General features: G+C 41.0%; 1 protein-coding gene across 1 annotated transcript; it reads left to right on the top strand.

The window, feature by feature from the left end:
• Nucleotides 1-44,395: 44,395 nt before the first annotated feature.
• LOC115112693 (inhibitory synaptic factor 2A-like) lies at nt 44,396-67,580 on the top strand. The gene is made up of 3 exons (XM_029639721.2): nt 44,396-45,576; nt 51,053-51,124; nt 65,114-67,580. The coding sequence occupies exons 1-3, from the start codon at nt 44,396-44,398 to the stop codon at nt 65,295-65,297; spliced, it is 1,437 nt and encodes a 478-aa protein (XP_029495581.1). The 3' UTR covers nt 65,298-67,580.
• Nucleotides 67,581-72,089: the final 4,509 nt, after the last annotated feature.

Here is a 72,089-nt window from a genome sequence, read left to right as displayed (position 1 = left end):
TGCCAGATGATGGTGGGTGCAGCTCCAGAGTTGCCGGTACCTCTCCTAGTGGGACAAGGTTGTCCGCTGATCGAGGCCCTGTGGTGGCACGATCAGAGGAAGAAGGTATGAGCCGGCCGAAGATGAGATCAAGGACGTCCCATCGCCTTTGCGGCCCGGAAGCAAACGGTTGATCAACCTGTATCTACGGGTCCGGAGTCGGAGGGGGTTCCGGAACCCGAACCCCCCGGGGAACCACGGGAGGAAGAGCCACCCAGCCACCCCCTCCTCGATTTCGAGGGGCCAGTCGAGACACTGAGGGGACAATTCGGGATGGCCCAGTGGGAGGATCCTAACTTTAAAGCCGCCGCAGCCCAAGTGATAGCGGTGGATGGACAGCTACTTCCGGGGGTGAGTGACTGGCGATACCCGCATTTCCAAATCAAGAATAACCTTTTTTATCAGGTGTCGCGCCAACAGGGGTAACTTCGAGAGGTATTGTTGCTGCGCCGACGGTACGTGGGAACCGTTCTTCAGCCGTCCCACACCCACCTGTTGGGGGCACACCGGGGAATGGAGAAGACCCGGGAACGCATCGCCGCCCGGTTCCACTGGCCCAGGATGAGGAGTGCCGTGGAAGATTACTGTCACAGCTGCCCGGAGTGTCAAATGACTGCCCCAAAGGCACACTTCCAACACCCACTGGTCCCCCTACCGATCATCGGGGTGCCCTTTGAACGCATTGACATGGACATAGTGGGACCCCTGGTAAAAACAGCACGAGGACACCGGTACATCATGGTAATAGTGGACTATGCTACCCGATATCCCGAGGCCATTCCCCTATGGGTGGCGGTATCCAAGGGAATCGCCCGGGAGCTGTTCCACCTCTTTAGCCGGGTGGGCAACCTGAACGAGATACAGACAGACCAAGGTACAGAGTTTATGTCCCACCTAATGAAAGATTTGTGTGCTCTCCTGCAGATCAAGCAGATCCGGACCTCTGTCTACCACCCGCAGACGGATGGGCTCGTCGAGCGGTTCAATAAAATGCTCAAACAAAAGCAGGACGGGAAGAATTGGGACCAGCTACTACCCCACCTAATGTTCTCAAACCAAGAAGTACCCCAGTTCTCCACTGGGTTTTCTCCTTTCGAACTCCTCTACGGGATGACAGGCATATGGCCAGTCGTGAGGGAACATATGGAGACGGCCCAACGTGCCCAAGCCAGGTCTACAATCTGGGAGCCCGGGCCCAAGAATTCCAGGTGGGAGACAGGGTGTTGGTCTTGATCCCCATGGCCGAAAGTAAGTTCCTGGCAACATGGCATGGGCCATACGAGGTGATCGAGAAGCTGAGACCTGTCAATTACTGCGTACAGCAGCCGGGGAGATGGAAACCCCAACAGATTTACCACGTGAACCTGTTGAAGAAGTGGCATGAGAGGACAGCCTTGGCCGTGTTATGGTCGGGACCCAGGACACCAACTGTACCAATGGTGGTCCCAAGCAATGAGGACCTCGCCCCAGCCCGGAAGCAAGAGCTCAGGGAGCTCATCATTCGAACATGGTATTGTTCTCCGAGAAGCCGGGCCGCACAACCCTCATTGAACACCACATCTGTACCCGGCCTGAGGAAACGGTACGAAAGAGGCCATATCGGATTCCGGAGAAACGAAGGAAGGCCGTGAAACAGGAATTGAAGGCTATGCTGAGCATGGGGTTCGTTGAAGAGTCTCACAGTGCATAGTGCAGCCCCATCGTGTTGGTGCCCAAACCGGAAGGTAGCCTGCGCTTCTGTAATGATTTCCAGGGTGTGAATGACATACGCTTGTTCGACGCCTACCTCATGCCGAGGGTGGACGAGCTCATCGACCAATTGGGAAAGGCCCGGTACATCAGCACCCTTGACCTAACCAAATGATATTGGCAGGTACCGTTGGCAGCCTTCTCCCAGGAGAAGATAGCGTTTTCAACACCAGACAGATTGTATCAGTACCGGATACTCCCGTTCTGTCTCCATGGAGCCATATTCCAGCGACTGATGAACAAAGTGCTTCAACCCCTCCAGCAGTATGCAGCGGCCAGTTCGCAGCGGCCAGAACGCAGCGGTTGGGAAGAGCACCTGACGCGCTCAGGCAAGCCGGGTTGACCGCGAACCCCAAGAAATACAAACTAGTGTTCGAGGAGGAGTACCTGGCGTATTTGATCGGACGGGGGCACGTCAAGCCACAGGAGAGGAAGGTTCACGTGGTGCGTGACTGGCCCGTTCCACGCACCAAAACACAGATCAAGTCCTTCCTGGGACTGGCAGGATTCTATACCTGGTTTATCCCCAACTTTGCGGCTATAGCTTTCCCCCTCACCGATCTAACCAGTACCCGCCTCCCGAAAACAGTGAAATGGACGGACGAGCCAGAAGCGGCGTTCAGCTGCCTGAAGGAAGCGCTGTGCTCTCATCTGATTCTCGTAACGCCCGTTTTCCAGGTTCCGATGGTGGTCCAGATGGATGCATGTGATACGGGACTAGGGGCCATTCTGTCCCAGATACACGATGGGGGGGAGCACCCCATCATGTACATCAGCTGAAAGCTGATACCTAGAGAAAAAAAGTACTCTATTGTTGAGAAAGAGTGTCTAGCAGGTGAAGTGGGCGCTAGACACTCTCAAGTGTTACCTGTTGGGTACCCACTTCACCCTGGTCACGGACCATGCTCCCCTGGTCTGGATGGCCAGGGGAAAGGACACAAACGATGGGGTCACCAGGTGGTTCTTGTCCCTTCAACGCTTCTCTTTTTCTGTTGTGCACAGGTCAGGGGCGAAGCATGGAAACTCGGATGCCCTATCGAGAAGGGAGACATACGTCGCACTGATGACAGTCCCCTCCCCGACAGAGCTAGGGGGGAGGGGGTACAGCAGGTCGGCCACCAGATGGGAAATCGTCGAGACCTGGTGACAGACGGAGTATACATCTGCTGGACGTGCCAGATCTAACTGGGGCTGATTGGGGGAGAGACTGGGGGAGGAAAGGACTCCCGTATAGTTGGGGACTGTACAAGAGGTAACAGGAGGGAGTTCAGTTTTTGATCCCCACAGGATACAGCAAGACCCGGAGTCCAGAAGACGGTATCCTGGAGAGGGTCCCTTGGGGGAGACCTATTCTTTTCTTTTGGACTTTTATTTTAATCAACACCTTTGAAACTGAGCTAATCCTATTCTGTCCGTGTTTGATCGGTGTAAACATTTTGACCCAACCCCCTGGTTGTCACAATATGGATGAGCGATGACCGAGCAGCATAGGCAAGATGCAATAGATGGTATAAAAATACAGTATATACATATGGGATGAGTAATTTCCAGGGTGTGAATGACATACGCTTGTTCGACGCCTACCTCATGCCGAGGGTGGACGAGCTCATCGACCAATTGGGAAAGGCCCGGTACATCAGCACCCTTGACCTAACCAAATGATATTGGCAGGTACCGTTGGCAGCCTTCTCCCAGGAGAAGATAGCGTTTTCAACACCAGACAGATTGTATCAGTACCGGATACTCCCGTTCTGTCTCCATGGAGCCATATTCCAGCGACTGATGAACAAAGTGCTTCAACCCCTCCAGCAGTATGCAGCGGCCAGTTCGCAGCGGCCAGAACGCAGCGGTTGGGAAGAGCACCTGACGCGCTCAGGCAAGCCGGGTTGACCGCGAACCCCAAGAAATACAATGCAAGATATGTTAACATTATTAAAGTGGCATTATTAAAGTGACTTGTGATCAATTTATTAAAGTGGCCAATGATTTAATCAGCAGTATATAATCAGTATATAATCAGCAGCCTCTCTGTGTTAGTGATGGCTGTTTACCAGTCTGATGGCCTTGAGATAGAAGCTATTTTTCAGTCCCTCGGTCCCAGCTCGGTCCCATGTTTTTGATTCCAACCTAAGTGTATGTAAACCTCCAACTTCAGCTGTATATAGTTTTATCTAAAAAATTATACCTTTTTTGTTTCACTATTTTTATTTGAATGAAATTCACTGATAAGGATGGTACTCCCCTTCCTGCTCTGAGGAGCCTCCACTGCCACACATGTACCTTAAAATGAACCAAACGGTACCATGTGAGACCACAATGTGTACCTCTGAAGGTACTTTATGTGTATTTTTTATATTTTGGTAACCCAGGCAGCAGGGTAGCCTAGTGGTTAAAGCATTGGACTAGTAAATGAAAGGTTGCAAAATCTAATCCCTGAGCTGACAAGGTCAGAATCTGATGTTCTTCCCCTGAACAAGGCAGTTAACCCACTATTCTTAGGCTGTCATTGAAAATAAGAATTTGTTCTTAAATGACTTCCCTAGTCAAATAAAGGAAAAAGTACTGTACTCTAACCATACCTCTTTTTAGTGTGTACGGCACAGTCAGACCACTGCTCCCAGAACCATGAAAGTGTTATTTTCACAACAAAGTGAATTATTTAAAGTGATGTATAACATACAGTCCTTCACAAATCTATTTGTGGATGAAAGCTCATTAGCATTATCTACTGAAAAACCAAATCACAGAATATGATATGGCACATGGTAAAAGGAAAAGCTACCTATAGACCTAGGGTGTTACTCAATATACATACTACCATGCTCCACATTCTCATGCTCCGAGTTCCACGAAACATTACATTTGAGAAGTACTCGCAGTCCCCTTACTGTATTAGCTCACACTGCAATTCACTTAATCTTCTTCCAGCCTGGACAATGGCAACAATAAACAAAACAAGATATACAGAAAGCAAAGCTTTACTTCATAATTATCAGATAGATATGTGAATTGTAATAATCTAGCTAGCCAGCTAGATGAACAGGCCAAATGACCTAAAACTAAGAATATGCAAGATGTACATTTATGTGTGTAACTACCAATTCGTCTTGACTAGTTAGCTAGCCAGTTAGCCCTATTGACTTACTATGGACTTAGCTACACAATCACTGAACCGTCTTTCAGCCAGGACAATGTCAATAGAGACTAAACAAAATATGTACAAAGCAAACATTTTACTTTATACTTATTAGCTACATATTTGTGAATTGTAATAATGTAGCTAACCAGATATTTTAACAGGAATTTATTTTTTATCTAAAACTAGTATTATGAATGGTAGAAGTCACTTATTCTTGGGTAGCTATCTAACAATTATTCTTGGCTATCTGGCTAGCTACCACAGTTAGCTAGCCAGATAGCCAAGAATAATTGTAGCCCTATTGACATACTTTGGGCTTGCAATCTATGGTATGTAGGCAGGTAAACATGGCAAAATTAATACAGCATGTATTGATTAACGTATAAGTTGTGAATAGGCAACATTCTGAAGTGTATTTTCTCTCACTTCAGCTCAAATTAGGGCCTCCATTGATTTCAAGAAGTGTTGCAAATTTTTTTACGTGGTTCCGTCATATTTCTTTGTATACTTTACATTGAAGCTTGTATCGATGCATGCTTCAAAATGTGTACAAATGGAGTACGCATTCGAGAAGTGCCCTCCATGCTCCCTTTCGCATACTTTGACTTGGACTCATACTGCGACCCCCCATGCTCCAATTTACATGCTCGGAGCACAACAGTATGCATTTTGAAAAACATCCCTAGGTGTGGTTTAAACCACCCTGGTGATGTTCGTTTGAAAGACCTCTGTGATAACTTTTCAATTAGGATAATTGGTGGGAATTTGTTGACACATCTGACAGTGGCGGGGGGGGGGATTTACCAATACACCTTGCAAGTTCTCTGTGCTGTGTTCCAATGCTTCTCTCTCTAGAAGGTGCTGTTGTGTCTGATAAGATTATGCAAGATGAGAGAGCGAGATAGAGGCAGAGAGACTAGATACAAGCCTGACAGGATCAATTAGGACTGTGCTCAGCCGGCAATTACTCAACACAGCCAACATGAAGCAGCAGAGTTGAATTTACACCAAACTAACCAACAAAGGAGAGGAGCAAGCCAGGTCTGTACTGTATGTCTGAAGGGGGGTTCTCTCAGTGGGTCTGGCACAGTGGTACTGCAGTAGTCTGATTAGGATAGTTTCAAGGTCATGTCTGTAGAAAGCTGTCATAGAGACCATGGTCTTCAAGTTGTAGGTATACCTGCATGGTGGACAGTAAAGATAGATATTAACAACTGATTCTACAACATTGATGCTGATAGCCTTTCAGTATTTTTTATATAATGATGAAGTTGGACATGGAATCTGTGGTCTAATGCAAGACCATTTAGATGGAATGATACTGCATCAGCAGCATTCTCAAATCAAAGTTTGTTGGTTGTGTATACTGTTTAGCAATGTTATAGCAGGTGCAGTGAAATTTGTATGTTACTAGCTCCTAACTGTCCAGTAAAATGTCAAACAAGTACACAAATAATAAACTAGAAACAAGAAATCAAGATTGTCAGAACGTATCCAATTAACAAACCAAAATAGCACTGTATGAGTAATCCAAATGCTACCTGTGTGTATATATACCAAAAATATATCGTAAGAATGATAAGTACAGAAGTCGATATGTATCTACAGTACATGGAGAAGTGTGAGAGCTAATACAGTTGGTGAACAGTGCATTGCCATCTGTTGCATGCCACTGACATACCCATAGGGCCATAATACATCTGGTGTCAGCCACTGATTTCCTATTCAGACTAGACAAATACCATCATAACATGGATGAATGACTGACAACATTATTGTCTATTAAATACCACAGGCTAACACTGCGTAATGTCTCCTGACAGAGACATGTCTTAACTGCTTGCCTGGCTTCAGGTGCTACATAAATTGTTGCTCACAATCTGCTTACACCTTTAAGGTCATTTGTCTTACTTTAAAGTAAAGCTTACAATATCAAACAACACTGCACACATTGTAAAAGGCCAGCAGAGCAGAACAGAAACATTGTCCCCCAAGCATCAATGAGCTACAACACAGGCTAATCATATTTACACGGTTTAGGCTTCTTAATAACAGATCTATCAACATTTATTGGTTTGCTTGAACATTACATGGGAATATTATACGTGCAGTATGGCAAGACTTTGACATGGTTTGTGTGAGTGTGGGTACAAAGAGAAAAAATGTAAAGCTTTGATGGGATATTAAAATGTAGCAAATGTTTGTGCTAATCCAGTATTTCTGATACCAGGCCTCAGCACCCTGATCCTACTTGAAGGGCCAAAAGAGCCCATTCTCAACACAAATGTTTCACATCAAATATTTACCAGTGAGCCTCTATGATCAGCTCAAGCAATACATCCAACAGTCTGGCCTCATTTAATTGCAGACTGTCAGCTCAAGTAAGGATCATTCCACAGATGGAGACTTGTAAGTTACTGATGTTTTTCAGTATCAGTAGATGTTGTGAACCCCCCCCCCCAAAAAAAAAAGAATCTTTGCCTTCTTTTCACATTAAATAGTCGGGAAAAGATTATGAACTTGATCAGCTTGATGAACTTTTTTATGACACATTTTCAATTATTTTTAAATGGGTTCACACAGCATACAGTTGAAGTCGGAAGTTTACGTACACCTTAGCCAAATACATTTAAAAACTCAGTTTTTCACAATTCCTGACGTTTAATCCTAGTAAAAATTCCCTGTTTTAGGTCAGTTAGGATCACCACCTTATTTTAAGAATATGAAATGTCATAATAATTGTAGAGAGAATGATTTATTTCAGCTTTTATTTCTTTCTTCACATTGCCAGTGGGTCAAAAGTTTGCATACACGCAATTAGTATTTGGTAGTATTGCCTTTAAATTGGTTTAACTTGGGTCAAACGTTGCGGGTAGCCTACCACAGGCATCCCACAATAAGTTGGGTGAATTTTGGCCCATTTCTCCTGACAGAGCTGGTGTAACCGAGTCAGGTTTGTAGGCTTCCTTGATTGCACACAATTTTTCAGTTCTGCCCACAAATCATCAATAGGATTGAGGTCAGAGCTTTGTGATGGCCACTCCAATAGCTTGACTGTATTGTCCTTAAGCCATTTTGCCACAACTTTGGAAGTATGCTTGGGGTCATTGTCCATTTGGAAGACACATTTGTGACCAAGCTTTAACTGATGTCTTGAGATGTTGCTTCAACATATCCACATAATTTCCCTTCCTCTGATGCCATCTAGTTTGTGAAGTGCACCAGTCCCTCCTGCAACAAAGCACCCCCACAACATGATGCTGCCACTCCCGTACTTCACTGTTTGGATGGTGTTCTTCAGCTTGCAAGCCTCCCCTCTTTTTCCTCCGAACATATGGCGAAACAGTTCTATTTTTGTTTCATCAGACCAGAGTACATTTCTCCAAAAAGTCAGATATTTGTCCCCATGTGCAGTTGCAAACCGTTGTCTGGCTTTTTTATGGCGGTTTTGGAGCAGTGGCTTCTTCCTTACTGAGCGGCCTTTCAGGTTATGTCGATATAGGACTAATTTTACTGTGGATATAGATACTTTTGGTACAAAAGGTACACATGCTTCCTAATGTGAATTGTGATACAGTGAATTATAAGGGAAATAATCTGTCTGTAAACAATCGTTGGAAAAGTTACTTGTGTCATGAACAAAGTAGATGTCCTAACCGACTTGCCAAAACTATAGTTTGTTAACAAGAAATTTGTGGAGTGGTATAAAAAATAGTTTTAATAACTCCAACCTAAGTGTATGTAAACTTCCGACTTCAACTGAATATCCTAAATGTAGCCCATTCCTATTTGGGTGCTTGAGGTTCCATTTCCAGGAAAAGACCACAGGTTCAAGATCCAATTAAAGCCCCAGCTGCCTTGTTTCCACTGTGCAATAATTGATCTTGTGAAAAATGTGAGATCAGGGAGTGCATGCGACACATTTCTACATCAGGCACAAGTTCCCACAACTCCCAATGAATAAATTAAGCGATCTCTGTTCTGTGAGTACGCAAATTATTAGTTCAGAATAGGTGGAGGAGATGGGGGGTGAAGAGAAGGCTGGGCCGGGGGAGAGTTGCATACTGAGAAGCAGTAGGTACCCTCTGTGGGCATTTCGCTGGATTAATTTACTCTGCATTATTAACAGATTTCCCACAGGGAAGCATGTTGTCTTAGATCAGATTAATAAAGTCATTAGAGGTAGACATATGCCTTCATTTACTTTATTTTCTCCAATTAAATAAGTAAAATGGGAGTTGTAGATGTTGTTACAGTATGGAGAGAAAACTGTGGGAATACAATGCAGTGCTGTCTTTTTGGAGGAGTGCTTTCTCATGCACATCATGGATAAAACATAAGAATAAATCTGCACAATCAACATGGCATGCCCACGACCACCTGGGACCATACTTGGGAGAGCATGCCATGTTGATTGTGCAGATTTATTCTTATGTTTTATGCTACGGTGGAATTTACTCACCCAAGACCACACTGTAAACATGTGAAGTCAGAGTTGTCTGAGAAAAACTAGCAGATTATCCCACTCCACAAAGAGCTGAATTTTCAGTATAGTGAGATATGTAGAGATGCAGAGGAAGACACAACCACACAGGAAAATATGAACAGAGAATGTAAAAAGCAGCAACATCATAACCACCACTTAACAACCGACAGGCCATTTATCTCAATCGAACAACTCCTTTTCATTGGTACACCATGCTACTCTTACCAGCACTATCTATTCCGAACAAACAGTCCTTAAGATTGGAGTTATATTTCATCCAAAGAAAATGAAAGGCAGGCATTAAAGGTCAAACTTAAACTAATCAATATCCACCCTAAACAATTATCCAAAATAAAATATCATCATGGCTGCCTCTTTCCTGAATGAAGTTAACACATGCGATACACACTCTCTAGATTTAAGATGCTATCATTTCATCAGAGATCATATATGATCATTCAGATTGATTCAAACTCTAGCCCTGTTTATAGCTGCCGTTAACATGCGTCCTTTGCCCTGATCTTGACCTAATCTTGTTTGTTTACACTTGTAAGATCTGATCACAATCAGATCGATTTTTCTCTCAATCAGACACTGCCACACTGCTTGTAACAGAAAAGCAGTCAGTGGGGGCGAGGAGATATGTCCATCATGTGAAGTGAGGGGATATGTCCATCATGTGAAGGGACATGCCCATCAGCCTAAAATCGCTCTCTCATCTTTGTAATGCAAGAGAAATGTCATTAAATCATATAGGAGTTTAGGCGTGATTTAGATTTCGGCCACCAGATGGCAGCAGTGTATGTGCAAAGTTTCAGACTGATCCAATGAAGCATTGCATTACTGCATCAAATTTTGAATCAAGTCTGCCCAAATGTGCCAAATTGGTCAATTGATACATTTTTGAGCACATAACTATAGAGAACATGCAAAAATGATATGGTCATAAAAAATGTAAGTTTAATTACCTCTTAAGGATCAGATCCCTTTTTTTCAAAATGTTTTAACTGTTTTTAACTGTATATGTTGTTGGGTATCTTGTTGCTATTATCAGTTGAAAATGTTACGTTAAGTTTCAAACCATAAAGTATGTAGAGTAGCAATAGTAACAACCTGACATATGGGAAGTGAGAAATATGCTAGAAAATGAATCATACAGTAGCAGAGAAATAGTACAAAATGGTTGTTTAATTGAATATATCCACATGAATAGTTACACTGCTATTCGGTAAAGTATGAATGGCCATGGTCATAAGACCGATTGGACTGTACCAGAGTAAGTTCCCCTCAACAAGGCCCCCCTTAAATTTGCCCATTTGTAAGTTAAGATTTGTTTGTATCCTTTTCTCAAAAGTCATTAGAAATTAGCATTTAAAACTTGTTTGCCCCAATGTCAGAGTCATGGCTACGCCCCTGGCTGTATGTGTTTTTCTTAGAAACTATTAATAGTCTATGTATATTTGTAAACAACAGCTGGTGCACGAAATCTAATGAACTCTCAAGGTTTTGCTCGCCTGAGGTAGAGTATCTCATGATAAACTGTAGACCACACTTTTTACCAAGAGAGTTTTCATCTATATTCTTCATAGCTGTCTATTTACCTCCAGAAACCGATGCTGGCACTAAGACCGAACTCAGTGAACTGTATACGGCCATAAGAAAACAGGAAAACGCTAATCCAGAGGTGGCACTCCTAGTGGCCGGGGACTTTAATGCAGGGAAACGTAAATCCATTTTTACCTAATTTCTACCTGTATGGTAAATGTGCAACCAGACAGAAAAAAACTCTAGACCACCTTTACTCCACACACAGAGATGCGTACAATTCTCTCCCTCGCCTTCCGTTTGGCAAATTTGACCAGAATTCTATCCTCCTGATTCCTGCTTACAAACAAAAGCAGGAAGCACCAGTGACTCGGTCTATAAAAAAGTGGTCAGATGAAGCAGATGCTAAGCTACAGGACTGTTTTGCAAGCACAGACTGGAATATGTTCTGGGATTCTTCCGATGACATTGAGGAGTACTCCACATCAGTCCCTGGCTTCATCAATAAGTGCATTAATGACGTTGTCCCCACGTTGACTGTATATACAGTGGGGCAAAAAAAGTATTTAGTCAGCCACCAATTGTGCATGTTCTCCCACTTAAAAAGATGAGAGAGGCCTGTAATTTTCATCATAGGAACACTTCAACTATGACAGACAAAATGAGAAGAAAAAAATCCAGAAAATCACATTGTAGGAATTTTAATGAATTTATTTGCAAATTATGGTGGAAAATAAGTATTTGGTCACTGACAAACAAGATTTCTGGCTTTCACAGACCTGTAACTTCTTCTTTAAGAGGCTCCTCTGTCCTCCACTCGTTACCTGTATTAATGGCGTCTGTTTGAACTTGTTATCAGTATAAAAGACACCTGTCCACAACCTCAAACAGTCACACTCCAAACTCCACTATGGCCAAGACCAAAGATCTGTCAAAGGACACCAGAAACAAAATGGTAGACCTGCACCAGGCTGGGAAGACTGAATCTGCAATAGGTAAGCAGCTTTGTTTGAAGAAATCAACTGTGGGAGCAATTATTAGGAAATGGGAGACATACAAGACCACTGATAATCTCCCTCGATCTGGGGCTCCACGCAAGATCTCACTCCGTGGGGTCAAAATGATCACAAGAACGGTGAGCAAAAATCCCAGAACCACACGGGGGGACCTAGTGAATGACCTGCAGAGAGCTGGGACCAAAGTAACAAAGCCTACCATCAGTAACACACTACGCCGCCAGGGACTCAAATCCTGCAGTGCCAGACGTGTCCCCCTGCTTAAGCCAGTGCATGTCCAGGCCCGTCTGAAGTTTGTTAGAGAGCATTTGGATGATCCAGAAGAAGATTGGGAGAATGTCATATGGTCAGATGAAACGAAAATATAACTTTTTGGTAAAAACTGTGGCAGTGCTTGCAAACTATTACAGACTACAAAGGGAAGCACAGCCGCGAGCCCCCCAAGCCATAAGACTCCTGAACAGCTTATCAAAGGGCTACCCAGACCCCTCTTTTACTCTGCTGCTACTCTCTGTTTATTATGTACTCTCTGATTATTATCTATGCATGGTCACTTTAACTCTACCTACATGTACATATTACCTCAATTAACTTGATTAACCGGTGCCCCCGCGCATTGATTCTGTACCCCCTGTATATAGCCTCATTATTGTTATTTTACTGCTGCTGTTTAATTGTTTGTTACTTTTATTTTATATTTTTAACCTATATATTTTTTACTTAACACGTTTTTCTTCTTAACTTCTTAAAGCATTGGTAGTTAAGGGCTTGTAAGTAAGCATTTCACTGTAAGGTCTACAGCTGTTGTATTCAGCACATGTGACAAATCAAATTTGATTTGATTTGGTGCACAGAAATCTCAGTCTTCTCGATCCTCCAAACGAATTACTCCAGGCAAAAGGAACGGGTCTTTACTGGAGTCAAAGTAGTCTGCATTGCAATGGAGTAAATCGAGAAGCTGAGGTGTGACAGCGAGTTCAAAGCCTATTGGACACAGTTCAGTGCCAGTGACACTGACGCACCACCAGCTCCATGCAAACAATGATGTTATTTGAGTACTAATCTCCAGCAATACGTGATGGACACCACAGTAGGCCAGCAGGACTGAGGAGAAGAGACTGAGTGTAAAAAAACTGTTATTGGATGCTGTCATCTGTGAAATATCAGAATGATTAGGCAAACGCAAAAGTACGCCCAGAGAGCCATGAATTTGTAGATGTGAAAAAGGTGAAACTACTGCTGGATCTAAGCAAAACAGATTTGGCGAAAGCTGAGTTTAATGTCGCTTGCCAGTTTTTGCAGACTGAAATCGCCCGCTCTGGTTCCAATGTGATCAAATGGACCCTACTTGATATTCTACAATGATTCTCTGGGCCTCTCTCAGCTAGGCCGACCGTGCTTACTGCACTGAGAAATGGATTGACTTTTGGGGCGTCCACAGCTACATATGAGAACTCATTTTCCACAAAAGAAGCATGCTGCACACGAAGAAAGCTCAACTAATCCAATTCTCATTTGAGGGGGATATTAAAATAAGATTTTGGGGAGAATGGAATGATCGATTAGTCAGGATGTTCCACAAAGCGTCAAGCAACAATCTAGCTAGTTGGTGTTGACAAGTATCTTGGTGGTATAGCCAGTAGCATAATTTCAGCAAAAACCTAGGGTATACCCATACCGAAGCTTATTTTATAAACAAATATTTTAAATACATATATGTATATATGCAGTAATATTTGAAATACATATCTAAATACATGTATTACTTATATATGTCCATATACAGTGCCTTCAGAGGTTATTCAGACCCCTTGACTTTTTCTACATGTTGTATGTGTAAGAAAATGTCATTAAATGCATGTCAAATGCAATATAAAAAAAGGCAAACAGCAAAAACAATTAAAACTCAAAAATGTATTGTTTCCCTTTGTGAGCTCAAAGTCACTGGAAGGTTGCATCTGTACCATCTGAATTTGAAAATAGGGTGTGTAAACAACTTACCCTGAGAATAATGCGACAGAGATGAAGAATTAAGGGTTAATTGGTGACTACCCAATGAGGTTGGGCCACCTGTTTTGGTCGGGTTCCACTGTTAGCGCTGGTTATGTCTGGCCCCAGTGGCAGGTTAGGTGAATTACAGGTTAGGATAACTCAATTTACAGGTTAGGATAATTAGGTTAGGTGAATTCACATGAGAGGCTAGGAGAATTAGGTAAAGGTTAGGAAAAGGGTTAGGGTAGGGTAAACTGCACAGTTTATTCGTTCTACTAAGAACATTTCCTCATGGGGGTCTTTCTGTTAGCTAACATTAGAGGTGAGGTATGAGGGTCTTGTTTAGTGCCAGTGCTATTTGAGCTTTACATGACGGATGGTGACAGCAAATGCAATTAGGAAGCAGAGGGAGCTTTCCTTCTCAAAGCAGAAAGCATTGCTGCAAGTTCTGCAAATATGCTTGACAAAAGGTATAAGATACCAAAAAGAACAAACGGTTAGGTTCTGAATAAACAGAGTAAAAACTCAAATGAACAACTAGAAAAGCTCAGACCAAGTTTATTCACCCACTGGGTCATACAACTACAAAGACAAAGCATGATTCAACAAGCACATATATTTGTGACCTCCTACTAGGAAAGGTCAACTCCTTACACACCTAGACAGCCAATACATCTCTGTTGCTAGGCAGGAACTTAATTGGTTCCTCTCACTTGTGTAGTCATGGCCTTGCCTGATGCTAAAACCTTTGAGGGCGTGGAGATGTATGTTTGTGAGATAGGACACTGTAGTAGGAGGGTCGTTGTGGTGGCCCCTCTGGCCCCCTCTCAGAGGTTTCTTTTTACTTCATCTGTTGACTTGACCTCAAGCCGAATTCCTTGTGCCTCCCTAATTCCTTCCTTTTCAGGAACTGAAACAATACTTTTTCCCTTTGCCTCTGTTCTTCGGAACAGAATATGAACTTCTTGCACTTCCCCTTGTCTCAGTCAGTAACTTTCTATACACCACATTCCCATCCACCCTTGATTGACCCCCAATAAATACATTCCTTATATATGTAAAGTAATCAATAAGTTATAGCATGGTTACATGAATTAGTATATTTCAAGTAAAATCCAACAAAAAAAGGAGAAACATGGTAAAAGTGGCCAATAATAGAAAACACTATAGTTCCTTAACCCTAAAAGCGCTTATATACAGTACAGTCTTTATTAACTTAAATGCACAAACTGTGGTAATTTTTCTCTTAATTTCTCTTGTATCACAACTTAATGGTCTATATTACTCAAAATAAACATTACATTTTAGCGTTTCCACACATTCTGTGATACTCAGATGCTGAGAAATTGTCTATTGAGCTAATCTGCAGCCTGGTCTCATAGACTAGGCGTAATAGGGAAATGAAAATAAGAGACACTCAAATTAGTATGATATGCTACAGTTGGTAGAGCTGCCCACTCTCACGCACTGGCCATGATGCATTCATTTGACCCTCTTCTAACGCTCTCACGGCACACCTTTTATACTCTATATATATAAAGTATATGGACACCCCTTCAAATTATCTACAATATACCCGGACCAAATCAGGAAACCCAACCTCAATTTGATACTTACGTTGCAGATTCCTTAACCTCCTAATGTCTATTTTCAGAAACAAATTGACCACTACCCTGTGGATTATGCAGAGTCAGTGCAACAGTTCAACACAATATGAAGATTAAGGGTTCATGTTCAGGAACTAGCTAGCTAAATGATACAAAAGACTAACTTACATTGTTTGGGTTCTGTTTGGCAGTTGAGGCTCCAAACCAGAAGGATCCACTGCAGGGAAAAATATGATTGTTTATCTAGAAATAATATAGCTAGCTAGCCAGTTCTAGCTATATTGCTGTTAGAGAAACCAAGCCCTCACTACAAAGCTACAAAGCTTCACATTTATTTTTAATTTATTTTTTGCTAGCTACTAGCTGTGTTAGCTAACTTGGTGAAAACTCTTGCTTGCAGGAATTTGAAGAAAATATCTTCTTCCTTTGTTTTTCTCCATGTGAAAACATACATTTTAAAACCAGTTGCGACGAGCAAACCGGTATCCAGGAGCGTAATCCAGGAGCGTAACCCAGTTAGATAGCAAATGTTCCTTTTTTCCAAAAATATTATTTTTGTAGGCGAAAAAGCTCCCGTTTCTTCACCATGCATGGCGAAGAAATCGACCGAAAAATGCCCCAACTATAACGCCAAACTTTTTTCAAAATTAGCTACATAATATCGACAGAAACACGGCAAACGTTGTTTAGGATCCATCCTCAAGGTGTTTTTAACAAATATATTCGATAATATATCTGTCGAGGCAGTTGGTTTCTCATAAGAAGCGATTGGAAAAATGGCTACCTCAGGATTTTATGCAAGGTTTTCTGCTGGTCCCTTACAGCCATTCTTCAAAGGAAATGCCTAAAAAGACGTCACAATGCTGTAGACACCTTGGGGAAAACGTGGAAAACGTAAGCTCTTTCGTAGCTCATTCACAGCCATATAAGAAGTCATTGGCATGAGGCGGTTTGAAAAAATGCAGGCACTTCCTGGTTGGATTTTTAACTGGGTTTCGCCTGTAACATCAGTTCTGTGGCACTCACAGACAATATCTTTGCAGTTTTGGAAACGTCAGAGTGTCTTCTTTCCAAAGAAGTCAATTATATGCATAGTCGAGCATCTTTTCATGACAAAATATCTTGTTTAAAACGGGAACGTTTTTCATCCAAAAATGTAAATAGTGCCCCCTAAATCCAACTGGTTAAATCAATGTTACGATTATATAAATAAAATAAAATTCCATTATCCATGAGAAATATTTTTTTGCAAAATTACAACGGCTGCTCTCTCAATTGGAGGCGGGGCTGGGGGTGAGGCTCGGGAACGTTTCAAATTGTGATTGACAGCTCAGGAGAAATATGTTCTAGGTTCACGTGTCTCTTTCTTCGAATTTAACATAGCTAATCTTAATATGTTTCATAAATTGCAGGTAGCCTCAATAGCTGCATGATGTATTTTCAACTTTTGCATGAACACCCGACTTTGGGAACCTATTGCCAAGGTACCAAAGGTCAATAGACTCAACATGATACACGTGGCGCAAACATATATTTAATTAACAGAGATTTTCAATAATATTTAAATACAAATCCTATGATGTGCTCAAGTAGTTCATGAAGAAATTATGGGCATATATGTAAATACATTTTGAATTCTCCCACATATATGTACATATATTATAACACATAATATTGACTTCCTTAGCCACCAGCCTAGGTTTTCAACTGCCTTGCTTTTGTGAGTAGGGCGCTGTCCCTGGTGATGATATAGCGCAGCGTAGACTTAGAGCCAACCTGTCACTTCTTGGTCTCAATGGTCTTGGCATTTGAACTTTTATGTTTGTTGTGGTATAGCGTGATACAAGCAAAATTCAATATAATTCCAATGCACGATTGGTATGTTTCAACATAGAAATAGATACATTCTATTATGGTTTTCTGGGTAGCCTATTTGTTTTCGTTTTTGTAAATGGAACTGTATTTATTGGAAACGTGTTTATGGTAGGCTGGCATTGCTTAATTGATTACATGTGTTGAATTCGATCCACAAAAGTATATTGTGCTATATCACATGAGCGGCATGATTTTCCATGTTTGAAGCAGGCCTATAGGCCTATTTATTTGGCAAGGCAGCTGTGCATAACTGCATCTCACTGTAGTAGGCTGTAGGCTTTCTTTTGGTTGTTTGAATCTCCATTTGTCTTTTGTTTACTGTTAATGTAACTAGACTAAATATGTCATTCCTTTATTTTGTTTACTAGGCCTACTTGGTTTTGTTCTGGTCGCATTCATTCGTTCACATTCACAGTTGTGTCGGTATTCTAAACCAAACTACTTTTCAGTATTTTTTTTTGCATGCATGAATAACCAGGCTACTACTTTCAGCATTTAGTTTGCATTATTTTAGTAAGACAGCTGTGTGTATGGCTGCATTCACATAGGCTGTTCGTAATGGGTGAATTACCCTATCTTGTAGTCTGTATTCATTACCCTAACAACCTTGCTTTAGTATGTAGGGCGCGGTACATTGTGCTGACAATGCAGCGCAGATATACTACAGATTATGCACGATCTCGGCATTTGAACTTGATGTTTATTGTGTTACAGCCTGATATAAGCAGAATTCAATATAATTCCAATACAAGTGCCCCTCAAAATTGTGCCCCCTCACCGGTTTCAACTACCACCTTAGTATTTTTATCCTGGTGCCGGGATTGTTTTTATTAACTTATTATGCTTCTCTGCATATCTTCTAAAATCTGGGTAAAAGATTGAAAGGAATGTGCCTCCACAAATGGTTCCTGAGTTAATTAACTTCTTATGGCTGGGGGCAGTATTGAGTAGCTTGGATGAATAAGGTGCCCAGAGTAAACTGCCTGCTCCTCAGTCCCAGTTGCTAATATCTGCATATTATTAGTACATTTGGATAGAAAACACTCTGGAGTTTCTAAAACTGTTTGAATGATGTCTGTGAGTATAACAGAACTCATATGGCAGGCAAAAACCTGAGAAAAAATCTAAACAGGAAGTGGGAAATCTGAGGTTGGTCGATTATCAACTCAGCCCCTATCGAATACACAGTGGAATATTGGTCAAGTTGCACTTCCTAAGGCTTCTACTAGATGTCAACCGTCTTTAAAAACTTGTTTGAGGCTTCTACTGTGAAGTGGACCCATATGATAGCTGAATGAGTCAGGTGTCTGGCAGTGTGTCACAGGCTGGTCACACACATTTCACATGAGAGGTAGCTGCGTTCCTTTGCTTTTCTGAAGACAAAGGAATTCTCCGGTTGGAACCTTATTGATAATTTATGTTAAAAACATCCTTAAGATTGATTCCATACATCGTTTGACATGTTTCTAAAGGACTGTAATGGGACTTTTTGACATTTCGTCTGCAACTAGTGAACACACTTCATGAGTTTTGATTTGATTACCAAATGTGATAACAAAATTAGCTATTTGGACATAAATGATGGACATTATCGAACAAATCAAACATTTATTGTGGAACTAGGAGCCCTGGGAATGCATTCTGATGAAGATCATCAAAGGTAAGTGAATATTTATAATGTTATTTCTGACTTCTGGGATTTCAGCCCTAAGTTTTTAAGCAAGCAACATCCCATCGTGCTAAGGGTCATGTATTAAAATTCTGGGCAGGCCATTATTTTGTCTACCATAGCTATGCCCCATAGGATGAAAATGCACCCATTGACAGGGTACGAGTGGTCACTGAATGGTTTGATGAGCATGAAAACGATGTAAGCCATATGCAATGGTGGTCTCAGTCACCAGATCTCAACCCAATTGAACACTTATGGAAGATTTTGGAGCTATGCCCGAGACAGCATTTTCCACCACTATCAACAGAACAGCAGATTATGGAATTTCGTGTGGAAGAATGGTGTTGCACCCCCCCCCGCACCTCTCTGATTGGGTTAAATGTGGAAGAAGGCATTCAGTTATACAACTAGCTAGGTATCCCCCTTTCCCAAACTACTTTTTGGTAGATAGTTATGTGGTTGAGAGATTGGGAATTGCTTGGTGGCTGGTAGTATTACAGAGAAACAACAATGTTCTTTTAAAAACAATGTACAGGACAAATCACATGCCCCTGTGACCCCTATGGGTATCACGCCTCTGTTTTGTCTGAGTACCATTTAACATAGAAATGCTCTTTCAAGAGGATTCCCCAAAGAGCTACATTTGAATGAAAGTGGTTTATAAACTCATAGAATTTCACTATAGGAAAAAGTATTCTGGTATTTGCATTGAAAGGCAATTTTCAAAACATTTGAGTGTTCCCAGGCAACTAGGACCCAAAGACCAAAGGAGGATTTTTCTGACAGAGATTAGTTGGCTAAATATGATAGCTTTGCTTGGTGTGCATAATATTCATTAAAACTCATTAGAAGCATATTTTTCAAAATAAACTGCACATTTTTTTTAAGAAATGGCCTGAAGGGCCTCTGTGGTTCAAAATGAATTTTCCAGATTATTATTCTTTATTCATTGTATTATCCTTATTCTTTTTAATGATGGACCATTTGAGAATGTGTGCCCTGAACAAGTTATTGCCAATGGACACACATTGTAATTTGGTGCTATGCAAATCTCTGACATCATCGTACATACCAACGTGTCTTTGATGGCAGTTTTCTATGATGCAACATCATCTGGTCCACTGAATGAAACTTTAAGAATCGGTTTTAAATCAAATACACTGTGATTGCACAACTTCAAGCTGGCCACTGAATATAACATAATTTTAGAGTTTTTCATATACATGCATCACTGCTGGACAGAAAAGTGACAAAATCACATAGAACCATGCAGTCGCCATCACTTTGGTTACCATTTTGTTGCACACTGAATAATGACAATGATGTCTGAAGCCCTGAAAACATATCCCACTAGCTTGTAACATATTAAGAAAGTGCTCCCTGCAAGTGAGTGTTTAGAGAAAAATTCTGGATACTGATGTAAAAGATTGTGGGAGCTGTCCATGGTGCTAATTTGGTCAACTGATGTTTGTGTATGCTGCTTGCAGAGTTATTCTTTGTGTGCATGTTGCTTGTATAGAATGTGAGGTGCTGTCTATGGTGCTGATTTTCTTAGACGAGGATTGTTTGTCTCAACACGGATATATGTCTTATGGTTCAGGTATAAATATAGATAAGAGTCAGGAAAAGCCAAATAATGATAATGATAATTGCATATGAATCAATCCTATTTTGGGACTGCTCTGCTGTATGCATAATTCTCCTCCGATGTCACATAAAATGTGTTTTTAATTTTTTTTAACTACCGATTTCAGCACCTAAATAATAGGGCTATTCTTTGGGTGCTGACATCAGTAGTTTTTTAACAAAACGTAATTTTACGTGACTTCCCAGACTGCACACACTCGTCGCCACTCTACTCCATCATAAATCATGGAGTTGAGTTGAATCGGCTAGGTGCAAGATTGGCTATTCGCCAATGATGATACATAATATTCTCTTGCAACTCTACCCCTTGTGTGTGATGAACTTCATCTAATTGCTGAGCTAGGAGAACAAAGAAGCATCATCCAGCACTAATTAACTTTCATACGCAGAGTACCAGAGGAAATTACTACCAGGAAAACAGTCAGACTGCCATAACACTACTCCACTACTTCCTTGTTGCTTCTTCTGCACGGTATACATTGAAACAGATATTTGGAGAATGAGTGGAAACTCTCATCAAGGATACTTTAGTACAATCTGTTGTTCTCAGCTGAGCTGCACTGCGCTAAGCAGATCCTCAGTGACAGGTCTTAGAACCCGTTCTACTGGATTTTGCACACATATTCCTCATAGCAGTTGTATCTTTGAGCAGATAATCAATGTTCCACAATCATTCATCTTCTACAGGAGAAGAGAGAGTGAGAGTGAGAGTAAGAGAGGGACAGAGAGTGGCAGAATGACGCAAAATCGTACTCTTCAAACAGAACCGTGATGTTTATGTGCAGATAAGTTCATAAAGTATCTTGTGTAATGACCATTTATATTATACTACTCCAGTCACAACAGTACTGTCTAATATACATGTCTAAGACGTATCTCATTCTCGCATCATGCTCTGATGATGAAGCTGCGAGGATCAGCTCACAACAATCATCACAAATATAACATTTGGCCCAACCAGCTGTATAGTGTAAACAGGAGTATGTTATACTGTAGATGACGATACATGCATTACAAAAAACAATGATCTGCACTCTACTTCTGCTCTTGTTTTGTTGAGATCTCCAAGTGAAAGTAAGCTGTAACATAAATCTTCAGACTTTAGACAGATAGTAAATTGGTTTGTTGGAGCTCCGCCATTATATCAACTTCACTGTGGATCACTCCAGAAGGCCAAAAGGATGTCAGCGAGGTGGTATAGTGAGCTCACATGGATGTGCCAGATTAAGTAACAATAATTTAATTTGGATTAGAGATAACATCTCTACACATGAGAAAACTACAATTCAATGATGGAGCATTGTGTGTTTGTGTGTGCTTGCATATGTACAGTATGTACATGTGTGCGTGTCTGCCTGCCTGTGTGTGTGAGAGATGTGCACTAGTTTGTAAAATGTCATAAAATACAAAGATATTGTGTGTGAAGATGATACAGCATCTTCTCTTGCAATTCTACCCCTGGTGTGTGATGAACTTTGTCTAATTGCTGAGTTAGGAGAACAAAGAGGTGTCATCCAGCACTAATTAACTTTCATATGCAGAGTACCAGAGGAAATGATTACCAGGAAAACAGTCAGACTTCCATACCACCACTCTAGCACACACACTTTTCTGACAACTTTAGTTTAATTAGTTATATTTTTATGCTGAACTACATGGATTCCCTTATAATTGGAATAGTCTGAAGTGTGATCATGATCATAAATAATGGTTTGAAGGAGATTTAAAGTAGGAGCAACAGAGCAGCATCAAGTCGTGATAAATAAAAAGTGCCTTGTTGTTCACAAATAACCACATACACCTTTCCTTTCTGATCTAATGTAGTCTGCAATGAGGAGAGTGGACTGATCTAATTTAGTCTGCAATGAGGAGAGTGGACTGGTCTAATGTGGTCTGCAATGAGGAGAGTGGACTGATCTAATTTAGTCTGCAATGAGGAGAGTGGACTGATCTAATGTGGTCTGCAATGAGGAGAGTGGACTGATCTAATTTAGTCTGCAATGAGGAGAGTGGACTGGTCTAATGTGGTCTGCAATGATGAGAGTGGACTGATCTAATTTAGTCTGCAATGAGGAGAGTGGACTGGTCTAATGTGGTCTGCAATGAGGAGAGTGGACTGGTCTAATGTGGTCTGCAATGAGGAGAGTGGACTGGTCTAATGTGGTCTGCAATGAGGAGAGTGGACTGGTCTAATGTGGTCTGCAATGAGGAGAGTGGACTGATCTAATTTAGTCTGCAATGAGGAGAGTGGACTGATCTAATTTAGTCTGCAATGAGGAGAGTGGACTGGTCTAATGTGGTCTGCAATGAGGAGAGTGGACTGGTCTAACGTGGTCTGCAATGAGGAGAGTGGACTGATCTAATTTAGTCTGCAATGAGGAGAGTGGACTGATCTAATTTAGTCTGCAATGAGGAGAGTGGACTGGTCTAACGTGGTCTGCAATGAGGAGAGTGGACTGATCTAATTTAGTCTGCAATGAGGAGAGTGGACTGATCTAATTTAGTCTGCAATGAGGAGAGTGGACTGGTCTAATGTGGTCTGCAATGAGGAGAGTGGACTGATCTAATGTGGTCCGCAATGAGGAGAGTGGACTGATCAAATGTGGTCCGCAATGAGGAGAGGACTGATCTAATGTGGTCTGCAATGAGGAGAGTGGACTGATCTAATGTGGTCCGCAATGAGGAGAGTGGACTGATCGAATGTAGTCCTCAATGAGGAGAGTGCACTGATCTAATCTAGTCTGCAATGAGGAGAGTGGACTTGTATCTGACATAGAGTACCACCATCTCACCAGTCTCCGTCAATCCAATGATGCATTCATATTCTGAGAAGCAGTGGGGATGAAAGCTATTCTCCTCAACCTGTGCAGCTCTGCTATGACATTATCTCTCATAGACTCTGAAGGTAAAGTTACTCGTAACCAGATTAGAAAAAGACGCAGGCACTCAAGTGAAGGAACATCCTGTGTTGAGAGCTTCACCTGAGAAAATTGTACAAAGCACTTCATTTCATTCAGGAAAGGTTGTGATGCTCATTCAGGCAAAAATACCTACTATATAATTCAATTAGACTGAGTTAGTGAGTTTCAGGCATACACAGTGCATTCAGAAAGTCTTCAGACCTCGTCCCTTTTTCCATGTTTTGTTTCATTACAGCCTTATTCTTTAATAGATTTAATCAATTTTTTTACTCATCAATCTACAGACTATATCCCATAATGACAAAACAAAAACAGGTTTTCAGACATTTTAAGACATTTCTTAAAAATAAACGACAGAAATACACAAGTATTTAGACCCTTTGCTATGAGAATCGAAATTGAGTTCAGGTGCATCCTGTTTCCATTGATCATACTTGAGATGTTTCAACAACTTGATTGGAATCCACCTTTCGTAAACTCAATTGATTGGACATGATTTGGAAAGGCACACACCTGTCTACATAAGGTCCCACAGTTGACACTGCATGTCAGAGCAAAAACCAAGCCATGTGGTCGAAGGAATTGTCCGTAGAGCTCCAGGACAGGATTGGGTTGTGGTACTGATCTGGGGAAGGGTACCAAAATATATGTGCAGCATTGAAGAACCCCAAGAACACAGCGGCCCCCATCATTCTTAAATGGATGAAGTTTGGAACCTTCCCGGAGCTGGCCGCCAGGCCAAACTGAGCAATCGGGGGAGAAGGGCCTTGGTCAGGGAGGTGACCAAGAACCCAATGGCCACTCTGACAAAGCTCCAGAGTTCCTCTGTGGAGATCTGAGAACCTTCCAGAAGGACAATAATCCCTGCAGTACTCCACCAATCAGGCCTTTATGGTAGAGTGGCCAGACGGAAGCCACTCCTTAGTAAAAGACACATGACACCCCACTTGGAGTTTGCCAAAAGGCACCTAAAGGACTCTCAGACCATGAGAAACAAGATTCTCTGGTCTGATGAAACGAAGATTGAACTCTTTGGCCTGAATGCCAAGCGTCACCTCTGGAGGAAACCTGGCACCATCCCTACGCTGAAGTATGGGGGTGGCAGCATCATTCTGTGGGGATGTTTTTCAGTGGCAGGGACTGGGAGACTAGTCAGGATAGAGGGAAAGATGAACGGAGTCAAGTACAGAGAGATCCTTGATGAAAACCTGCTCCAGAGCACTCAGGACCTAAGGCTGGGGCGAAGGACAACAGGTTGTTCCAACAGGACAAAGACCCTAAGCACACAGCTAAGATAACGCAGGAGTGTCTTTGGGACAAGTATGTGAGTGGCCCAGCCAGAGCACGGGCTTGAACCCGATCAAATATCTCTGGAGAGACCTGAAAATAGCTTTGCAACGACCCTCCCCATCCAACCTGACAGAGCTTGGGAGGATCTGCAGAGAAGAATGGATGAAACTCGCCAAATACAAGTGTGACTCGCTGCCAAAGGTGCTTCAATAACGTACTAAGTAAAGGGTCTGAATAAGGTATTGATGTTCTTTATTTTTAATACTGTTTTGTCATTATGGGGTATTGTGTGTAGATTGAAGAGGGAAAAAAATATTTAATACATTTTAGAATAAGGCTGTAACATAACAAAATGTGGAAGAAGGGAAGGGGTCTGAATAGATTTTCCAATTGCACTGTAATTCTTCCTGTTCTGCGAGAATTGGATTTAACAAATTAATGTTTTCACTGCTAAGCAAAAATGTACTCAGCTGCAACTCAAACATGCTCTATTTTGAATGTGTATTCATTTATAAACACAGGTTCAGAATCACCTTTAAACAAACCAAAATGTAACTTTAGTGGAAAAGTACCAAAACACCTCTGCATTCTTTATTGTGAACAACAAAAGAATCAAACAAACATTGTCCTTAAAAGCAGAGCACATTGTGATAGCTTTTGCAAAGGGAAACTATACACCGTCCCATGCCACAGAGATTCAGATCATCTGTCTCATTTTTTAAGTGTAGAGCTAGCCAGAGACAGGAATGGCTGTTGACACAGCTGAGGTAGTAAACAACGCCGTGGTTGTAAGACTATAATGAGTCCATCTGAGGCAGAGTCTCTCACCAGAGACCATTACAGTGCTTCCCCACACCCCAAGGACACCAACGCTGTCATCACTGTTGTAAGTGCAGAAGAATGACTATAACATCAACAGTGATATCAGCTCCATGGCCAGGGCTATGGAGACGCGTGTCTATATGGAGGAACAGGAATTTTACCTGACCAGGAAAAGGCTTCAACTAGGGTTCAGAGTTTTTCTTATTCAGGTCCCATAGTCAGGGAACCTCTGACTGGTTTGTATCACTGCATAAATCACCATGGCAAAAAGCCATTACTATCAGATCTGAGCTTTTAATCACCAAAATGAATATTGGCCGGTAGTTTTACAGTTTCTGATGTGCCGCAGTTTCCACAAACGAGTTACTGGGTAAGTGTTTCTTCTTGTTTGTTGAAGCAGATAATTATTCCTCAAATGTTTACTCCATAAACCTAAACACTAAGTCTGTGTTCATATTCTAATCAGCTCTTCTTGTTCTGCACTAGTGGAATCCTTTAAATGAGTCTAATAACAAAGTCCAAAAGCATACCGTGCTGGCAAAACTTAGCCTTGATCCTTACTCCTTGATGAGGAACATGACACTAACATGATGAATTGGCAGGCTGACTCCTCTGTGTGTACATTAACAGTGCCTTCAGGAAGTATTCAACCCTCTGCCTGAATTTAAAATGTTTTCAATTGAGATAATTTGGCACTGGCCTACACATAATACCCCACAATGTCATTTTTCAAAATGTTTACTAATTTATTTCAAATGAAAAGCTGAAATGCCTTGAGTCTGTTAGTATTGAACTCCTTTGTTATGGTATCAATACACCCAGTCACTACAAAGATACAGGCGTCCTTCCTAACTCAGTTTTATTTTTTACCCATCTTCTAATAAGTGTCCTTCTTTGTGAGGTATTGGTAAACCTCCCTGGTCTTTGTGGTTGAATCTGTATTTGAAATCAACTGCTCAAGTGAGGCACCATACAGATAATTGTATGTGTGGGGTACAGAGATAAGGTAGTCATTCAGAAATCACGTTAAAAATATAATTTCATACAGAGTGAGTCAATTCAATTTATGTGACATGTTATGATTTGTTTTACTCCTGAACTAATTTAGACTTAACATAATAAAGGTGTTGAATACTTATTGACTCAACATACGTATATCATGAACAACGCTCTGCACTTTCTGGAGGACAGAGTTTTTAAATCAAATCAAATCCAGTCAAATGTTATTTTTTCACATGCGTCAAATACAACCTTACAGTGAAATGCTTACTTACAAGCCCTAAACCAACAATGCAGTTAAGAAAATACCCCCCAAAAAGGTAAGAGATAAGAATAACAAATAATTAAAGAGCAGCAGTGAATAACAATAACGGAATATATACAGGGGGTATCGGTGCAGAGTCAATGTGTCAATGTGTGTGGGCACCGGTGTCGAGATAATTGAGGTAATTATGTACATGTAGGTAGAGTTATTAGAGTGACTGTGTATAGATAATAACAGAGAGTAGCAGCGTGGGGGGGGGGGCAATGCAAATAGTCTGGGTAGCCATTAGAGTCGTATGGCTTGGGGGTGGAAGCTGTTTAGAAGCCTCTTGGACCTAGACTTGGCGCTCCGGTACCGCTTGCCATGCGTTTGCAGAGAGAACAGTCTATGACAAGGGTGGCTGGAGTCTTTGACAATTTTTAGGGCCTTCCTCTGACACCGCCTGGTATACAGGTCCTGGATAGCAGGAGGCTTGGCCCTGGTGGTGTACTGGGCAGTAAGCACTACCCTCTGTTGTGCCTTGCGGTCGGAGGCCGAGCAGTTGCCATACCAGGCAGTGATGCAACCCTTCAGCAAGCCTCCGACCTGTCATTCACCTGTTTTCAGATTTAGGTTTCTACATTTTTCATGAAGTTGTTTTCATTACAAGTTAAAGCATACTGTTAGCTAGCTAGCTATCGCTAGCTGGCTGGCTCACTTACTAACATTACGTGTATTATCTGTGTAGTAATATTATTAGAATCTCAGTATCAAGGCTTAGGAGAAGACCTCGATGCAGACAGTTTTGAAGTAACAAAAGTTTATTACAGAAACAGGGGGCAGGCAAATGACAGGTCAAGGGCAGGCAGAGAACAGTAGTCCAGAGCAGAGTCTGGAAGGTACAGAACGGCAGGCAGGCTCAGGGTCAGGGCAGGCAGAATGGTCAAAAACATGGAAAGCTAGAAAACAGGAACTAGAGAAAGACAGAAGCACAGGCAACAGACAAACAGAGAACACAGATATAAGTACACTGTGGATAATGGGGAAGAAGGGCAACACCTGGAGGGAGGTGGAGACAAGCACAAAGACAAGTCAAACAGATCAGGGTGTGACACTCAGAGCCATTGCTAGTTATAGCCTAATGTTAGCTAGCTAACATTGAATCTAGTCGGTTAGATGTAGCCTCCTGCAGATTCATGCAGGGAGGTAATGTTTAAAAATTGAGATTATGGTTAATTGTTTAGCTTGCTACCTAGCTACATGCCTAAACAAAAGACTCCAGTATGCAAGTCACCATTTCACTGTACCGTTTACACTTTCTGTATCCTGTACATCCTGCTAGGTAAAGTCCCCACTTATCTCAGCTCACTGGTCATCATAGCAGCACCCACATGTAGCACATGCTCCAGCAGGTATATCTCTCTGGTCACCCCCAAAACCAATTCTTCCTTTGGCCGCCTCTCCTTCCAGATCTCTGCTGCCAATGACTGGAACGAACTACAAACATCTCTGAAACTGGAAACACTTATCTCCCTCACTAGCTTTAAATAAAAGTGAAATAAATTTTTCAAAAAATACATGTGACAAATAAACCATGATTTTATTTTATATAGTGTGTGTTTACCAGAGACAGTAATGTGAAGAAACATGACCTGCACCAAAGTCAAATTAGGATATAATGTTAGGCCAACGAGAGGGTGTCCAAGTTCTAAAATTCTTCAGTAGAATGCCCTACTTTAATTTCATCACACTCACAACTGTAAGCTATTTTCTGTAATTAGTGCTGCAATTAGTGCCCCAGATTTTTCTGCCATCTCCTTAGTTATCAGACACGGCTTCCACTGATTTCAAAACTCTGTCCTCCAACAACTAGAGAGAAACACTTATTTGTGATATCTTTCAAAAAAGCCATACACATACTGAGCAGCCCTTAGTTATAGACTGAAGCTAGCTATGGCAGAGTATTCCCAACTCATCTCTCGGGATGTCCAGCCTATCCATTATCTTTATTTTATCTTTATTAATCTTCTCCTTTCCCCCTTCTGATGACCAGGTGGCGAATCGCATCTCTGCATGTCTGGCAGACATATCAGTGTGGATGACGGATCACCACCTCAAGCTGAACCTCGGCAAGACGGAGCTGCTCTTCCTCCCGGGGAAGGACTGCCCGTTCCATGATCTCGCCATCACGGTTGACAACTCCATTGTGTCCTCCTCCCAGAGCGCTAAGAACCTTGGCGTGATCCTGGACAACACCCTGTCGTTCTCAACTAACATCATGGCGGTGGCCCGTTCTTGTAGGTTCATGCTCTACAACATCCGCAGAGTACGACCCTGCCTCACACAGGAAGCAGCGCAGGTCCTAATCCAGGCACTTGTCATCTCCCGTCTGGATTACTGCAACTCGCTGTTGGCTGGGCTCCCTGCCTGTGCCATTAAACCCCTACAACTCATCCAGAACGCCGCAGCCCGTCTGGTGTTCAACCTTCCCAAGTTCTCTCACGTCACCCCGCTCCTCCGCTCTCTCCACTGGCTTCCAGTTGAAGCTCGCATCCGCTACAAGACCATGGTGCTTGCCTACGGAGCTGTGAGGGGAACGGCACCTCAGTACCTCCAGGCTCTGATCAGGCCCTACACCCAAACAAGGGCACTGCGTTCATCCACCTCTGGCCTGCTCGCCTCCCTACCACTGAGGAAGTACAGTTCCCGCGCAGCCCAGTCAAAACTGTTCGCTGCTCTGGCCCCCCAATGGTGGAACAAACTCCCTCACGACGCCAGGACAGCGGAGTCAATCACCACCTTCCGGAGACACCTGAAACCCCACCTCTTTCAGGAATACCTAGGATAGGATAAAGTAATCCTTCTCACCCCCCTTAAAAGATTTAGATGCACTATTGTAAAGTGGCTGTTCCACTGGATGTCTTAAGGTGAACGCACCAATTTGTAAGTCGCTCTGGATAAGAGCGTCTGCTAAATGACTTAAATGTTAAATGTAAATGTATCTCAGCCAATCATGGCTAGTGAGAACGTTCCTGAATGTTCCATGGCTAAACCAACTAAGCTCATAATTTAACAATTGTATTCGTATTTACAGACGGGATACAAGTTTGCTATTAATTAAGGCACATGAAAGTTCACATGTTCCAGAAGGCATTTCTACCAAAAAAAACAACACCTTTTGATAAGTTCAAATGCCTCGCCTGTGAAGCAGTGATGCGTGAAATATACCTTGTTTCCTGAAACGAGTCGAATATTATGCAAGGTCTTATGAATCCGTATTACATACTTTAAAAGTTGTTTATAAATGTGTGAATAACTAGCCTACTAACGTAAACAAAGTGGGAGTAATGATTTTTAAATGATGAATAAACTATTTACTAAACCATTAAATTATTTATTACATTGGGAAGAAAAAAAACATAATAAAGTGTTACCCCCCCATGGAGTGAATAGGTTGGTGTAGAAGATAACTTAAAAGAGTAGTTCACTATTTTACAACATGTGTTAGATGGTACCTCACCCTGAAAGTAGGCTATGGCCCAGGATAAAGTGTTCTTAACACTGCAGTGGGCTAAATCAGGGTCACACAAATCTACTTTGAAAGAAAAGTATACACCTCACACAGATGGTCATGGCCTTAAAAAAGAAGGCACCTGTACCATGTCAGATAGCGAGTTGAATGTATTTCATTTTGAATTTGCATCCCAATATTACACAATTTAAATAGATCACAGAAGACTGAAAAATAACTAAACTGTTTGACACAGAAACACTAGATTTTAAAAAAATACAATGAAAAATATTAATTACATTCCACCCATGAGGCCACTAGGTCATTTTGACTGCAGGAAATGGCTACACAGCCACTACAATCTTCAGCTAACTTTAGCCACCGCTAGCAAAACATCTATGAAAATTATGGGGCATGTGATCCCCTGTGACCCCAAAAATGTAGAATCAACTCAAATCAACTCCTTATTTGGTTTGATGTTACTTAAAGGTGATTTGGCCATAAAAAAATACAAAACATGTTCACATGCTTCAAAACTTCAATTGGTTTTTAGCTAGTGGTGGCTATAGTTAACTACGTTTTGTTGTGGCTGAAAACTGAACAATGGATTCAAATTTATCCTGGCTCATAGTCTATATTCAGGCTGAGGAAACATCTAATATCATGTTGTAAAATAATGAACAATTCCTTTAAATTAAAAACACAATTGTTGACCTCAAATTATACACATCTACATTTTACATTTTAATAATTTACCAGACACTCTTAACAGTGCCTCAAGGGCATAGAAAGATTTTTCACCTAGTCGGCTTGGGGATTCGAACCAGCGACCTTTCGGTTACTGGCCACTAGTCTGTTACCATAAATAAACATTTAAAATACACTTTTTATTTGCTCTGGTCCCCCTTTTTTTTTTAACCTTTTAAGGATCTGACATACCCACGACATACCCAAATCTAACTGCCTGTAGCTCAGGCATTGAAGCAAGGATATGCATATTCTTGATATCATTTGAAAGGAAACACTTTGAAGTTTGTGGAAATGTGAAAGGAATGTAGGAGAATATAACACATTAGATCTGGTAAAAGACAATACAAAAGAAAAAAACGTTTTTTTAAATTGTTTTTGTACAACCATCTTTGAAATGCAAGAGAAAGGCCATAATGTATTATTCCAGCCCCGGCACAATTTAGATTTTGGACACTAGATGGCAGCGGTGTATGTGCAACGTTTTTGACTGATCCAATGAACCATTGTATTTCTGTTCAATATGTTGTACCATGACTGCCCAAATGTGCCTAATTTGAATATAAATACATTTTCTAGGTCATAACTGTGCACTCTCCTAAAACAATAGCATGGTATTATTTCAATTGTACAGTGCAGTTAGATGAACAAGAATTTTAGCTTTCTGCCAATATCAGATATGTCTATGTCCTGGGAAATGTTCTTGTTACTTAGAAATTCATGCTAATCGCATTAGCCTACATTAGCTCAATCGTCCCGTGGGGGACCCACCGATCTTGAAGAAGTTTTTTAACAACATAGGGAAAATGAATAATTTAGATAGAATTATAATTATTTCACCTAGGGATGTACATCTGAGAGATGCACTTGACAGCATACTTCCTCTCCTCTGAGCCTTTGAAGAGCGGAAAATTAAGTGCCAAAACAAGTAGAAGAAACACAATAACGTTGGCTACTGAACCTCAACAGAGTCCTCTCGCTCCCTAACTTCCCCTTATAATGTGCAAATACATTTTCCCTATTCTCTGTAACCAGAGCTAATTTAGATCACTTTACAGTCAGTGTTTGCAGTGGCCTCCAAAGCACAAACAGTCGCTGTGGGAAACCGACCATGAACAGTTAAAAACTGACAGTAATCTCCAAGGATAACTCATTTGAATAAAACATACACTCACTAGCCAGCCCTTGGCAGATCAATTAGTAGAGTGGAAGAGAGAAGAAGAGAGGGATATTCCTAATTTCCTCCCGCTTGTCTTTGCATTGTTCCAATCATTAAATCTAGTCAATTTTATCTGGGCTTCAGGCTGATTGGGAGATCTGTTTCTGGGAGCGAGAGAGCAGAGCATAACAAGCATTCCATGGTGTGGCTTAGTCAGGAAACAGACAATTAAAGTCCAGGTAGCAGATAATGGACCCTATCAGATATTTATGTAGTTGGTGCTGTATAGTAACTAATATACATGGGTTCTAACTTGAAAACCACAAAGACTGACGGAAGGCCCTAATCGCAAGATTGTCATTTCTTTGACAAGGTGGAAGAACAGATTGCATGTAGTCTTCTGTACAAGGTAAACTGGTGCGCACCAGGTGGCACTTCCTTTTTAGTATGGAAACTGGCTGTGGCGATTTTTCGACAATATTCACAACATATTGTCTCAGATACAACCTTTATAGAATAAAAAACTAATTTCATCAATTACATGTGGAAAATTTATTTGAGTGAACATTAGCAAGCCAGCAGCAGATGAAACATAAAATTAATTATCTCCTTCCTCTCTCCCTGGTTATAGTTTGCGGCTATCAGTGTCTAGCTGGCTAGGTTTATGATATTTACTAGTCCATACCAGTGACAAACGTAGGTATGTTATCGACATATGGCAGTACACAAACAAAATCTAGCTCACTTATTTTGCCAGCAAGAAAGAAATAGCCACACTAGCTATTATTACAGAATGCTCTTCAGGCAAATCACGAGTGGTACCATTAGTATGACAAGATGATAATACAGATCCTTCAGAAAATATTCAGACCCCTTCAATTTGTCCACATGTTGATACGTTACAGCCTGATTCTAAAATGGATTTAATAAAACATTTTCCTCAGCAATCTACACATAATAGCCCATAATGACAAAGCAAAAACAGGATTTAGACATTTTTGCAAATATATTAAAAATAAAAAAATATAAATAACTTATTTACACAAGTATTCAGACCCTTTGCTATGAGCCAGAAAATGTTGCTCAGGTGTATCCTGTTTCCATTGATCATCCGTGAGATGTTTCTACAACTGAATTGAAGTCCACCTGTGGTATATTCTATTGATTGGACATGATTTGGAAAGACACACACCTGTCTATATAAGGCCACACAGTTGAAAGTGTATGTCAGAGCAAAAACCAAGCAATGAGGTCGATGGAGTAGAGCTCTGAGACAGGATTGTTTTGTCATGACTACACATGAGGATTACATTGGGTCAGAGCAGCTTGGCAAGGGCTGACAATCACCAGACGCTCTGCCAGACCCTTTACCACCTCCACACACTGGTCAAACATTTTATGCAGCAGAGGACTCCCTGGCTCTCTAGTATTGGGATGGGAATGTCTTTGTCTAGAGAGAGGTTTACCAGCCCAAAACTCTAGCATCCAAAAAGTGAACACTGGAACAATATTTCTAACATAAAGAATATGGGAAATGGTCAGTGGGGACCTAAATAATAATTTTGTGATATAATTAAAAACTGTATGAACCAAATACTGTAACTTAGGAAGGGCACCCCCGCTAGCTGTCAAGTTTCCATCCAATACGTTTTCTATGTGATATGACAATTAATGAAACTATTTTTTGTAAGATAGGAATGTGATTTTAGGAGTCATAAGAAATAACTTCTAATCATATCCTTTGCACATTAAGTACCCACGCCCCGAATGAGGTCAGAGAGCTTGTCAGCGTGATGGAACTGTCCTTTTCGACCATAGTGCCTGACTAAGAATTAGCAAATCATACCAGAAGATGTGAGACTGTGGTCCACATGTTGAAATGGATAGAAACTCTGAACCTCAACACTAGATGAGAAGATAACCTCACCTACCATACCAGGAAACATGGAGTGTTAGCTACATGTGGGAAACGGTTGAAACAACAAAAGGTGAAAAAGATAAACTCACCAGACTATACCTGCACATGAACAGATTGCAGCTGTCCGTGTAAAGGGGTTCAAACTCTGACTATTCACCCAGGTTAAGAACAAGTTCTGAACAAAAACTGCCCATTGGATACCGGACAACTAAGAAGAAGGACATTGTGACATCTGATGGAACCTCAGAGCATGTACAAGTGGCATGTACAACGGCATTCAAACACGTAAATACATTCATTGCTTCTTATTCAAAAATGGGTGGCGGTTCGCGTGCAAAGTATATGATTAATGTGACAAAAGTCCTAGAATTTATCCACGATAAATGTTCCTTTTTCTCCATCTCTCTATTTTACTCACCCCCTTTTCCATTTCTGTGTAAAACGCTATCATATCTTGGTAGTCCACTAGGGACTTTTGTCTCAGACATGTCGACATTTGGTTAGTTTTATCTGTCTTACTTAGATGGAAGACATGGGGCGGCAGGGTAGCCTAGTGGTTAGAGCGTTGGACTAGTAACCGAAAGGTTGCAAGTTCGAATCCCAGAGCTGACAAGGTACAAATCTGTCGTTCTGCCCCTGAACAGGCAGTTAACTGTTCCTAGGCCGTCATTGAAAATAAGAATTTGTTCTTAACTGACTTGCCTAGTAAAATAAAAAAATAAAAATAGCTAGTTAACATTAGCATCAAGGTACCAAGCTAGTTCTTTCACTTACCCTTATCACTTCCATGCTCACTGAAGCCCGTGATAATTCTTGGTTTCTGCTGGTGCAGCTAGCTGTTTGAGATGCTTTAGAAGCCCCATTGATGGTAGGGACAACATCTACTTTGAGAAGCAACTTCTTGATGAAGCCCTCCTTCCATTGTTGATGACTCTGAAAGTTCTCAGGGATGAAATGTGCCCCTCAGATTGACGAGTAGATGTCCAATTTGCCCGCCTCATTCTCACACATTTTAAAGAATCTTTTCATTCACTGTGTGACGTTCAATATTGTGGGATTGTTTCCAGAAGTTAGTGCTGATTTGGAGATTACAATATTATAACAATTGATTGAAGAGTTTTATCATTTGTGAATGTTATCTTTGGGTGCTCTAAGTTACCATTATATGCATTTCTGGCATTGAGAAATAGGTGCTACACTCCCTTTAAATCAATAAGACAGCAGTCAGCAGATTACCATTCCGCCTCCCCCTCATCTCTTTGCACGACAAACGTTATTTGGAAAGCTTTTCTGCAGGTTGCTTACTCAAGCAAAGCACAGGCAAACTTTTAGTCACACTGGCTGAGAGCTCTCACAGCAGCCACTTGTGGTGCCTTAGTGTCTCATTTCTGCTGTATTTCAACCTTGTTATGCAGTAGCTTACCCAGCAGAGGAAATTAAAACATACAATGGTGGAGGATTTTATTGTTTTGAAGATCCTTTCCAATCACATATCATCATCTTGATATGCACACCACATTTCACTGCACAATATCTAGCGTGTATCACAGCCAACTGAGTAAAGTATTTCACAACCCACAGACAGAATGGAAGTATTGCCTGTGCACTGACCTTGAATGCAGAGAAAAATAATAGAACACTTTGCACCAATCAAGAACTCAAAGGGAGATGGGCTTTGATATACTGTAGCCATTGTTTTTCTTGCTAGTATATGCAAATCCCAGTAACATGGTAAAACGGCTGCAAGTCAAGTTCTCTTTGTGAGGTCAGCGATCGGCGGTAGACATGCAGAGTTGGATACAGTTGATTAATTCTTCTTTGGTGTCCACATCTCTTCCTCTCGTTCTCTCCTTCCAGACTACATACTAATACTCTCTCAATTCCTCTCTCTCTCTTTTTCTTCCTTCCCCCTCTGTCTCTTCTCTTCTCCTTTCACAAACAGGGTGTCAGATATCTAAAAGTAACAAGGGAAGGAGACATCCAATTAAAAACACAATGCATTATTATTTCAGAGCCTTCCCCACAGGCAATCTGGGAAGCCATTCAGATGATATAACAGCTCACCAGACCCTATGCCACTACGCCAGCTCAGAGGACACGATAAGGAGGTTTTTACTGTTAATGCATGAGCTCACCAGCTGTGGCAACTATGGACTTTCCCCCAGCAGCTTGCGCTTTCCCCCTCTCTCACCCTCCCTAGCTCTCATCCTCCCTCTTCCCCTCTGCCTTGCTCTCTCTCTCTCTCTCTTCCTCTCTCTCACTCACAAACACGCACACTCCCAAATGCATAGGGATTGCAGCAGCATGTACTGTACGAGTGCCTATTGCCGGTGAGTGCAGGAGCGGCAGCGGACGAGTGTCAGTGATGCTTGAATGAGGTGAAAGAGAGAGAGAGAGAGAGTCAGACAGAGAGAGAGAGAAGTAGGGAGGACTTCATTGTGGACCTTACGGGGTCGGAGGCCGTTTTTTTCCCTATCCTGAACCTTTGCCGATGTGCCACAACTATCCAGCTGTCACTGCAGTGGCTGTCTCTTTGGTACCCTATCCTCTCTCTGGACGGAGCTCTCTATGCCACTACATGAATGGATATGCACCAGCTCAGTGGGAGATCTCTGCTTTCTCATCCTTTGCTCCACTGATTTGTTTCTCAAGGTAAGTGTTTAACACTTAAGTCTGTATAGTAATAACGATAGGAAGTTAATATAGAAACATAGGAGAATCTGCACTTAGTGTCAGTTTATCAGCTTTGATATGTCAAGATACAGCAGGTGCACGAGTGGTTTGAATGTCTTTACTGTATTTGCTCTGATATACTGTATGTCCGGTTGCTTTATTGTCTAGACGCTGATATGTGGAGGATTCAAAGGGGGCATTCTAGCCAACCAGTAAAAGGCTCACAATTTATATGGAGAAAGCAATGATGTTGTCTTTATGTTATCTGTTTCTCTTTTGGCTGATACTATCTGATTTCCTGTTTAGAAAGTGTAATGAACAGATTACCGAACAAGGAAATGTTCAGGTGAATAATTCAGTTAGATTTTACATATTGATTTAGTCTTGTAGCATTGATCGATTGCACTTAAGGGTTGACCATTATTGCTCTTTTCAATGGGCTAACACGTGATCATTGGCATTGTATAATTTTTAGGGATATCAATGATAGTGCTCAAGTGCTTGTGACAGTGAGATGTAGTTGGTGTTCAGTGTTGAACACATACCATAGCTACAGTAGTGCTGCTGAAAGTACAGTGATTATTATGAGCGATAGATGTGTTCCTCAAGGCTTCATGTGACGAGGAGATGAGGATCCCACCTGGGACTCGCAACTTATCATGAGTAATGACGTGTGATCTTGACGCTCCCGGCAGAGCACTGCATCACATAGAGGGCAGATCAGATTTTCTCTCTCTCCTCTCTCTGTCTATTAAATACTGTTTCATAGTCATCCCACCCTTCTCTCTCTATAGCCCCGTTTGCTATATGTGCTAACATATAGGTGCTAACATGCATCCTTTGTCCTGATCTTGTCCACATTCTGATTGTGCCCAAATTTGGGGGCAGGTGTAGATGATTAAAAGACGCATTGTGATCTGATTGTGATGAGATCTTCCTGACCACCTCCGGAGGTAATCAGGGATCCAATGTATCTGGATATCGATCAAGTGTAAACAAAGCTGGATGGTCAAGCCAATTAAATCATTATGCAAGCCTCTAAAATAATTGACAGGTAGCACCACTAATGTATTGCATCAATACTACATTTTTTTCAAAATAATTACAGGGAGACAACAGGAAATCTGGTCACAATGCAGACATAGTGGATGGATAAGAAACACATTTTAATACCATGTGTTGATGTGACACTGGTTGGATCATATTGATCAGATCACAAAATCCACATTAGCGCAAGGTGCAAACGAGGCTTCTGAAACCAGTTCAGAGGGTTTGTTCTCCCCCTGCCTCATTTCAAACCAATATCTGTCTCTACAGAAACCTCTATCTTAGAAACCAGCTTATGGTGTGCCCAAACCATCTTCTATCCTAGGCCCCCACCTCTGTCTCTATCAGTCTAATCAAATATTGGATTCTCTCTTGGCTCTGTTTATGAGAAACCAACCACTTAGTTCATTCATCCTTTACTGTTGTTGGAGCAATTCAAATTATCTTACTCTTTCTTTGAAACATCAGCAGCCATACCCTCGTCAGTGAGTGAGTAAAAAGGGTGGCTCACAGTAACCTGTAAAAAGGGTGGCTCACAGTAACCTGTAAATATGGTACAATTGGGCAAGGAACAGCTACTGTAAGGCATGGGAACATTAACCAATCTGCCATCTCACTCTCTCCTGCTTCCAGGAAACACCCCTCAGCTCCTCACAGCTCTCTCTCCCTTGTAACCATATCAATGCGTCAGGTGTAATGCACTTCTCCTTGTCATGGCGATGCTAAACTTACTGTTCGGAAAGATCCATTTCATAGCACCGGCTTTCAGTGAGCAGATGAGCAAATTGAGGCCTTTTTAAAAGCTCCCCTACTCCTCTGTAAAAGAAAGTGCAGTGCAGTGATGAATATTTTAAGCCAATGCCATAAAGCACACTGTCTCAGGTGTATCCTGCAGCCCAGCAAGTTACTAAGAATTCACCAGACAGACAGAACCGAGATATGAGGATGTGCATTACTGGGGGATACCTAGCCTATAACTTGGTGGGAATGTCAAAAAATATATAGTAAATACCACACATATACTACAGTGTGTAGTATAGTATTCTACAGTATACAAAAAAATTATATAGTAAGTACTAAACATGATCGAGGGATACTGCAGTGTGTAGTATAGTATTCTACAGTATACTACAATTTGCTACAGAATTCTATAGTAAGTACTATAATATTCTATAGTAAACTGTCGTATTTTTTCATGTGGGGAAGGCCAGTATGATAATGATAAGAAAACCAATTCTTACAGATATCCCCACATCAGGCACATTATTCTCAAATCACATATTGTGCAATGGATGGCGAAGTACTTCTGATTAGGTAAACTTGCATGATCAAACAGTAGATACAAAGTACCCAACAAAGAGTTATGGCCCCTCCTCTTTTGGCATCCTAGTATTAAAAAAGTTTGCCAATATGCTATGCAACACACACATCTGGCGTGTGTCCTCAGATATTCCCAATTATAAACTGGGTGGTTCGAGCCCTGAATGCTGATTGGCTGAAAGCTGTGGTACTGTATATCAGACCGTATACTAAGGGTTGACAAAACATTTATTTTTACTGCTCTAATTACATTGGTAACCAGTTTATAATAGCAATAAGGCACCTCTGAGGTTTGTGGTATATGGCCAATATACCTCAACTAAGTGCTATATCCAGGCACTCTGCGATGTGTCATGCGTAAGAACAGCCCTTAGCCGTGGTATATTGGCCTTATACCACACCATGTCAGGCCTTTTATCTTAATTATCTCTCTCTGTATAATGGGTTTTTCCAAGATGGTGTCATGGGGGAATTGGTGCGTTGGGGCAGTCGATGCTCCTCAGAAGAGCAAGGGGAGGACCATCCTCCTCAGTGAATCAAATAAATAAATAGTGAAAGTTATATTTCTTTGATAATATTGAGAAACAACCTAGGTTAACAAGTAGCTTTTCCTTTTACCATGTAATTACCTATGCCATATCATATTCTGCGATTAGGTTCTTCAGTAGATACTGCTAATGATCTTTACTCCACAAATAGAGTTGTGAAGTACTGTATGTTATATAAATGAATTTTGTTGTGTAAATAACACTTTCATGGTGCTGTGAGCAGTGCTCGGACTGTGCCGTACACACTCAGTAAAAAGGGTATGATTAGAGTACAGTATTCTTCCCTGGGGTACAAAAAGATCTAAATACACATAATGTGCCTTCAGAGGTACACATAATGATCTCACATGGTACTGTTTGGTTCGTTTAAGGGTACATGTGTGGCAGTGGAGGCTCCTCAGAGCAGGAAGGGGAGGACCATCCTACTCAGTGAATTTCATAAAAAAATGAAAATAGCAAAACATTAGAAGTTGTATTTTTGAGATACAACTGTACTAAATATATTCACGTTACCAAAACAATGATTTTAAACACACTGTTTTTCAATGAAGGTCTACAGCAGCCTCAACGGCACTCTGTAGGGAAGCACCATGGTGTAGCCCTAGGACAGCTAGCTTCCTTCCTCCTGTGGGTACATTGAATTCAATACAAAAAGCTAGGAGGCTCAGGCTCACCCCCTTCCATAGACTTACACAGTAATTATGACAACTTGTGGAGAATATCCTCCAACGTATCAGAGCTCTTGCAGCATGAACTGACATGTTGTCCACCTAATCAGAGAATGAATATAGGGCTGAAAACATAAGCTACAGCTAGCTAGCACTGCAGTGCATAACATGTGGTGAGTAGTTGACTGGGGTGGCAGGGTAGCCTAGTGGTTAGAGCATTGGACTAGTAGTACAAATCCCCGAGCTGACAAGGTACTAAATCTGTCGTTCTGCCCCTGAACAGGCAGTTAACCCACTGTTCCTAGGCCGTCATTGAAAATAAGAATTTGTTCTTAACTGACTTGCCTAGTAAAATAAAGGTAAAAAAAAAAAAGAGAGAGAAAGACAATAGATTTCTTACAAAATGAAAGAGAAGCAAGAGAGAGGGCAATAAAGAGAGAGCTGTCTATATTTTTACTTTAAATTTCACTTACTTAGCTGGTGGCTGCAGCTAGCTTGTTTAGCCTACTCAAACACCCGGCACAAACAGAGAGGGATGCTATGTTAGCTAGCTGGCAATGGCTATCCAACACTGGCACTCTTCCAAGTCAAAGTACATTTTTGGTTTAATTTATTTATTGCCACCGGGGCCCGCCGGTGTAGCTGCTAAGCTACTTTAACGATGTAGGCTGTGTGTAGTGGTTAATGGTTATGATACGAAGGTTTGGTTTGGAAAGGTTTTTTCGCCTGGCCACAGACAACTGAGAGCATACAGATCATACAGTTTGTATGTGGTTGCTATGAAAGTGAACTGTGTTTGTGTGTATTCATTCTGCCGATTCTATTGAAAAACGTTTCTTATAATGAAGCAAGTGGAATATAACGGGGATAAACTTACCTGAATTTGTCCAATAAAAACACTTCTTTGCAACTGTTGGACTAATGATTACACTCTAGATCAGCTACATGTAGGCAAGAGTGTGCAAGACCGTATTGAATGTGTCACTGCTTGTCACCTTGACTGCAAAAAAAAAACATCTCGACCAATCATGGGCTAGGTTGTAGCAACGATGGGTATAGGGAGTATAATGTACTAGCCGAAACCTATCAATGTTACATTGAGCTGGGTGAATAGAATATGAATGACAGCCATCCAATATGCTTAAACAGCACCAACCACCACTGTGTTGGGGAATTAGTATGTGGTGTCACAACATAAATAGTACGGATTGCTATGATTTGATGCACTGAGAAAACATGCCTTGGCAGCAGATAGACAGCAAACTGCAAGTGAGATATGGTTTTCCATTCACTGATGATATGCATCACGTGTGCTGTGTCAAGGTCAATGCCATTGATAGTGCTGCTATCAATGCCTCTGTAATACCATTACTATACCATTTATGAGAGTGGATAGGCTGCATTTTAATCCTACAAACACGCCTTATCAGGAGAGCATGTCAATCACTACACCTCAAGAGAATCTCTCTAGAAGCATGTTCACATGCCGGAGCTGGAGGCAGAGCTGAATATCGTAAGTCAGCAATGTTTTAGATTTGCTAGCAGGGATAGTGATACATTCATATATATATATATATATATATATATATATATATATATATATATATATATATATAACCAGACAGCTCAGTCCTATGTCTAAATAACTGACAGAAAACACTAGATAATTATGGCGATGACCACTCAATCATAGCATCTGATGTGGAGTTTTCTATCTAACATTTCTGTATGAAGAACTGAAGGGCAATTGTAACAGACAGCATGGTCTGCCAGAGTTCATAAGGAGATTTAAGAGGATTGCTTTTGCAATTTTAGAGTCAATGCATTATTCATAATCCCCTGGATGGTTGGGGCCAAACCAGGGAAGAACCTCTGGTCATTAACAGTGATAGGTAGCCCTGGGAAGTAGGGAGTGAGTATGAAGAGGAAAAGTAACTGGTTATTCAGAGGAGCTGTGGCGGTGACACATACTCAGTTGTCTTTAAAATGATCATATGACACTCCAGGTTTGCTCAAGAACCTTGAGGGAATGAGGATTTTTTTTAATATACAGTATATATTCTCTATGTGTGAATTAGCATTTAGCTTCTTTACATGCTTTGTCTTGTGTTTGAATATAAAGTAAGGACGACTCGAGGGGACTTTGTATGGATCGAGATACAATTCAATGGCTTGAGATGGCAAGAAGAATATATCTAAAAAGGCTTCCCTTTCATCTGTAGTCTGAGATACAAAAAAAGGTCATAATGTCTACAAGGCTACAAAGTAAAACACCTGGCACGATTCCCAATGCATTCAGTTGGCCCTTTTATCAGCCCTTGTCCAATGCTATCTTAATATTGTGTGAGTGAGAGGACCTGAAGTACTGACAGACTCTCTTTAAAACGTTGATAATGGGGCTTCCTTTCTTCCTTTTATTCAGGTGACATTAGGGGTAGTGTGGTAGAATCAGTGCTCATATATTGCCCACATGGACAGAAGGAATATGACATACATATGATTTTTCTACATAACTTCATAACCTCATTACAGTCTGTTTCATTATAAGCAATTGTGTGGAGTAGTGCTTTGGACTTTGGACTTATAAGGAGTTTGAGATGAAAAAACAGTATGTCACCAAGCATACTGATGGATTGACTATGTCTGAAAATGATTGAAGGTGATTGCTTTCAGAGAAGTGACTATGCCATGAAGGGCCTACATTTGTGTAGTAACAAATGATGCGTTCAGGTTTATTTATCACATAGTGTCTCATCGTATAAAGATGATGAACTAGCTCAGCTCTGATATTTCCTTTTAACACAATTTCATTCCCTAAAACTGCTTTCCATGTTAGTCCGTTGGTAATCAAATCTATTATAAATCTCGTACACTATTCCAATGACACAAAGTCAAACATTATTCAATGCACTACAGGCCCTTAAATACGACAGCTCTGAATGTGGAATATCTATAGAAATCTTTATTTGGCATAACAATAATAACATAAAATAAGTCTGTGTCTGTGTGTCTCATCTGTGACATAAATCGTGATTCCACTGGATGTCATAAGGTGAACGCACCAATTTGTAAGTCGCTCTGGATAAGAGCGTCTGCTAAATGACTTAAATGTAATGTAATGTATAAATTCATCTCTGGGCCCGGTTGCATAAAACATTTAAAGTTATCTTTTCCCTTAAAGTTTAATTAACTTTAAGTCAGTTGCACAAAACATTTGAAGGTGAATCCCCCCCTTAAATTGAGTGGCAAAGTTAAGGATCCACATGATGTACCTTAACTGCTTCATTCAGTATCGATTTCAATGTAAACGTCATTTGTGGAGTTGAATGTCGCTTTCGTCTTCCCTGGTTACAAAAGGAAAACATTAACCAGCTAGCTACTTACCTAAACGATGGAAGGTGCACAAACCATGGCTACAAAGCTAGCTGGCTAGTTAGCTATCTACTCTTTCAGCCGTACATGCTTTCAAACTACAGTAAAACCCCTTAAGTATGCTCTTACCTAAGGGAATAGTTGAGGGGATCTATTTAACACCCTTAAACAATTATCTTAGATAAGGGACAATTATTCCTTAAGGTGGACCCTTAAGGAAAACACTTAAGATGTTTTATGCAAACGGGCCCTGACAGTCTAGATGTTAGTTGCTCAGTAACAGAACAAAGAAAATAAAAACAATCTGCTGCCTAAAGTAAATGTACTGTGATTAAACTCCAGCATATTATGACATACACTGTATATTTCTCTCCCTTCTCCCAGAAACCATGGTGAGCAAGGAGAGCAGCAGGGTCGTGCTCTCCAACTCAGAGTCAGATTCAGAGACAGGCCCGTCACATAGCTTGGAGGCACAATACGGTCCTGACGGCAAACAGCAGGTGAAGAAGAGGAACAAAGCCTTACAAGTCCGCTTCAAGGATATCTGTGACGCCCAGAACGAGCAGCGGGCAGGGGGGCGAGGAGCAAGGTCCATTTCCTGTAAAGTGGCATACAGGAAGTACATGGCGATGCCTGCGCGGCGCTCCATCCCCAATGTGACTAAGAGCACGGGTGTTCAGACGTCACCAGACCTTACGAAACACTACCAGACTTTCCCCTTCGAGCGAAAGAAAGGACACACCATCAAACACACGGCCTTGGTGGAGGACTACAAGGGTCAAAACAATGGGTTTTTGAGTGACTTGAAAGGTCAGGACGAGGCAGTGAGTTTAGAGGAGTGCTCGTCATCTCAGGGTGCAGGGAAGCATGTGCGGCAGACGCAGGCACTGCTCCACCACAGGGACGACAGCAGTGGCACAGAGGATCTGTTATCCGGTGCCAACTGCGTAGACGGGCGTGCATGCCCGGACCCCTCTCTCCTCACAAAGGACACAGAGTGCTTTGCAAATGACCCAACTCCCATGGGAGAGCCGGAGAACCAGGCTTCTGGCGTGAGGACCAAACACAAAGTGTTATCCAAAGTGGACACGACGGGTGCCAACCCTTCCGCCAAACGCCAGTTAGCAAACTGCGAGGAACTCTTACAGGACACAAGATTAAAGGTCACAAGTCCTGTTGCCTGGAACTCCCTGACGCAAGTGGAAAGTCTAGGCCTAGGGAGTCCGTCGGTGCACCACAAACGCAAGAAGGCCATGCAGCCCAATGGACAACAGTCTCAGACACTGCCCCACCCCCACAGTGCTGGCTGCTCTGTGGTCAAGGTAAAGGCACATCAGTACCAATCAGGGACTTTACCAGCCCCAAGGAAAACACAGTCGGGCCTGGAGGATCAGGCTTGCCCTCCAGGACGGCAGGGTGCCTGTCAGCAGATAGTGCCCTTACCTGGGAATGGGGATATTAAGGGAAAGCTCCAGGCCATGGAAAACCTCATCAGCTCCAGTCAGGAGACCATCAAGGTTTTACTGGGGGTCATCCAAGAGCTGGAGAAGGGCGAGGCTCAAAGAGAAGGGTGAGTTGAACCATCCACCATGCATCAAATGTGCCCAAATTCCTCAAGGTGGGAGTTTGACTCTAGTTCTTACTTCATAGGAGGGTGGTTTGAAAATAAAATATATAGATTTTTAAAGATGTATTTTGCGGAATTGCCTTCTTGAACATATTAACTTTCATGTGCCTTGATTACAAACTAGTATGTGATCTGTAAATATGGATAAAACATTTAAATTACGAGCCTAGTTTAGCCAAGGAGAAAGCACTGAGCTATATAGGGAGAAAGACAGGATCCTTCCTGGTCAGCCATGATTGGCTGAGATAATGGAGGGACTGAAGATGCCAAGAGATGAGTCCTGATTGGTCTGTCATGTCATAGGCGTCTGTCTATAACAGAATGGGGGCTTACATGGTCAGTTTATAGATAATCTTGGCTATCACAGATTTTTGGAAAGATATACAGTTGAAGTCGGAAGTTTATATACACCTTAGCCAAATACATTTAAACTCAGTTTTTCACAATTCCTGATATTTAATCCGAGTAAAAAATCCCTTTCTTAGGTCAGTTGGGATCACCACTTTATTTTTAAGAATGTGAAATGTCAGAATAATAGTAGAGAGAATGATTTATTTCAGCTTTCATTTCTTTCATCAAATTCCCAGTGGGTCAGACGTTTACATACCCTCAATTAGTATTTGGTAGCATTTCCTTTAATTAAATTGTTTATCTTGGGGCAAACGTTTCGGGTAGCCTTCCACTTGCTTCCAACAATAACTTGGGTGAATTTTGGCCCATTCCTTCTGACAGGACTGATGTAACTGAGTCAGGTTTGTAGGCCTCCCTGCTCGCACATGCTTTTTCAGTTCTGCCCACAATTTCTATAGGATTGAAGTCAGGGCTTTCTAATGGCCACTCCAATACCTTGCCTTTGTTGTCCTTAAGCCATTTTGCCACAACTTTGTAAGTATGCTTGGGGTATTTGTCCACTTGGAAAACTCATTTGTGACCAAGCTTTAACTTCCTGACTGATGTCTTGAGATGTTGCTTTAATATATCCACATAATTTTCCTACCTCATGATGCCTTCTATTTTGTGAAGTGCGCCAGTCCCTCCTGCAGCAAAGCACCCCCACCACATGATGCTGCCATCCCCGTGATTGACGGTGGGGATGGTGTTCTTCGACTTGCAAGCCTCCCTGTTTTTCCCTCCAAAAATAACGATGGTCATTATGGCCAAACAGTTCTATTTTTATTTCATCAGACCAGAGGACATTTAACCAAAAACATATGATCTTTGTCCCCATGTGCAGTTGCAAACCGTAGTCTGGCATTTTAATGCCGGTTTTGGAGCAGTGGCATCTTCCTTGCTGAGCGGCCTTTCAGGTTATGTCGATATAGGACTCGTTTTACTGTGCATATAGATACTTTTGTACCTATTTCCTCCATAATCTTCACAAGGTCTTTTGTTGTTGTTTTGGGATTGATTTGTACTTTTCGCACCAAAGTACGTTCATCTCTAGGAGACAGAACACGTCTCCTTCCTGAGCGGTATGATGGCTGTGTGGTCCCATGGTGTTTATACTTGTGTACTATTGTTTGTACAGATGAACGTGGTACCTTCAGGCATTTGGAAATTGCTCTCAAACAGGATCCAGACTTGTGTTGGTCTACACTTTTTTTCTGAGGTCTTGGCTGATTTCTTTAGATTTTCCCATGATGTCAAGCAAAGAGGCACTGCGTTTGAAGGTAGGCCTTGAAATACATCCACAGGTACACCTTCAATTGACTAAAATGGAGTCAATTAACCTATCAGAAGCGTCTAAAGCCATTGCATAATTTTCTGGAATTTCCCAAGCTGTTTAAAGGCACAGTCATCTTAGTGTATGTAAACTTCTGGCCCACTGGAATTGTGATACAGTGAATTGTAAGTGAAATAATCTGTCTGTAAACAATTGTTGGAAAAACTACTTGTGTCATGCACAAAGTAGATGTCCCAACCGACTTGCAAAAACTATAGTTTGTTCACAAGAAATTTGTGAAGTGGTTGAAAAACGAGTTTTAATAATGACTCCAACCTAAGTGTATGTAAACTTCTGACTTCAACTGTAGCTATGGAAAAATTGTTGCTACATCTCTCAACAACATTGCTGCCCTGATTTTAGCTGGTGCTATAGACAAAGCTCAGTTGTGAGAGATTACTTTCTGTTGTACAATTCCATGCTGACTCGTGTGTTTGCATGTCAATTGTTGAAGAGATGGGTGGCGCTAAGAGAGTGTGAACAATGCTGAATGGCCGTAGACAAGGAAGAGCTCTCTAGCCATTGTGATAATTGCAGCAAAACTTAAAAGGGCTTTTTCTCAAAGTGGGTATCCAAGTTTATCAACTTTAAAAGCTGCATTACTTTCCCATTACTTTCTCCAATTGCAGTGTATGCCAAACCATTTTGCACTATTCAGGTTCAGACATTAACGGGGCCAGTAAAAACATGTTGGCAAATGGATCTCGTTGTGCCAGTAACTTTTCAGAGCATTTTCGCATTCCAGTTCAACATCTGTTGCAGTCTACCATTGAAAACCATTAAAGACTACACACAGAAAAGTTATGCTATTGGTTTTTGAGGTATATGATTGGACACTCATTCAAGCACCACCATGTTCCCGCGAGTCACAACTTCTCGAGGGCTCGAGCTGTACGTGAGTTGACGCAAGCTGTCCAGAGCAAAAAGAAGCCATCAATCTACACGAAGAGCTTATTTATTTGAGTTTTTTTTTAAAGTAAACTTTCAATAGTGAACATACTGTACTAGCAATATGCTGGCTACTGTTGATAGTGTGCTAAAAGAAAGATACAAAAAGACACCTAGCATTTGTCTTGGCTAGGCTACTGTAGCCATGTTGATATCTGTTTTGACTTAAAGGGCCAGCATCCTATTTTCTTATGTAAAGAAAATCTCTAAATTACAGACACTAGTGTATGTTAGAAATAAAAATGAATGAATTAATACAATTAATTAAACAATGCAATTAAAAAAAATTGAGTAATGGGCTCCAATGCGTTTTAAAACTACACTATGACAAGAATTACTCTACACCCGCAATAGCATTTGCTGAATATTTTTATGTAACCAATACAATTTGATTTGATGTCCCAAAAAGTCCAAATTCTGTCTGGGCCAGTAGATTTTTGGCCAACTGAGAAAAAAGTAAACATTGGACCCTGGTTTTATAAACTGTAGAGAACAGTTTGTCAAAAAAATGCAATAATCATAGGATCCTGTAACCAGTCACATATGGAATTGACATAACTGACATACTCAAGTGAGTACATACATTGTGTGTGTGTGGTTCAGTCATCACTGAGATTTGATGTTCTTGGTAGTCCTGCAGCCCTTCAAACTGCTGTGGTATGTGTAAGCTAAATTGAGCTTGTGAATACATACATCAAGGCTATCTGTGTCATCTCATTCCAATAGCAAGGAAGTAAGTGGTCTCTGATTGAACTGTAGATATCATTAAGTATATTTGCTCAGTTGTACAGAGGTACTAACAAGTGCATAAAGTTTATGTGCCAATTCCAAAAGGCCAAACCTCTTCATCATTAGACAGAATGCAGAAGGCTGTCTGCTCTGCTCCATCACTACAATCCAGAGTGGCACAAAGCAAATTGCATTAAGCCTTCGCCACAGCCACCAGAGAACACGGTACCCCTGATGTCGCTCCTTGAAGCCTAGTTTAAAAGGACCAATTATCAACGCATCATAAAGCACTGGCTTTCATCTCCTCTGAAGTATGGGCTCATATGGCCCTTTAGTATGTTTGACCACTATTATTAGAGCCTGCTCGTCACCACAAGGCCCCAGTATCTCAGCTCCCTGCCAAGCCATTCTAAAGCTGTCTGTCTTCAAAGTGATGGTCACAGATTTCCGGTGGAACAGAATAGTGTCTGAAAGCCAGTCTTATTCTCACTGGGATAAAGGCATTACAGTATGTGGATGGATTTCTCAGGTGAAAGCTCTGCTTTTAGAGCACACAGTGAGGTGGAAGTCAGCGCTATAGGGACAGTGAGGATTTCTTATTTGCACAGTGAGGACGAGCAAATAACACCGGAGTGAGCCTGTGCCAGCAAACAGTGGCACAGCTTAGAGATGACTTATAGTGTCAGAGCTTAGAGAATTACTTTCCGACACAGTGTCCTCACATAAAGTCATCCGGCCTAACACAACATTGGTACATTGCTAGATTAACTGAAAATACAGTTCAGTGAATACAATTGTAGTTTAGATTTACAGTAGACGATGCTGTGCTAGAAATGTGATGACCTTGATTATGATGGTAACACTCAAATATCTCAACAAAAAACCTCCCTTCTTTTTGTGTGACTCAAAGAGTTATTGTGTATTCAGGCGTTCAACTCCACATTCAAGAGCAACCTCTAAGGTGACATGGACAGATGAACTTGGTGACCTTGCATTCCCATCTGCAATTTTGATCCATCCAAGACAGATAAGGTCATCCTTATGACATGGTGAGCAGCAGAGTTCAACCCCTCTAGTTCTCATCCATCATCCCCCAGTGACAATAAGCAATTACATGTCCTGGTGGACCCAGTTGACCCTTCTGCTTTCCAGATGACCCCTCCCTACCAGTGGAGGCTGGTGGGAGGAGCTATAGGAGGATAGGCTCATTGTAATGGTTGGAATGTAATAAATGGAACGGTATCTAACACATCAAACATATGGAAACCACATGCTTGACTCCTTTCCTTTCATTCCATTCAAGCCATTACAATGAGCCTGTCCTCCTATAGCTCCTCCCACCAGCCTCCACTGTTCCCTACACATCATGAATGAGAAATCCCAACACTGCCACCAACGTATGTGACATCCCAACGTATGTGACATGAAGGACGGGACTGTTGACACTATGAGACTACTAGAGAGATTTATATAGATGCCATCAAATATCCATGCATGCTCAGTTCACACTTATGTCTGATTACTGTAAGTATGCCTCAGGAGCAGAATGTACATACAATTGTGCCGAAGATGGAGGAAGCATAGCAATCTAAGTAATGACAAGACAATACAGGGCGGAGACTGGGCTTTAAGGGCTCTTTGGAATGCCATAAAGAAGACAGACAGCATTTGTCATGTTGATTGTCTTTTGCCTCCCTAAATCTAATTATTTTCTGAATACATTCAGTTGGATGGAGCACAGAGAGATCACATATATAGATTTTTCTTTATTATTCATAAACATGGTTAATAATGCAGTAGTTCTGTTAGAAAGTCTGGTGAAAACAATATTATGAAAACCACTTGTACACTGTGTCATAAGGATAGAGATGAGCATATTACATCTAGTGAGTATGTCTATTACCTGGCCAACCCAATCTCACAAAAGACTAGCGTTATTAACACAAATCCATGTCAGTTTGGAAAGTAGATAAATGAAAATGAAATAAATGCATCATCCATTCTTTCACCTCTCCCCAGGCTTTCCTACCGAACGGGACAGGACACAGCCAACTGTGACACGTGTCGAAACAGTGCCTGCATCATTTATAGGTGAGTACTTGTTTGCAGCTTGTTTACAGCTTGTTTACAGCTTGTTTACAGCTTGTTTACAGCTTGTTTACAGCTTGAAAGGTCACTTACACCTGCAATGGAACAACATGGCATGAGAGATGCTTATATGTACTGTATGTGTGAGGTGATATACTGTAATGTGGCAAACCAAGTGCTAAGAGTCAATTAAGTAGAATGTGTTTTCTGGTAATGAGTAGAATAGAATAGTTTACTGAACTCAGAGGATATCATTATTATCACTGCATGGTGTTAATGGTATTACATGAAGTATTAATGGGCGTAGCTCGATTGTGAAACAATAATGACAATTGATAGAATACTTCTGTCAGAGGGAGATCAATTTATTGAGCACCATCCACGTGAATCTGAGGTGGAAATAGATACCAGGAAATGGTGTGACTGAGATCAATGATAAGTTCACTGAAGGAGAAGAGAACACTCCTATCTGGGTCAGATCAATTCTGAAAATAAACTATTGATATCCTATTACAATTATGTATAGACATCCTCAACTCTTATTTCAGAATCTGGTGAGCATTTAAATAGAGGAATGTAGTGAATGTAGAAAGGAATTAACACATACACCGAATTAGAAGCAGCAAATTGAGTTTAATTTCTAGATGCAGGTTCTGCCCATATAACATTGTCATGGTTGAAGATAATAAAATAAAGAAAGAAAACTATAGATGTTCTGACTTCTCCACTCGTCTGAGAGATCTAAATGATCCTCAGGCTGTTTGCAAATGTGTTCACACTGTGACTCCATTTTTCCCAAGAGTCTAATTCCTTCACTTTGCCTTCAGAGACAAGAATAAAAACATCCATCTCAGAGATCGACTCCAATTTTTAAACAATATACAATATTACAGAATATACGGAAGCATACCATCTGAATCATGGTACTGAGCCTTCAAAGTTTGTCACCATCAAGATGTTAGTTGTTTTTGTACCCTAGTGTGCCAGCAAGCACCTTCCATTCAGCAAGCTGCTTCTTCAGCTGTACGGCTTGTTCCAGCCTTACAGGCTGGGAAAGACTCACAGGGGAAAACACAAGATAGCAGGGTTTGTGATGTCGCAAATAAACACCGTAACAGAGACTGCTATAGCAGAGATCTAAATGTAAAAAGTGAACCAATTTCAACAAATACTTTCATGTCAATTGTTTGCACTCATTACCGTCATCTTAGTAAACGACTCATGCTTAAGTACATACACTATATCCATGAAAAAACAGCATGCATTTAAAAAAAAACTTTGGCTAAGGGAACTTCTAAATAATTTGACCAGGTATAGACTCTAGTCTAGTCCCCAATTACTAGAGTTGATATTAGATGTTAGATAAGGTCTCTAATGCTAACAGAGTGACCTGAACATTGACTGGTTATCATCTAGTTGTCCTCTCAAGAGGAAGCTTCTTACCGTGACTAATGACTGGAACATGACCCAAGTTATCACTCAACCAACTTGAATGTATATCAATAGTAATGGATCTGTGACATCCACTTACAGTTGAAATCGGAAGTTCACATATACTCAAGTTGGAGTCATTAAAACTCGTTTTTCAACAACTCCACATATTTCTTGTTAACAAACTATAGTTTTGGCAAGTCGGTTAGGACATCTACTTTGTGCATGACACAAGTAGTTTTTCCAACAATTGTTTACAGACAGATTATAATTCACTGTATCACAAGAACAGTGGGTCAGAAGTTTACATACACTAAGTTACCTGTGCCTGTAAACAGCTTTGAAAAATCCAGAAAATGATGTCATGGCTTTAGAAGCTTCTGATAGGCTAATTTACATAATTTGAGTCAATTGGAGGTGCACCTGTGGATGTATTTCAAGGCCTACCTTCAATCTCAGTGCCTCTTTGCTTAACATCATGGGGAAATCTAAAGAAATCAGCTAAGACCTCAGAAAATAAATTGTAGACCTCCCCAAGTCTGGTTCATCCTTGGGATCAATTTCCAAATTGCTGAATGTACCACATTCATCTGTACAAACACTAGTACACAAGGAAACACATCATGGGACCACAAAGCCGTCATACCGCTCAGGAAGGAGACGCGTTCTGTCTCCTAGAGATGAACATACTTTGGTGTGAAAAGTGCAAATCAATCCCAGAACAAACGCAAAGTACCTTGTGAAGATTCTAGAAGAAACAGGTACAAAAGTATCTATATCCACAGTAAAAACGAGTCCTATATTGACATAACCTGAAAGGCCGCTCAGCAAGGAAGAAGTCACTGCTCCAAAACTGCAATAAAAAATACAGACTGCGGTTTGCGACTCCACATGGGGACAGAGATCGTACTTTTTGGAGAAATGTCCTCTGATCTGATGAAACAAAAATAGAACTGCTTGGCCATAATGACCATCGTTATGTTTGGAGGAAAAAGGGGGAGGCTTGTAAGCCGAAGAACGCCATGCCAACCGTGAAGCACGGGGGTGGCAGCATCATGTTGTGGGGGCACTTTGCTGCAGGAGGGACTGGTGCACTTCACAAAATAGATGGCATCATGAGGTAGGAAAATTATGTGGATATATTGAAGCAATATCTCAAGACAGTCAGGAAGTTAAAGCTTGGTGAAAATGGATCTTCCAAATGGACAATGACCCCAAGCATACTTACAAAGTTGTGGCAAAATGGCTTTAGGACAACAAAGTCAAGGTATTGGAATGGCCATCACAAAGCCCTGACCTCAGTCCTATAGAACATTTGTGGGGAGAACTGAAAAGTTGTGTGCAAGCAAGGAGGCCTACAAACCTGACTCAGTTACACCAGCTACCAGCTCTGTCAGGAGGCATGGGCCAAAATTCACCCAACTTATTGTGGGAAGCTTGTGGAAGGCTTCCTGAAACGTTTGACCCAAGTTAAACAATTTAAAGGCAATGCTACTAAATACTAATTGAGTGTAAGTAAACCTTTGACCCACTGGGAATGTTATGAAAGAAATAAAAGCTGAAATAAATTATTATCTCTACTATTATTGTGACATTTCACACTTCTTCGGGATCAAGTGTCCCTTCCACGGGACGGTTGAGCTAACGTAGGCTAATGCGATTAGCATGATGTTGTAAGTAACAAGAACATTTCCCAGGACATAGACATATCTGATATTGGCAGAAAGCTTATTTTTTGTCAATCCTTCTGCACTGTCCAATTTACAGTAGCTATTACAGTGAATGAACACATGCTATTGTTTGAGGAGAGTGCACAATTTTGAACATGAAAAGTTTTTAATAAACTAATTAGGCACATTTGGGCAGTCTTGATACAACAATTTTAAACAGAAATGCAAAGGTTCATTGTATCAGTCTAAAACATTGCACATACGCAAAATCGAAATTGTACTTGGCTGGAATAATACATTATGGCCTTTCTCTTGCATTTCAAAGATGATGGTACAAAAGAAATACAAAACAATGTTTTTTTTCTTTGTATTATCCTTTACCAGATCTATTGTGTTATATTCTACTACATTCCTTTCCCATTTCCATAACGTCAAAGTGTTTCCTTTCAAAAGGTACCAAGAATATCCATATCCTTGCTTCAGGGCCTGAGCTAGATTTGGGTCATTTTAGGCGAAAATTGAAAAAAGGGGGTAATCCTTAAAGAGAATGATTGCTGTTTTGAATTTTGTGCGGAAGGGGTGGAAAACGATTGTTAAACATCATTAATGATCAGCTACCAGGTATTGACAACCTAGATGGGAAACTACTGAGAATGGTAGCAGACCTTATAGCCACCACTATTTGCCATGTCTTTAAACAAAAGGAGTGTGTGTGTCCACAGGCTTGGAAGGAAGCTAAAGTAATTCCACTGCCTAAAAATAGTAAAGCCCCTTTTCCTGGGCTCTAACAGCCCACCAGTCAGTTTTCTGCATGTTTTCAGTAAACTGATGGAGAACAAATACAATTCTGTTTTTCAAAGAACACGTTCACTAGTGACTTTCAGCATGTATGTAGTGAAGCTCACTCAACTTGTACTGCACTGACTCAAATGACTAAAAAATTTAAAATAAGATGTTTTTTGGATGTGTATTGTTAGATTTCAGTGCAACCTTTCAGTGCAGCCTTAGATGTTATTGACCATAATTTGTTACTGAAAAAACAAACTTTTTATGATTTTACATCACCTGTCATCACATGGTTGGAAGGTTACTTATCCGTTAGAACTCAGAGAGTATTCTTCAATGGAAAATTCTCTAACATCAGATATGTACAGTATAGAGTACAGTATCCCTCAGGGCAGTTGCCTTGGGCCGTTACACTTCTCTTTTTTGTTATACAAATGATTTGCCACTTGTCTTACAAGTGATGACAATGATGACAATGTATGCTACTGACTGCACACTCTACACAGCTTCATTAAATAGTACCCAGAAAACACCAGTCTCAACAGCAACAATGAAGAGGTGACTCCAGGATGCAGGCCTTCTAGGCAGAGTTGCAAAGAAAAAGCCATATTTCAGACTGGCCAATAAAAATAAAAGATTAAGATGGGCAAAAGAACACAGACGCTGGACAGAGGAACTCTGCCTAGAAGGCCAGCAACCCAGAGTTGCCTCTTCACTGTTGATGATGAGACTGGTATTTTGCGGGTACTATTTAATGAAGCTGCCAGTTGAGGACTTGTATTTCTCAAACTAGACACTAATGTACTTGTCCTCTTGCTCAGTTTTGCCTCCCATGTTTCTTTCTATTCTGGTTAGTGCCAGTTTGCCCTGTTCTGTAAAGGGAGTGGGACACAGCGTTGTACGAGATCTTCAGTTTCTTGGCATTTTCTTGCATGGAACAGCCTTCATTTCTCAGAACAGCAATAGACTGATGAGTTTCAGAAGAAAGTTTTTTGTTTCTGGACATTTTGAGCCTGTAATCGAACCTACATGCTCCAGATACTCAAATAAGAATCTGATGCTCCATATTTATTGCTTATTTAATCAGGACAATAGTTTTCAGCTGTGCTAACATAATTGAAAAAGGGCTTTCTAATGATCAATTAGCTAATCCAAGTTTACAATTTTAAAAGGCCATTGGAACACAGGAGTGATGGTTGCTGATAATGGGCCTCTGTACGCCTATGTAGATATTCCATTTAAAGAATCTGGTGTTTCCAGCAGCAATAGTCATTTACAACATGAACAATGTCTGCACTGTATTTCTGATCAATTTGATGTTATTTTAATGGACAAAAAAATTGCTTTTCTTTCAAAAACAAGGACATTTCTAAGTGTCCCCAAACTTTTGAATCGTAGTATATACTAAATAATATGTGTGAAATTTGTTTTGAAATAGAATGGACCATTATCATGCACCTGTATCGAAACAGGGGCATCAACGCACTTAAACTGCGAATGGAGGATGCTTTTCCCGTGGTTCATTTTCATGCCAGCCAGGTAGGCTATACTCCTGTTGTAAATATAAGCAATTTGCTTAATATTAGGAAAGTTGAGAAGTAAATATTGTAAGCCTATAGAAAGCTGATGGGATCCTTCTCTGTTTAGAAGATGCCATCACTCTGTTTTCTCGCACAATTGCATAGCCTATAGAAATGTTGCTCAACATGAGGTCATGGGCTCTCAGGAAGTGTTTGATTAGATTTTTGATTACATTTGTATTGATGTCAGAATGATTCGAGTGACAATTGAGTGCTGAGGACCAGGCATTTAGCAAGTTTGGTAGGCTACTAATGACCAGCATCAGCATCAGACCTTGGAGAAGCCTAATTACTGTGACTAAACGGTCACCTGGAATTTGTAGGCCTTCATGACTGATCATCGCTGGTGTGGGGTCCCGAGCGCTCTGGAGCAGGTTTTCATCAAGGATCTATCTGTACTTTGCTCTGTCGATCTTTCCCTCGATCCCGACTAGTCTCCCAGTGCCTGACACTAAAAAACATCCCCACAGCACGATGCTACCACCACCATGCTTCACTGTAGGGATGGTGCCATGCTTACTCTAGACGTGATACTTGGAATTCAGGCCAAATAGTTTAATCTTGGTTTCATCAGACCAGAGAATCTTGTTTAAGTCATTTAGGTGCCTTTTGGACAACTCCAAGCGGGCTGTCGTGTGCCTTTTACTGAGGTGAGGCTTACGTCTGGCCGATCTACTGAAAAGGTGTGATTGGTGGAGTGCTGCAGAGAGGGTTGTCCTTCTGGAAGGTTCTCCCATCTCCACAGAGGAACTGGAGCTCTTTCAGAGTGACCATCGGGTTCATGGTCACCTCCCTAATCAAGACCCTTCTCCCTCGATTGCTCAGTTTGGGTGGGCGGCCAGCTCCACAAAGAATCTTGGCGGTTCCAAACTTCTTCCATTTAAGAATGATGGAGGCCACTGTGTTCTTGGGGACCTTCAATGCTGCAGAATTGTTTTGGTACTAGATCTGTGCCTCGGCACAATCCTGTCTTGGAGCTCTGCGGACAATTCCTTCGACCTCATGGCTTGGTTTTTGCTCTGACATGCACTGTCAACTGTGGGACCGTATATAGACAGGTGTGTGCCTTTCCAAATGTGTGCCTTTCCTTTCCATGTCCAATCAATTGAATTTACCACATGTGGACTCCAATCAAGTTGTAGAAACATCTCAAGGATGATCAATGGACACAGGATGCACCTAAATTTAATTTGGAGTCTTATAGCAAAGGGTCTGAATACTTATGTAAATAAGGAATATGTTTATTTTTTTATAAATTAGCAAAAATGTCTAAAAATCTGGTTTTGCGCTGTCATTATGAGCTATTCTGTGCAGATTGGTGAGGGTAAAAAATGCATTTAATACATTTTAGAATAAGGCTGTAATGTAACAAAATGTGGAAAAAGTCAAGGCTTCTGAAAACTTTCCGAATGCACTGTATGTGGACCCCAGGAAGAGTAGCTGCTGCATGTGCAGTAGCTCATGGGGATCCTAATAAACTAAACTAGAAGTTAATCTCCATTTTAACCTGAGTTAACGTAATCAGTACCTAATCAATGAATGTTCTCATCCAGACAAAGCCTCTCATTTTGTTCAGCCCTGTTCTCTTGTTGTGTGCGTAAATAATGCTTCATGTAACAGCCATGGTGTCAGAGTAAGGAAATTGACATGCAGGAATGATTCATGTAATGATGTGCTTTTTCTTGTACCTTAGTCTCATGAGCAATATGTTCCCTCATGAGCAATATGTTCCCTTAGTGGTTAGAGCGTTGGACTAGTAAGCGGAAGGTTGCAAGTTCAAACCCCCGAGCTGACAAGGTACGAATCTGTTGTTCTGCCCCTGAACAGGCAGTTAACCCACTGTTCCTAGGCCGTCATTGAAAATAAGATTTTGTTCTTAACTGACTTGCCTAGTTAAATAAAGATTTTAAAAAATAGTAATAATAATTTCTTAAGCGATGATCTATAATCTGAGATAACTAATGTGACAAATCACATTTGCTAGTACAGTATCTAACTGAAGACTAGTATGGCACGAAAGAGGATTTGAAATGATTCAATTCCTACCATAAATGCTGCTATGCATTGCTTCGTGTAGTCTTCCTGATTTACAAACTACATAATCTAATTAGTTAATGTATGAGCTGTTGTATGCTAACAAAGTGATTACAGCCATTGATGTCTCACAATGATTCAACAAGAATGCTCCTGCTTATTTGTGATGCTATGCATTTGGTGTGATATCATTATGGGATTACTTAAAATAAACACAGTTTCCACACTAATACAAGAATGCATGTCATAACAGGAAGAAACAGAACAGATACAGGATGTAGGCTTTTACGTGGGTAATACTGTATGTATGTAGGCAGCCTCATGTCATTTGGGTATGTGGAGTATATGTACTAACTAAAAGAACAAACGATGTGTTGAAAAACACTTGTAATTCTGGGAATATAAGAGGGGATAACCATATCTACACACTTTGCTCCTTTATTCATGAACCTTGGTTGGAGATATGTAAAGATGTTACATGAATTATGAATAGCTTTGCTTCAGTAGAGGTTGATTGTAAGTGAAATCCTGAAGTGGTGTTTGATTTAATTCACAAGGTCACATAGAAGGAAGCAAATAATATACTGTTTACCAACAATGCAGATTACTTACAGTACATCACACCATAAACACTATTGGGACAGATATACATAAATCAAACAAACAAGGACTAACTAAACAATGTACAGCAAGGAAGGATAAAGGGCAGAGAAGGAGCCAGGAAGGATAAAGGGCAGAAAAGGAGCCAGGAAGGATAAAGGGCAGAGAAGGAGCCAGGAAGGATAAAGGGCAGAGAAGGCGCCAGGAAGGATAAAGGGCAGAGAAGGAGCCAGGAAGGATAAAGGGCAGAAAAGGAGCCAGGAAGGATAAAGGGCAGAGAAGGAGCCAGGAAGGATAAAGGGCAGAGAAGGAGCCAGGAAGGATAAAGGGCAGAGAAGGAGCCAGGAAGGATAAAGGGCAGAGAAGGAGCCAGGAAGGATAAAGGGCAGAGAAGGAGCCAGGAAGGATAAAGGGCAGAGAAGGAGCCAGGAAGGATAAAGGGCAGAAAAGGAGCCAGGAAGGATAAAGGGCAGAGAAGGAGCCAGGAAGGATAAAGGGCAGAGAAGGAGCCAGGAAGGATAAAGGGCAGAGAAGGAGCCAGGAAGGATAAAGGGCAGAGAAGGAGCCAGGAAGGATAAAGGGCAGAAAAGGAGCCAGGAAGGATAAAGGGCAGAGAAGGAGCCAGGAAGGATAAAGGGCAGAAAAGGAGCCAGGAAGGATAAAGGGCAGAGAAGGAGCCAGGAAGGATAAAGGGCAGAGAAGGAAAACTGCTTTGATAGAGGCAAAAATATTTTTATCTTTATCAATGCACTGATCACAGAGAGACAACAGCTTTACGCTGACCCAGGTCTAGAATGCATGATAATTATTCTCAAAATTTGAGATTATCCATAGATAGCTCTCAATCCTTAAAAAGGAAAATACATTTTCCACTGGAAGTGCCAGGATGTAACCTAAACACAGCCGTTCCATGAAAAGTCTATGCAAATGATTCATTTTGTTATTAGAAAAAGGCCTGTGGAATATATACAAAGGAAATGATTATCATTCCATCTGTGTTCAATAGGTTTTTCAGCTCCTAAATTGTGTGCCTCTGCATTTTTTTTTTACTGTCCTTGAATAGGACTTGGGAAATGAAAGCAAGACGACCATCTATCAAGTGCTATCTGTCTCTGCCAGCGCAATGGGCAGTAAATATATCAAAAAACTTTGCAAATGGTCTAGTTCGTTTTTTTCTCTGCAGTATCCCCTTACTCCATCTTGCTGATTTACACACTGGATTGAGTGTCACACCCAATCCCCCAATATATATTTTTAAAGTCTACAAGGCGAATGATGATTCTTTCTATGAGTGTTTACCATTTTCTTAGATCAATAATGTTATCTACTTCATATGTTACAGTGTATACTTTGTTTAGCCATTCGTTTTTTACTATTCTTTATTTTCTGAGATTTTTGTTGATTTCTTGAACTGTTACGTTAGGACTGTGGCTTTCAGCTGTGTGAATAAAAATAGATATCCAACCTAAAATGGACAAACAGTAGAGGTTTGAGTAGACAATTCTTTGTTATGACAGGCCTATTCCTGCCAGGGCCTGTGGTGGTGACTCATAGTGCTGATAGGGCAGCCAGCAATAATCACCTTGCTGGGCAAACCATTCTTTGCTTCCACTTAATGAGCTGGCCTGGATACAGTGAGCAGAATTAATAAGAGCCAAACTAAAAAAAAAGTCTGAACCAAACGGCCAATTATTCCTCAAACTTGGACAGTAACTGCTCATTGCCATGATTAGCAGCAGCAGAGATGTGGCCTCTAATTCCGAACAGCAAGTCAGTTCCAATATGGCTAATCAATCCATGGCTTGGGCTCCTGCAGGTGCCCATTTGAGCTGAGGTAGTCAATCTACAAGCCCTACCCAGAATTCAACTCCCGCCCGACACTCCCAGCCCCTCCCTCTTGTATACTGCAGCATCCAGTGCATGCTACTGATACGAACAGAGCAGAGAGAGAGACAGGGGGGATGGAGAGGGAGGGAGATGAGAGAGAGAGCATAAAGGCCTCACTGCTGTAGTCACATCACATCCCATTGAAAAGCAGGCTGGGGAAACAAATGCAAAAAAAACCTGAGAAAACAGTGGATGTAAAGATTATGGCCCAGAGTGTCTAACCTCTGCTCCATACAGTTCCCAGCCATGCTAATGTCCTTCTGGAGCTTAGGGCTCTATTCAGTCTGTATCGCTGAAGTGTTACTGATTGCGCAATAGAAATGTAAAGGTAATTTCTGATTGAGCCGACATATGCTGTGTTTACCATGAATGCAGTCACCACCAATTCGGCAACATTGATTTTAAATTTCAATCATGCTGTAACACTGAAATTCTTCGATACGAATTGAATAGATTCCTTAGACTACTTAGTATGGCTCTGCAGTAACATCAACAGTAAACAGTCTAGGGTCTTTGCCCATATTCCATACCAGGTGAGCACAGATGAAAAGCCTGATTTCTGATGCACACCCACACGGATTGGGTTACTAGTTCTAGTTCATAATGCATAACATAGGTACAAGAATCAGAATTCAAAAAGAAGGTGAGGGTTGAATCTTGTTTGCAGAGATTTTTTATAAGGCTAATTTGAGGCTAATAACGACTTCACAAACCAGTGCTAATACAGTTCCTGGTTGTATGAGTTGGGTTTAATGAAGATGTTCTATAATTACTCTTAAGAGCAAGTAGCTAACTGGGTTAGCGTGTATGCCCCCTGCTTTTAGCAAAGATGCAGTAGTTTCATTGGTGTTGAGAGGGCTTGTAGTATCGATGTGTTCAATAAAGTATGTGTCCGTCATTCTGTGTGCACATGACTGTGTTACTGTAAGGCAGTCAACCATTAAATAGAGCTGGACCTTAGCTGACATTTTAACAAAGAAGGTACTATCAAAATGGCACCTTGTCAGTCAAAGATATATATGTTCAGTGGTTCCAAGTGAGTCATTTGTACTCTGGTGATATAAATAAATAAACGTAGGCAATTGAAGTATATTAGTTGGATATTTTTATTTTTTATTTCTTGGGGGGGGGGTGCCTGCACCATTCATGTCGGTAGCCCAGAAGGAAAGAGAAATAAGGAGCATTGTATAATATACTGTATTCTGGAGGTGATATGGGAAGGGGAGAAAATATTGAGAACATTTACATCTTCATTTAGCAGATTATCAGAATAAAACCTACAGTAATAGTAAAGTAATGTGATACCACACCATCAACATTATAGAATTATAAACCAACCAGAGAAGGAAGACAGTGAGAGCATGTAGGAAACAACATCTGCCATCACCACCCTCCAAGGAAGAACAATCATTAAACAATGTTCACTCCACCGGGATCACAGCTAAACAATCAGGCACCAGTGATCACACACACAGCTATTCACAGACCGTAGCTAGACAGATGATTAATCTGCTTGTGAATGATTGAAAATGCTATACCCCATCTCTAGCTGTCCCAATCTGTTGAGAATGAGATGATCTGAGATCCGTGGTCTTTGTTTACTCAGTCACCTGCTCCCCGGGGCCACCCGCACAGTACAGTGTGCCTCGGGCTCCCTGATGAGCCAATTGTCCACAGCATACAGTAATTGCAGCTCTCTGCCAAGTGATTCATTGCTTAATAAGTGCCAAGACCATTCCATAGTGTGCTGCGCTGTTGTGCTTTGTGCTGTTTTCTAGCGAAAGCTTGGCATCAACAAGAGCCCTGAAATGCTGAGCTTTCAGAATGGCTCTAGAAATACTGGGTAATAAGAGGACGTCTTCTGTACATATACAAAGCGTGCAACTCATTTCAAAGTTGTGGCAATTCAATCTTGATGGAAGTAAGAAGCAAGTGACCGATGTAAAATCTCAACAACCCAAAACAGAGGTACAGTATGTGCTGGCACATACTACATCATTGAAGTGCTCATCATTTAACAATCCTGTTTTGGGGGAAAAGTTCAAGTATTAACTAGCTGTATATATTCAAGATTGTATTTATAGTCACATGTATATTCCTGTAATCAGACCTTTATTGATTGATTCAATCTCCTGCACCGCCAAATGCCTGTCTGGCACCATGTATCATTTTCTCTGAAGGTTGTCATAGAGTTGAATAACTGACACTTATCTTAAGGGTATGGACACTTCCTAAGATTAATTCTGTCATTTTTGAGCAGAGCATCTCCTTCAGAAAACTAATTGGACTGCCTGTCATGCCGGTGATTGGGAAAAGGGCTGAATAGGGCATTGTACATCCATCTGTCTGCCTACACTGTGTATACTTATGTTTGACCTTGGAGGGTTTCATGTCATTTCAGAAGGTTTGACTCCTCTTTAACTTCCATCTGTTTGACTGGCAAAAATATGCCGCTTCAAATTGTTCTACACTTTCAATAAAACAATTTATCAACTATAAATAAGATCAGTCTTAGACAACATTGTGTGATAAGGTTAATGTTACTTGCCTGTTGGAAAATTACACTTTCTGCTACTGCTACTATTTCTACTGTTGCTTCTAGTACTGTACAACCACACATTGCAATCTTCAGAGAATGGATGTTTTTGATTAAATTGCAGAGGCCTGGAAAATATAATGACTCCGGGGGAAATATTTTTTGTCAACATGTATTAAATTGGCAGTCAGGTATGACAGTATGAATCCTACTTTACTCATTCCAAAATAGTATTTTCCATATTTATTACACATGCCAATGGTAATACGTGAAGAAATAGATTAACTTAATCAATAGCTATAGATGTAGTACGTCTGGGCCTGCTCGGGTTGTGAATGATTTAATTTGGTTGGGATAAAGCTCTGTGGTTCTCCCAGCAGTGAGAGATTTAGTCTCAGTGCCCGAATGGAATCGGATGATGGCAGCCAGGGATTACAGCAGAGGATGAGGAAATCAGACATCAGAAACGACTCACATCCCGACTACTAGATGGACATACTGTATCATGTTAGGGAATACCCTTCACTATGCACTGAAACATACAGATGTTCATACTTTTTATATACATTAGTCTGATGTCACATCCAGTACATTTCAGTGTTAGAGGAAATTATTTGTGGTGCTATGAGAATTATCAGACTGTACTGTGCGCTTCCCAAACAATCCATCTGGAGTCTATGGCTAGCGACTACCCTGGATTATCAACGGACAAATTGAATGCCGGCGAATTGGCAGTACTCCTGAATCATATTATTAACTTAAAATCACTTTTATGGGATCAAAATCCAATGTACCAGATTGTTTAGAGTCATGGTTCATATTTGAGCTCCTTCATTCATGTTCAATTTGTGATACCCACAATTAAGACTGGTTTGAATGTTATTAAATCTCTTAAATCCTGGTACTCTAAAAGCTAAACTGAAATAGGATTGAACCGTCTTTCCACAGTAGCTTCAAATTCTAGTGTTTTCCGTCTCTAAGAGAAGGAAAATATCACAGAACATTTGTGGCACCTTAAATGGGGAGTATGTGGACACCTGCTCGTCGAACATCTCATTCCAAAATAATGGGTATTAATATAGAGTTGGTCCCCCCTTTAATGCTATAAGAGCCTACACTCTTCTGGGAAGGCTTTCCATTAGATGTTGGAACATTGCTGGCGGGGACTTGCTTCCGTTCAGCCACAAGAGCATTAGTGAGGTCGGGCACTGATATTGGGTTGGTCAGGGTTCTGTGCAGGCCAATCAAGTTCTTCCCCACCAATCTCAACAAACCATTTGTGTGTGGATTTTGCTTTGTGCACAGGGCCATTGTCATGCTGAAACAGGAAAGGATCTGCTGCCAAACCGTTGCCACAAAATTGGAAGCATAGAATTGTCCAGAACACCATTGTATGCTATAATTTAAGATTGTGTTTTATTATATATTATTGTGTTAACTCAATGTTATTGTGTTGTTTGTGTTGCAGTGTGGAGCTGGACTTCAAGCAGCAGGAGGACAAGTTACAGCCCCTGATTAAGAGACTGTGTCCCTTGGACAACTCTCAATACCCTGCTCTGCCTTACCCCCACGAGGTGTTCACTTCAACCCCCAAACGCAAGTCCAAGACAGAGTCCAAAAAGCATGGTCGCTGGAAACTCTGGTTCCTTTAACTTAGAGAAGACCTTGGCTTTTGGAATGGACTTTTGGATCTGTTTTTACACATCTATCTTCCCTCAAAGGGATCTATCACAACAGTAGATGTTCTGCTCCAGGCAACGGATAATCTGATAACAGTAAATCATCTAAATCAGGATTCTAAGTTGGAACTGCACTAGAAATCAATGGGGGATTTTTTTTTAAAACAATCTTAGCTCTGCCAAGCCTTCAGTTTTTGGTTCAAAACCGGAGAAGGTCAACTTATACCCTGGCTAAAGGTTAGCAGAACTACATGGTGGGACTGGATATATTTTTGTCATCATGAAATGTAGCCCACAATATGAAGATGGATATTATTTATTTACCGGGCAAATGTTTCTCTCACTTTTTAAAAATGATTTCCAATGGCACACCTTTTTGGTCTCTGCCTGACCAGAAGAGGAATCACCATGTGGAAGGCCTGTTTCTCTAAAAATATACTTTAATCGTACATCAGCCTGTTGGAAAAGCACAAACATTTGGAGACTGAGAACATCATGGAAGAAGAAGTTATATACAGTACATTACACTATATTAGTGAACCGACTCTACATGAACCCTTCTTGCCTCTTCTCTCCAGTCTTGAGAGAGCCCAGTTACTCTCTCTCCCCTTTCTTCCCCTTTCTCTCTTTCCCTTTTTCTGTCTGTCTGTCTCGCTCTCTCTCTTTCTCTTTCTCTGCACACAGACATGCACTTCAGGAGTATGTAAAGGAAGATTGCGATATATGGGATCCTAGACTGCTTTGTTTTTTAGAAACAGGATATAGTCAAGGTTATAGTTCTGTTCTAATAGCTGTTCTAATCCATCAATGTGCAGAAATAGGGGTTGAATCCAAGATTTGACTCTTGCATAAAGAAAAAAAAATAGACTTATTTTAACATATTAAAGTTTGTTGATTATATTATATAACATATTAAAGTTTCTTATTACTGTGTTATTCAACATGCAGCAGACTATTTTATGAAAATATGATTGAATTTCAGTTGAAAAAGTAAGCATGGTTTTGACACTTCTTTATCAATTCCCACACACAAAGCTGTCATTGCCTTTCACTTACACACAGGTTAACATCTCACTAACTTACTCTAACCCACAGAAAGGAAATGTACTGTAAGGACAGGACGAAATGCATCAATATTCTCTCTGGAATATGCATTTCACATTATAAACTGGGTGGTTCGAGCCCTGAATGCTGATTGGCTGACAGCCGTGGTATATCAGACCGTATACCACGGTTATGACAAAGCATTTATTTTTACTGCTCTTATTAGGTTGGTAACCAGTTTATAATAGCAATAAGGCACCTCGGGGCTTCGTGGTTTATGGCCAATGTACCACGGCTAAGGGCTGCATCCAGGCACTCCGCTTTGTGTTGTGTGTAAAGAACAGCCCTTAGCCGTGGTATAATGGCCTTATTGCTTAATTCTAACTCACTTGGCTCAACTGATCATCATCACAGACCATATGGCCCTTCACGTAATGCCATAATTCTGCAACTCACCAATAATTTTGATTAACGTTGATCAGCACCAAACACCTTTGCTTACTATCTCCTATATGATTACATTAGGGGTGGAATCAACTCACGACCCAGAAGTAGCAATCCATGCACTGAACTTACAACAATAAAGAAGGGCTATTTACAGTATACATAAGCATGTAGGGTATTCAATCTTTATATTTCTAGGCCTTTGACGAATAGTGACTTTGGATCAGATGGATTCATTTGATGTAGCAACTTAAACCATCCACTTATTGCACCTAATATTTATAGATAATAATTTAAATCTCACAGAAAAAATGTCACACTGACAGCAAGTGATTCAATCACACATTTGATCTTCTTGACTGGGTTACCAGGTCCTTCAATATTACTGTACAGATGGAGGAACTTAATTTGAGCCAGTTTGCTACTGAAAGAAAATACACCTGCAGAAATAGGCAATGTGAATGTGGATTATAATGAATTACATTTTTTTGTAGGGGTTGATAGATTTTTCATTAGGGCAAATCAAGTATGACATTTTAAAGTGGAACTTACAAACTTTAGAAGCCATTTTAAACATCAAATACACAAGTATACATTTCTTGCTGTGCAGGAAAGTTCTCCGCAACAAAACAGTGATCAAATGAAGATCCTACATCTGTAGCATATTGAAGGACAGACACATAGCTATACCTTAAGGAAGTGCAATTCATTGATTTGCAATATTATGCATTTTGTACTGTTTTTACCTTAAAACAAATGCATTTTCAATAAAACCAATATAATTGTAAGAGGTGTGCTGACATTATTCTAAAGTATACTATGTGAATTGCAAGGCAGTGACAATATGACGCAACACAAAGTTGACGGAACATACAGTTGAAGTGGGAAGTTTACATACACTTAGGTTGGAGTCATTAAAACTAGTTCTTCAACCACTCCACATATTTCTTGTTAACAAACTATAGTTTTGGCAAGTCGGTTAGGACATCTACTTTGTGCATGACACAAGTAATTTTACAGACAGATTATTTCACTTATAATTTAGGGTATCACAATTCCAGTGGGTCAGAAGTTTACATACACCAAGTTGACTGTGCCTTTGAACAGATTGGCTAATTGACATAATTTGAGTAAATTGGAGGTGTACCTGTGGATGTATTTCAAGGCCTACCTTCAAACTCAGTGGCTCTTTGCTTGACATCATGGGAAAATCAAAACAAATCAGCCAAGACCTCAGAAAATAAATTGCAGACCACAAGTCTGGTTCATCCTTTGGAGCAATTTCCAAACGCCTGAAGGTAATACATTCATCTGTACAAACAATTGTGCGCAAGTATAAACACCATGGGACCACACAGCCATTATACCGCTCAGGAAGGAGATGAGTTGTGTCTCCTAGAGATGAACGTACTTTGGTGCGAAAAGTGCAAATCAGTCACAGAACAACAGCAAAGGACCTTATGAAGATGCTGGACAAAAGAGGTACAAAAGTATCCATATCCACAGTAAAATTAGTCCTATATCGACATAACCTGAAAGGCCGCTCAGCAAGGAAGAAGCCACTGCTCCAAAACCGCCATACAAATCCAGACTACGATTTGCAACTGCACATGGGGACAAAGATTGTACTTTTTGGAGAAATGTCCTCTGGTCTGATGAAACAAAAATAGAACTGTTTGGCCATAATGACCATCATTATGTTTGGAGGAAAAAGGTGGAGGCATGCAAGCGAAAGAACACCATCCCAACTGTGAAGCACGGGGGTGGCAGCATCATGTTGTGGGGTGCTTTGCTGCAGGAGGGACTGGTGCACTTCACAAAATAGATGGCATCATGAGGAAGAAAAATTATATGGATATATTGAAGCAACATCTCAAGACATCAGTCAGGAAGATAAAGCTTGGTCGCAAATGAGTCTTCAAAATGAACAATGACCTCAAGCATACTTCCAAAGTTGTGGCACAATGGCTTAAGGATAATAAAGTCAAAGTATTCGAGTGGCCATCACAAAGCCCTGACCTCAAACCTATTGACCATTTTTGTGCAGGACAGAAAAGCATGTGCGATCAAGGAGGCCTACAAACCTGACTCAGTTACACCAGCTCTGTCATGCTCAACTTATTGTGGGAAGGTTGTGGAAGGCTACCCGAAATATTTGACTCAAGTTAAACAATTTAAAGGCTATGCTGCCAAATACTGAGTGAATGTAAACTTCTGACCTACTGGGAATGTGATGAAAGAAATAAAAGCTGAAAATCATACTCTCTACTATTATTCTGACATTTCACATTCTTAAAATAAAGTGGTGGTCCTAACTAACCTAAGGCAGGGACTACATACAGTATTTAGACCATCTGAGAACCAATTGGTACATCAACATGCTACTGTACAGCTCCTAATCCATGCTCCCTTCCTTGTCTTGTTGATAAAGACTCCTAGCATGAACAGGGCTCAGCTGCAGTGTTGGATTGCTTTGAGGTCTGCCTAGTCACTCTCAGAAGTCTCTCTCTCTCTCTTTCTCTAAATGTGATTGGCTCACTCTCTGGCAGGGCCACAACTGGCATGCCCTGAGGCTGGCCAGTTTCCAGCCTGCCACTTGCTGCCCAGATGCCGTCAGCTTGGACGACTAAACTCAAGGGTGTAATTTCCCTCTCTCTTCCTCTCTACCTTCCTATATCGCTCCATCCCTCACTTCCCCCAGCTACAGTACAGTGAAACCATGGTTACCATGGTGAAACAGGTTGGATCATTGACACAAGCTCAGTGGCTCAGGTCCCAAAGAACCATTATAGTGTCTGAGTTAAGCGGGGCTTTTTTACGTGTCACCTTTCCATGCAAAATAAAATGGAATAGAATATCGCCCTTCATCATCCACATCCCCACAACTGGAGGTTAAAGTCGGGCAATGATGACATGTCTACCCATCCTCGCTCTATCCACTACCAGGATATCTAGGGCTCTATTCATTCAGATCTGCTTTAGCCGACATCCGCATAGCGGTTGTTTTGACAGTGTCAGAGGTAGAATTGCATTAGTGCTGTCCAATCCACAATTGGTTCCTGGCATTATACCTAAAGCAGACATTGCTATTGGCTGCACAGAGTCGCAATGAGAGGAATCCCATAGAGCCATTACAAGTTTGAACAGCGTAATGTGAAATGTAATTTAGGGAAGAGTGGGGTAAATTTTGCAATTTTTTACAGTCAGCATCACTCCATCAAGGGAAATATAGCATTCTTTCTAACAAGGACATCTACATATATTTCAGGATGTTGTGTAACCCTGGAAATAATCAGAATTAATGTATATGTAACCGATGTGAAATGGCTAGCTAGTTAGTGGTGGTGAGCGCTAATAACGTTTCAATCAGTGACGTCACTTGCTCTGAGACCTTTAAGTAGTTGTTCCCCTTGCTCTGCAAGGGCAGTGTCTTTTGTGGTGCGATGGGTAACGATGTTTCGGGGGTGGTTGTTGTTGATGTGTACAGAGGGTCCCTGGTTCGAGCCCAGGTTGGGGCGAGGAGAGGGACGGAAGCTATACTGTTACATATACATTACAGTTCTGAAAATATAGCTTTTTGGGGAGGATAAATCTGCGGGACAGGGTAAATTAATCCGCCGACAAATTTCTGTACTGACTAAAATATGACCACTAAAACTTTTTACAACTTTATTGCCCCAAAACAATTAAACACTATCCCTTTTTGGTCTTTTACATTTTTTAAGCATCTTTTAACACAGGCAAAATGTTTAACATAACCCATGCACATTCATTTGCTTAACTTGCCATTGACTCAACTTACCTGAAGGCAAACATTTTGACTATATTAACCCACACAGCTACAGGGATGCACTTTCATGCTAGGTTTAGGACCTCATATCAAAGCATATAGAGAACCAAGCTGATGAAAAGAACAAGCTTAATGTTATCTACTTTGGTTTAGATACAAGTATCATGAAACCTCAACACAATAAATTAATTAATTTGACTTGGTGAAATCAGTTATTGGGACCTAACTTCCTTGTCACTTTTTCCATGTGGTTTCTTCCTTCACAGACTCCATTAAATTATGACCGCTTACTAATTATTCAGTCAAAGTATGCACTTTGTGTATGGTTTCAAATTTAGCGTAATTAGTTCTATAGCTTACACTTTCTTGTTCTGAACTTCTGACGCGAGAAGGACGGGTGTGGTTTTGTAACAATGATCAAGAGCAGCGGCTCACCAATTTGACAGCTCCAATGCAGTTACACCTCAAACACCTCCAAACTCCAAAACATCAGCTATGAGGGTGTCATCTATCGCCGGTTAACGCATGATCTGATTGAATCTAGTCATAAAGGCTACTGGATAAGGGAAGACCTCTCAAACTGCTTACTGATGTTTAGAGTTGAAATGTGAAGCAATGCTGAGGCATGTTGCCAACTGCAGTTTACCACATCAGCCAGGTCTCCTATCCTGTTAGTGTCCTGTGTACATCACAGTACCATTCACTTTCAATCTCTTTTCCCAAGCTGACCCAGTACCATGTCCACTACTGCTACTAACCATAACACACATCAGTGAATAAACATTATTTTGGGGGGGCCATTTGAGACCCCATACGAAAGCATGGCTGGTAAATCCATTTGTTCTATCTACTGTAAAACAGCCTACATCACACCAAAGGGTTTCTACTCAAGCATAGAATCCCTTAATCCCATAACTACAGGCAGGTTAAGATGCACTTTGGGTAGAGTTGGAGCCCCACAATGGAGGTAATAAGGCAAAGTGGTTTACAATTCAATACCTACCTATGACAGAAACCACCACTATAATGTCACACAACAAAGCATCAATGTTTTCCCATTTCTGTCTGGTATGCTTTTTTTCATTTGATTTTAAACTTTATTTAACTAAGCAAGTCAGTTAAGAACACATTCTTATTTACAATGACAGCCTACCAGAGAACAGTGGGTTAACTGCATTGTTCAGGTGCAGAATGACAGATATTTACCTGGTCTGCTCAGGGATTCGATCCAGCAACCTTTCGGTTACAGGCCCAACACTGTAACTACTAGGCTACCTGCCGCCACCCATATTTTAGTGTGGAGATTAATGTCTTAGGTTGTCATTTTTCCACAACCATAAAGTTGTGTTGTTAGGTCATAAAAAACTGGCATATAAAGCATTTAACTGTGTCGGCTTAGTTGATGGCGCCACATCGTTTGCTTGGTTATTCCTAGTAAAGTAGATCATCTTACACAAATGCCGCAGGGAGTGTTGGAAGTGGGTCAG

Source organism: Oncorhynchus nerka, linkage group LG28 (assembly GCF_034236695.1).
Source record: "Oncorhynchus nerka isolate Pitt River linkage group LG28, Oner_Uvic_2.0, whole genome shotgun sequence".
Classification (NCBI taxonomy): Eukaryota; Metazoa; Chordata; class Actinopteri; order Salmoniformes; family Salmonidae; genus Oncorhynchus; species Oncorhynchus nerka.
The sequence above is the reverse complement of the archived record's forward strand: the minus strand, read 5'-3'. Positions and strand labels throughout refer to the sequence as shown.

What these genes read in the sequence shown, in the direction of transcription:
- LOC115112693 (XM_029639721.2), top strand. Translation starts at nt 44,396, where the DNA reads ATGGTGAGCAAGGAGAGCAGCAGGGTCGTGCTCTCCAACTCAGAGTCA. An exon ending in GGCGAGGCTCAAAGAGAAGG is followed by an intron (nt 45,577 to 51,052) that starts GTGAGTTGAACC and finishes ACCTCTCCCCAG; the next exon opens with GCTTTCCTACCGAACGGGAC. An exon ending in AGTGCCTGCATCATTTATAG is followed by an intron (nt 51,125 to 65,113) that starts GTGAGTACTTGT and finishes TTTGTGTTGCAG; the next exon opens with TGTGGAGCTGGACTTCAAGC.